At 34.2% G+C, this 72,089-nt stretch overlaps 5 protein-coding genes and 1 pseudogene across 5 annotated transcripts; 3 read left to right on the top strand and 3 right to left on the bottom strand.

Annotated features, from left to right (window-relative positions):
- Positions 1 to 6,804: 6,804 nt before the first annotated feature.
- LOC144233239 (olfactory receptor 6C74-like) lies at positions 6,805 to 7,743 on the bottom strand. Its single transcript, XM_077766070.1, has one exon. The coding sequence runs from the start codon at positions 7,741 to 7,743 to the stop codon at positions 6,805 to 6,807; it is 939 nt and encodes a 312-aa protein (XP_077622196.1).
- An 8,772-nt stretch (positions 7,744 to 16,515) lies between these two features.
- LOC144233240 (olfactory receptor 6C74-like) lies at positions 16,516 to 17,454 on the bottom strand. Its single transcript, XM_077766072.1, has one exon. It carries the CDS (start codon positions 17,452 to 17,454, stop codon positions 16,516 to 16,518), a length of 939 nt encoding a protein of 312 aa, XP_077622198.1.
- A 7,125-nt stretch (positions 17,455 to 24,579) lies between these two features.
- On the bottom strand, positions 24,580 to 25,518 carry LOC144233241 (olfactory receptor 6C74). The gene has a single exon (XM_077766073.1). It carries the CDS (start codon positions 25,516 to 25,518, stop codon positions 24,580 to 24,582), a length of 939 nt encoding a protein of 312 aa, XP_077622199.1.
- Positions 25,519 to 36,868: 11,350 nt separating this feature from the next.
- Positions 36,869 to 37,804, top strand: LOC144233242 (olfactory receptor 6C76-like). Its single transcript, XM_077766074.1, has one exon. It carries the CDS (start codon positions 36,869 to 36,871, stop codon positions 37,802 to 37,804), a length of 936 nt encoding a protein of 311 aa, XP_077622200.1.
- Positions 37,805 to 52,873: 15,069 nt separating this feature from the next.
- LOC144233247 (olfactory receptor 10C1-like) lies at positions 52,874 to 53,815 on the top strand. The gene has a single exon (XM_077766077.1). It carries the CDS (start codon positions 52,874 to 52,876, stop codon positions 53,813 to 53,815), a length of 942 nt encoding a protein of 313 aa, XP_077622203.1.
- An 8,130-nt stretch (positions 53,816 to 61,945) lies between these two features.
- LOC144233243 (olfactory receptor 6C74-like) lies at positions 61,946 to 62,814 on the top strand (annotated as a pseudogene).
- The last annotated feature ends 9,275 nt before the right edge of the window (positions 62,815 to 72,089 follow it).

Raw genomic sequence — 72,089 nt, forward strand, 5'->3', positions numbered from 1 at the left:
GCTTCCTCTTGAAACGGGAAGATAGCTTTGTTGGCTTATTCAGAAGCAAAGTAGGAAGCATGAGTATATGGAGGCCTAGCAGAAAGCCAGCAGAGATGGAGCCTTTCTAACATGGATACCCTTCAGCATCCCTACTTCATTATCACTTGTTGCTCTACTGACAAGAAATTTGGGGATGCAGGTGGTTGCAAATGAGATTTCTAAAAATAAGAAATTTTGGAGGAAGAAATACATGGGTGTCTTTGGATGAAAGTCCAATAGGATGAGGGTGATTTTGGTTAGATTCCCTGACACCCAAATGTAGATTAAATCGAGAGAGAGAGAGATTGAGAGAGAGAGAGAGAGAGAGAGAGGAAACATGACCTCCTATAATTGTGGATTACTGGTCAGTCCAAGAAAAATAAAGGCTGTTACTGTTGTGTGATTTCTCATAGCTGACTTCTATGAAGAAGGGGGAGGAGGAAGGGAGGAGGAAAAAAATGAGAATTAATGAGGAAAGACTATAGAGACACCTACTATCTTAATATCCTCATAAACACGTTGTTACTGACGTCCAACCTCCTTCAGTATTGTAAATCAGCAGTTAACAGCCTCTAAAAATCCATTCATATAATTTCTACCCAAAATTTCACGAATTCTATGAAAGTCTCTGAATTTGTTTTCTTTTAATGTAGGCTTTCCTAAAGGATAACCTATTGCATTAATGGAGTCATATAAAAATAAAGACCAAAAGAAACAAAAAACCTATATTTGTGTTTATTACTCTTTGTGATAGACTTTGCTATTCTATAAGTCAGGTTTCAGTGGACTCTCTACCTATGAAAATAACAGAAAATTGTCCTAAACATCTCTAGTCCACATACCATACCAAACTGTTTTCCATAGTGACTACACAGTTTTACTGTGTTTTACTGTGTTTCATAGGAAGATTGCATGTTCCATCCACTTTTTGTAAAAATAATTCTGGATATTGCCTCCAATCAGTTTTTCAGCCCATGAACCCCTGTACTTCTGCTTTAAATTACTAGGTAAAGCACATCTTTTGGCAATGAGAAAGAATGAAATCATGTCATTTGCAGCAATATGGATGGAACTGGAAGGTTCCTGAGTAAAATAAGTCAGTCAGAGAAAGAGAAATATCATGTTTTCACTCATATGTGGATCTTGAGAAACTTAACAGAAGACCATGGGGGAAGGGAAGGGGAATAAGAATAGTTACAAACAGAGAGGGAGGGACGCAAACCACAAGACACTCTTCAATAGAGAACAAGCTGAGAGTTGATGAGAGGGGTGGGGGAGAAGGGAAAATGGGTGATGGGTACTGAGGAGGGCACTTGTGGGATAAGCACTGGGTGTTGTGTGTAAGCAATGAACGATGGGAATCTACCCCAAAAACCAAGAGCACACTTTACAGACTGCATGTTAGCCAATTTAACAATAAATTCTATTTTATGAAAAGAAATATCAATGAAAGCTGTGAGGATTAAAAAATAATAAATATATTCAAAATTTTCTAACACACAAAAATTATTAGATAAATATTTCTTGAACTCTAAATACCAATTATTTTAAATTGTTTATGTTTTAGATCTTATTAAAAATATTTTGCTGTGTGCAGTTAAGTGTTCTGGCAGTTTCATTGGTTATAATTTCTACAACCACTTGTCATCTGGTTATGTGGTTTAGCATGTAAATGGGAGTGGTTTAGCATGTAAATGGGAGTGCAGTAGCCCCAGGACCCTTTCTGTGCCCAGGTGACAGGGTCATAATATTGGATTATATGCTTGGGAGGTCATTTATCATCTTTCCAAATGCCAATTTGTAAATTTCCTTTGAGTCTCCCTGTCCCCATACACTTGGACTCCCAGATGTTCCCCTCTGGCAAGTGGGAGCAGGAAGAAAGATGGATAAATAGTTCCCAGCACATATGACTCTGACCAGCCTGAGGGATGTACTGTATAGGCTGTCTTTCCACATATCCAGTATAGTCCACCAGGGGCCTGCCATTCGATGGCTGCATTGACATTATCCCAGGCCTCTTGGAGATGAGAGAAGTTAGACAAGGGGTGGAGATCTAGCCCAAGGTGATCTGGGGCGCCCCACCATTCGGTTCCCAGGCAACTGAGTTATAAAACCTTGGGTTAGGCATGTTAAGCTTCCAACAGGGATGGTAAGCTTTCTTCCCCATCAGTCAAGGCAGCTTTTCCTTATAATTGAGGTTTTGAGGAGCCAAACTCCAGTAATAAGACTGGTATATTCTGTTCCATTATAAGGTTAGTAAGAATCTAATTTTCCATCCTCCCATGGCCATTGATCCCCTATGTTAGTTACCCTACGTACATAACAAGAAGAGACCTTTAGAGTCTGGACTATAGTCTCTACTAGGGCTAGAAACAGATTGTCATCATGACAGAGACAGTAGAAGGGCCGTTTTCCATTTCTTCATAACAGGAGTGAAAGATTTGGTGGGTCATGGCCATATATGTAACTGTAACTCTTAAAATATAACGGGGTTTTGGAATCTGGTGCCCTGCCCATAGATAAGCATAATAATCTGATGGTCCATTTTCCATTTTGAGTCTCCTGAGTCAAGTATGGTAAAATCACTGGAGTTACAGGTTTGCTATTGACAATCTGACTCAGCCACACCCTTTTGGAGGAGTGCTATTTTGTCTTTAGGATACCAGGTAGCACATGTGACACAGCTCCAACAAGGACAGAAGCATTGGGGTGGATGGGGCCAGTGGCCACACAAACCAGACTCCTCACACATGTACTTGTCATTGTGCTGGTACTCTTGTTCCCATGTCAGACCTCTGCATGGCACACCATTTGGCAATATGTTATTTATGGCTGTACATGCATCAAAGAATACAGACACTGGCTGGTTTGGATTGGTAATTTGAGTTTTGTTAGTTAGTTGGCCCACACTGGTGGCGCCTGTCTTGGGGTGACTCTGCACTTCTAGCTATTCCTGCACTGGGGAGTACTGTGGGTTGAAACGAGTGTATTGATTCTCCTGTCGGCAGATAGAATAGGTGGTCTTATTTTGTCTGCGGGTCCCCAGGACCTTACCCTGGCATGAAAAGTGAATATGGTATAGTAAGGTCCAAGTGACTCCTTGGCCTGACCTGGTTATGTGAATACATGGGTCACATGATGAGGAATCTAGGTCTACAGAAGGGGTCTGATTAGAAGCAACCAATACCTACAAAGCATCCTATCCTCAAAAGGAAGGTGAGTATTAACAGAAACCTCTCACCATACTCCCAGCCAGTGGGGGCAGCGTCTGCCAATCCTATAGCAAAGAGTAGAGCAAGAATCACAATAACAGTGAGAAACAAGGAGTGACAGTGCATCACAGTAAGGAAACAGATATAGAAAATAAGGACAGTCCATTTGTTCTTCTGGACAGCAAACTTCTGCCATGCATAGACTAGTCAACTTCTAGAGTGACTAAAGAAGGGCTACTGTCCCCAGAACCTCTGGAGTTGCAGATTGCTTCTTCTGTATGGTCAGCTTGCACGGCATTGGTGGATCAGGAATGCTCTACCAGTTTCAAGATGCCAGCTTGACTCTGCTGTGGTGAATCCAGGGACCCACCTCAGCTATCTTTACTGCAGTAGGGATGGACAAAATGACCTCTCCACAGGGGTTTTGGGGAGTTGGACATTCCACTGCTTCACTCATACAGCATCTCCTCACTTAATTTTTTAATGTTTTTATTTATTTCTGAGAGAGAGAGAGAGAGAGGGGAGAGAGAGAGAGAGAACATGACCAGGGGAGGGTCAGAAAGAGAGGGAGACACAGAATCTGAAGCAGGCTCCAGGCTCTGAGCTAGTTGTCAGCACAGAGCCTGACGCAGGGCTCAAACCCCAAACCGGTGAGATTATGACCTGAGCCGAAGCACTTAACCAACTGAGCCACCCAGGCACCCCCAGCATCTCCTCATTTAAAGGGGTGCGGTCTGTGGTCAGAATCACAGGTAATCGCTCCTCAACTCAGCAGTTCCAGGACCCAAGGGCCCACATCTCTTGCCTTAGCATTAGATTGCCTATCTCATTTAGATCCCCCCGTGATGCACTTGATAATGAGGGGAGGGCTCCCATAAAGGATTTCATAAGGGTAACCCCGTCTGCTTAGGGGGGGCTACAGCTGAATTTCAACAAGGCAATTGGCAACACCTAGTCCCAGTGTAGGTAGGTTTCCTGACATAGTTTACTTAATTGCAGCTTCAGGGTTCCATTCATTCATTCCACCTTCCAGGAGCTCTGGGGTCAGTATGCCCTGTGTAACTTCCAGGGGATTTCTAACCCTTTGCCACCAGCTGCACCACCTCAGCCACAATCCTGGCCTATTATCTGACCCCATAGTGATAGGGATCCCAAATCGAGGAATGATTTATTTTAGAAGAAGTTGGACCACTTTATGTGCCTTTTCTGTGTGAGTAGGGAAGGTTTCCACCCAGCCTGAGAAAGTGCACACAAGACCAACAGATATTTACAGCCTCAGACCCAACAAAGCTCAGTGAAGTCCACCATTATATTTTGAAATGGGACTCCCCCCACACTGCACCCCAGGAACGGCCTTGGATTGCTGATGTGGGTTATTCCAGGCACATGTTTTACATTGCTCGGAGTGATCAGTTGTGCTAAATATTGCTGAGATTGAGCGAGATAACAATAAAAAGAAGACTCATGTCTTTGAAAAACTAAGAGTTTAAAAGACACAGTTTATTGAGCTGTTGGGATTTAAACTAATGAAGGAGGGTTGAGGATAGAATATGAGTTTAAAAGTAGTGATGACAGTAATAGCCAAATGTAGGCTAAAGCTGATGCTTTTTAAAATTCAGATTATAAAACAAGCAAGGAGACATTAGGAATAGAATATTTCGAAGAATTTGATCACAATGGAAAACTCAGCTTTAAGTAAATAATATTATGAATAATTTTAAATCCTAATAAATAAGAGGGTATTTGTTACTAAAAATTTCAAAGTATAACCAACTAATTAAAAATAAATAGAGATTTGTTAGACAATCTGATATTACTATGTCATATTGGGTAAAAGAGCATTAAAAATGAGAAATAGAATCTACAATTAGGAAATTACATTTGAGATATTTAGAAAAAAACAAATTTCTGCAAAGAACTTATTTTTATGGGAGAAATACCTGTACTTTTTAGAGACTCTAATCATAGGTTAATGCCAAATTGACTTAACTTTAAGTAATGTTTAACCTAATAAAATACAGATGTTGTATTCATACAATGGCAATGACAAAAAAATTTTTAGAGGAGAAATAATTTTATATTAATTTTTAATTGACCAAGAAACGTTGAGATAGTTCTTGAGACAAAGTGTGGGAGTTTCCATAGATTCTTTTGGATAACAAATATGAGTCTTTCGATCATCGGTATTTTATTTAAATTCTGGAAGCCTAATTTGATAATTGAACACAAGCAAGACTGTGACCTTAATCAAATGGAGAAGTCCATATCTATTATAATTTATTTTGGAAAAATTAATTTGAAACTGCTAAATTATGGGCAGACCAACTGGCAAATTATAATAACCTTCTAGAACAGATGTCATTGAGATACTCAAAAGACTATGTATTAAGGATGAAATTGCAAAAAGAACTAAGTGATTAACTATAATTTGAAAAGACAGAATATTCTTAAAGAAAGATGTTATTCAAATTGGATGTTTAGATGGATTGGTACAACCTTAGCAATTTCGGTAAGGATGATTGCAAGCAAAAGTAATATTGTTAATACCCTTAGTTTGTTTTCAGAGTTTTCACAATGTAAAGAAATGTCCTCTACCACAACTCAGGACTGTCCAGAGATTAGGCTAAAGATATATGTTTAGAAGATCTCAAGATCTTCAACTGGACAGATGAAAACTAAGCCTCCTTGAGTTTAAGTTTTCACTAATCTTTTGAACTGTATATCCCTCAAACTGATTTTAGCCTCATTGACCTATTGCTTCTACAGTGCATAATGTTAATAATAATGTTAATATCCTCCATGGTAAATAACTAGCACTTGGCAGACATTAAAAATATATAAATAAAACCTTTTAGAATGGCTTTTTAGAAGAGAGTTTTTTTGACCATAGAAATACCGAGTAAGTTTGGATTTCAAAATTAATTTTTAAAATATAGCAGTGAAGTAACAGATTTTGTCACCTATAACTGATATACTTGTAAATTATTACAATTGCCTAATAGAAACTGAAAAACTAATTTCTAAAGGATGTACTTACACACATGAACAATTTTTAAATTGACAAGATTTTCTAATTTGAGCATCAACACTAATCTTTAATCTCCGCCACAATTTTTCTCTCATTTCATTAGAGTATGCAGCAATAATTTGGTAGTATTACAAAAACTATAAATGAATATTAGTTGTAAGTAGGTTCAACAAAAATAAATAAATATGTAAGAATTTCATTGTATGTTACGTCAAATATAAATAAAAAGATATTTTGATTCTTGACTAGCAGAAAAGACAACAGAGACAGATTGAAACTCTCAACTCCATTTCATTCAGATATTCATAGGAAATGGAAGTGAGAAGAGAAAAAAAAATATCTCTTAAAGGATATAAAGAAAATTACCTTCTTTGGAGCAAAGATTTTTGGGTAAATATAGCTTGAGAACACATAGAGATGAATATAAAGACACGAAAGCAAAAAACATTGAAAGAAACTATGAATTGGAAGCTATAATTAGATTCATTGATATTATTAGGTATTCCTTTGTTCATTTGCACTATACATTATTCAATAGGATGTTCATTTTCTTGAGAAAGAAACAACCCTATGTATCATGTTCATAAAGGCTTTTTTCACTTGCTGGTTCCTTAAAGTGTAGATGAAAGGATTTAAAAGTGGAGCAATGGAGGTATTGAGCAGTGCAATTCCCTTGGAAAAAGATATTCTTTGTTTGACTGATGGCTTAACATACATGAAGATACAGCTGCCATAAGAAAGCGATATCACAATCATGTGAGAGGAACATGTTGAAAAAGCCTTTTTCCTCTGATTAGCTGAAGGGATTTTTAGGATTGTCAGTGCAATAAAGCTGTAGGAGATTATCACCATTACCAACGTGACCACAAGTGTCACTGCTGCACAAATGAATCCCATGGTCTCTAAGAGCTGTGTGTCTGAGCATGAGATCTGCAGCAGGGGAGTTGTATCACAGTAGAAATGGTCAACAATGTTGGAGGCACAGAAGTCAAGGTTTATGCCTAGGAGGAGAGGCGGAAAGATGACTAAAAACCCAGCAAGCCAACAACAGAAGACAAGTTGTATGCAGATCTTACTGCTCATAATGGTCATGTAATGCAGGGGCTTACAGATGGCCACATAGCGGTCATAGGACATGGCTGCCAGCAAGTAAAATTCAGATGCACCAAAAAGAAAAGCAAAAAACACTTGAGTAAGACAATTGCTATAGGAAATGGTTTTGTCCCCAGTTGCCATAGCAACCAACAATTTAGGGATGCATGTGGAAGTGTAGGAAATTTCTAAGAAGGAAAAATTCCGAAGGAAAAAATACATGGGGGTCTTGAGGTGCATATCCACCAGGGTGAGTGTGATGATGAGCAGATTGCCAGTGACACTTAGCAAGTAGGTGAGAAGCAGGAAGACAAACAGCACAACTGTCAGTTGGGGATCATCAGTCAAACCTGCCAGGATAAACACTGTCACTTGTGTGTGGTTTCCCATTACTGTCCTCTACCTTTCCAGGTTTAAATAGTAAAGGAAAAAGAAAAAAAAAAGAAACAAATCAATGTTTCCAGTGGAAAAATAGCAGTCATAAATAGTGTTTGGTGCAAGTTAGCAAAGTGATGTTTCAGAGTCACATAATACTCATCCATATTTAGATATTTATCCCAGGAAGAACAATAATTTCCATTTCCAAGTATCTGAACAGAGAGTTCCATCTGTAGTTTGTAATTCTATTGGAGAATAACTTCTATGATGGTAGAAATTATTGATTTTTAAATAAATAAATTAGATGCAATTTAGAAGGACTATTCAAACAAAAAAATGCTTTTCCTCTCTTGAATTTACACAAGAATTGGAATGGGTGCCATTTCCTGTTCAATTAAAAGTTTTGCATACTGGAAACTAAATGGTACCTCTCATTGAAAGTATAGCAGCCCATCTATTGCTTTTAGCACATTTAACACACAGACACATACACACAGACACAGACACAGACACACAAACACACACACACACACGCACACACACACAGAGAAAGGCACCCTTTGCAGTCATCAATAAACAGGGCTGCTATAACTTTACCATTTTACTAAACTATTCAACTCAAATGCCTGGCTCTTGAGTCATTTACTTTCATGGTTAATGGGATACAATTTCAGATAAGTGACTTCGAGGCACTGGGAAGATATTTATTTGCCATCCTTATTTGTGTTTCCGTTTCCTCCAAATCCACCTTTCCCAGTTTCTACCCTGGAACAAAATCAATGGGCACAATTTGGTAATTTCAGTTTGTATAACAAAAAATGTTCAGTTTCCCTGTATATATTATATTATTAGAATAGATCAAGTAAAATAAGGTGAAAATGAGAATAAATGATACAGATGCAGACAGAAATATACAGATTAGTGTTCAGGATATTGTTTGAGATGTTAGAGGTAAAGAGAAGAGAAAGATAAAGGCAAAGCTATACAGAAACCTAACAAAGTAAGTAGGGTTTTTAAAGACAGGATAGAGTTTGAGAAAAAAATAAACATTTAAAAATGCAAATTAGTAAGAAAATTTTTTTAAATATAAAATATGTAAATTGGTAACTAAAATGCATAACTTAGTAAGTAAAAATTATAAGGTGAAAATGTTCACCAGTAAAATTTTTCCCCATCTGCTTCTACGATTTACACTTACCATTTTATTCTTTGTTTAAAATACAGACTGAAAAGCTGAACAATTTTGAGATCAGCATGGCCTGAAAGAGATGAGGAATGAGTATCTGATAAATTTTAAACACATAATGAATCTCAGAATAGTACTGACACAAATTTTAGGAAGCATATATTTCCCTATCATGAGGATATTCAAATGTTTAGCTAACCCATAATTAAATAAATATTAGCTATAAAATACTGTTTTCAATACTGACATACTTTGAGATAATCATACTTTCAGGTTTGCTAGGTTAGTCAATTGTAGATAAGGATTAGGTTTGAATGAGTGCATTTTCCAACTCATCACCTTAAAAGTAAAACATCTTGTACAAATAATTATAGAAGAGATGATAGTCAGTTTCTCTAAAAATATTTGTATAATTTATTTCCTGGTAATTTCATCATCAAGCACAGTAAAACAATTGAGGTTTGGGTTTGGGCACTAGATAAGACAATATTTTCTGTTTAACGATACCAAGCTCATTTTTTCCAACCTGAAAAACATAACTTAGTATTAAAAAGCATATGCATAAATAAGAATAAACATATATGGGCACATAAAAGGTGTTTCCAATTACATCTGAGGCATTTACAGGATAATTCTAAGATAAAAAATGAGATCTACTGTCAAAATCATGTTAATATTTTAGACATAATTAAATGACAAGAAGGGACTTTTGTTTTTCCTAGACATTCCTTTTATATTCACATAATTGTGAAGCAATCTATTTCATATTTTTCTTCATTTACTCAAAATATTCCAATGGCAACAAACGTAGGTATTCATATATCTAACATACTGAAATAAGAATTTCACTATGTCAAATTATTTCTTTGCCTAATGTTAACCTTTATACACACAAATATCCCCAACACACATTGTACAAAAATTACAAAGCTCATATTACAAAACCATTAGAAGATCATTGAGTATAATGATTTTGTTAGATATTGTGAATACTGGTGAAACTTAAAAACATTTTTCAGTACTAAATTTTCACTGTATCCCATTTGTTTTATTCAACATTTTCCCTATAATCAAAATTTAAGAGGTTAGAAAAAAATTAATTACTTTATGGTAAAGGATAAACATAGATTAAAGTACTCTAATAAGAAATATGGTTTTAAAATTTTAGACATACCAATTCTTTTCTCTCTTTTTTTGTTTTTCTTTTTTGAGTCTTAAATCATTCTGCCAAAGACCTAAAAATTCAACCACTTTTTAAAGAAGATATATATACAGATTTCCTCCAATAAAATAATTTGTTTCAATATTTAATCTTTTATCATCATGCTGAACAGACCACATTGATATTCCATTCTCCACTGAATGGACCTCCCTCTACCCCACAATCTATGGTTGTTTTTTCTTATCTATTTAAGGCAACTTTGTAAATGGCTTGGTTAGCTCTAGTTGTTTGTTGGTGGTGGTGGTGGTGAGTTTTTTTGCAAATTTTTTGAATAGTATATTAAATCTTCCCATTGCTACAATTTACTTGTGTTTTTTATTGAATATTTTTCCATGTATTTTGTCAAGGCCATATAAAATGAATGAACACTTGATCCTATGGATTATTTGTGCTTTCTGTTCCCTGAAGGAAAATATCTGAAATTTATGAAGAATGCTCAGGAGGATAAGATCTAAAAACACTATTCCCAAAGGATCATAAATTTATGTATTATACAAAAGTTCTCCCCAGCCACCAAATACTTTTAAAATAAAAAAAATATTTTTTAAAAACTACTTTTAACTGTCTCTCCTGAGAATTCAGTAGTGGTTTCTCTCTGCACAGAGAATCTCTCTGTGATTGCTCTTCTGCACAGTCATGTTTTGAATTCCAATTTATCGATAAAGATTTCAAAACGGGGGGGTGAACATTTTTGTTGGCAATGAAAAGTGACAATATTAGTTGGAGAATTTATTAACCTGTGGTAGAAAACATTGTGTTTCAGGCCACATGCATCACCGTTAATCTTCTAGATACACCCAATATTTCATGTCATATATGACCTCAGTTTCTTTATGAAAGCTGTCTTTACTCCAAATACTAGATATAATCTAGTGAATCTTAAACTGATATTTCATAATACTCAAGCATTCTCCACATCCTCTATATTAATGGAATATGTATCAATGTCTGTAGCTAGACTTCTTTGCAACTTGTGTATAATTATTTTACAGACTGTGTCCTAAATATATGTAGATCTTCTCAGGTCTCACAGTATCTCTATTAAGTTCGTGGTTTGGTCATTTGAATCCCCCTCTGATATGCTTGTGAATTTTTATTGTGTACTCAAAACTGTATTCAAATATTAATGGTATGGATGATAATTTACTCCACCAAGTAGGATTTCATTCATTCTGGCACTCATTGAAAGCAAAAAGGAATGAGATTATTCAAATCTGTGTTCCGTGCTTTTTGAGAAATGATAAATTCCTTGTGCTTATTCTTAGGTGTAAGATGTCAGTGATCTCAAGTAAAAGCCTAGGTATTTATCCAGGCTCTTCCCCTTCGGCAAATCATAAATGTCAGATATTTACAGAGATTAGGAGATAGTAGGAATTTTTTCTAGGCTTCTTCATCAGTTATCTACAGCTTTGTACTTGTGGTCTCAGGCATCCATTGCTTGCCACTTAGGATTTATCAGATGTGATTAGAGAAAAAAATACTACAAAATGTCAAGCTTGATAGCTTCTTTAAGGTGGAATCTTGCAGTTAAAAAAAAAAAGCTTTATTTTTCGTGTCTATAATTTCTTCTTGTAAGCAAGTCACTAAAATAGCCCATGTCTAAGGAAGTAAGGAGGTTAAATACACTCTACACCCTGGGAAAATCAGTATTTCTACATATTTTTGGAATTCTTCCATAAGGAAGATGTGTTCCTTCACCTACATTTATGTATGTCAGTATGGACACGTGCTCATGAGTTTTCAATTTAGCCTTTTAACTTACTCCCTAATAATATATTAAGAGTATTCTTTATTTACAAGTATTTCAATAATGTTAAACTTTTTTTCCATTTGTCCAGTGGTTTAGAACATATATTTCAAAATATTCTGTGCCTATGGCAAACAATTTATAACACATTGAGCTTAAGCAAATTATGATCATAAATCCCTAATTCATCCCTCTTTTCCATTATGCATTTTGCCATATTCTTCCATTTAAATTAATGCCCAATCCATTATCGTCATATCTTCAGCCACATATAATTTAGAGCAGTTCAGGTGAGAACACAGATTAAATTTTATCTTCCTTTATTCTTTTTGGAGCTTTTTGTTCTTTGAGAAATTTCCAGTTTGTAACTTCTATCATTTTGTTTATGCTGGAAGAAAATCCTTTAACGTTTCCTGTGGGATACATATACTGGTAACATATTCTCTTGGTTTTAGTTTACCTGAGAAAGTTTTCATTTCACTTTCATTTTTGTATGTAGGATTCTAGATAGTCACCCAGCTATCTTCCTGCTTGCATTGTTCCTGATGAGATCAGTCCTGGTTGTTATTTTATTCTTATGTAAGTGATATACATTTTTCCCTTCATTTCTTTCAAGATTATCTTTTTGCCTTGGTTTTTCATCAATTTCAAAAATATATATGCCTAGTTTGGGTTTTTTTTTCCTGCTTGTGGTTTCTGAGCTTCTTCAATCTATATTTTGGCATTTGCCAACAATTGGGACATTTTTAGCTATTCTACATACACACACACACACACACACACAAAATTTGGAATTAGGTGTGATGCATCATTAGGGAAATGAGTAGAGCACAAAGATAACAAAAAGAAGGAGTTTGGATGGAGCTGGGGGCACTGGAGCTTCTAATATTTAGGAATCAATCACAGGAGAAACCAGCAAAAGAAATGAGAAAGGACTGCCAGGATGGTCAGGGAAACCTACAAAATTATATTTTCTTTAACCAGGCAAATAAATTACATTAAATAGAATGCAGTGATCAACTGTGCTAAATATTTATGAGATACAGAAAAAAGATAATAAAAAGATGACTCATGACTTTGTAAAGGTGGCATGTGAGTAGAGTTAGTGAACTGGTTAGATTACAGAACAGTAAGAGTGTTGAGAAAAAGTCAAGAAAAAAAAAAGTAGTGATGGGATTAATAGCTAAATGTAGACAAAGATGGTGCTTTTTAAGTTCAGATTGGAAAATAAGCAAGGAGACATTTATTAGGAAGAGAATATGTCAAGTATTTTCAGCACGATGGGAAACATAATTTAGTCTCAGTAGGTAGTATCATAAATGAGATATAAAATTCATCTAAGTAAATAAAATTTTAAAAGATGGCATCATAACTGAAAATTTCTCATTATGGCAAACTGATGACAAAAATTAATAGAAACTTGTTAGATGATTTGAATATTGCAATTATGCTATCTTTGGGGAAAAGGAAATATTAAGGATAAGCAAAGTATTCTAAACTTTAGGAAATTACATTTGAGATTTTCAGAAAAAGACCAGTCTGTCTAGCACTTATTTTTATGGGAGCATTATCTGTACCGTCTCATACATTAATGTCAAGACAATTTAACTTTAAATGAATTTTCAGCTTAATAAAAATATTGATGCTGTGTTTACAAAAAGAAATATGCAAATAAAAATTTTTATTTGGAGGGGAAGGGGTTTAATTGACCAAAATGTGAGATATGTTTCTTGAGACAAATCATGGTAGTTTCCATAGATGTCTTTTGAGTTATGTATAAGGCAATCATAGGGTTTTAGTTAAGTTTGGGAAGATTAATTTGATTTGATGAAAGAACAAAAGCAAGTGTGTGAGGATAATCAGATGGAGAAATCCATACCGATTAGAATTTATTTGGGAAAAATTAATTGAAACCAGCTAATGTTATGAGCAAATCTACTGGTAAATTAGAATGATCTTTGTAAGACAGATGCCATCGTGTTCCAAAAATAAATAAATAAACAGTGTTTTAAGGATGAATTTGCCTAGAGAGTGGTATGACTTAGTCTGCCTTGAACAAATAGATAATGATCTTAAGAAAGGTGATATTTTAATTGAATACGTAGATGGCTCAGGACAGCTGAGACAGGAAAATATTGAATGTGGGAACAGAATGTGGGAACTTTAGGGAAGGATGATGGCAAGCAGAGTAAAAGTGACACTACTAATACTCCTTTAGTCGTCATTCAGAATACTCATTATGTTAAATGCCAGACATCTACCAGACAGCTCAAAAGTATCCAGAGAATAAGCTTAAGGTAAATATTTAATAGATATCAAGATAGGTCAAGATAGATATTAAGATCTTCAGATGGAGTAATGGAAACTAAGCATACGTGACTTTAAATTTTCACTAACCTTTATAGCTGTGTGTCTTTCAAAATGATCTTAGTCTCTCTGAGCTATCTTTTGCTACTAGGCACAATGATAATAATAATCTTACTACAAAGTTGTTTCCAGAATTATGTGATTTATATAAAACAGTGCGTGTAGTTTAGTGGGTAATCAACATATTATAAATATTATTTTTATACCATATTTGTTGTCCAGCCTACAACACTAGAGCAGAATACCGAAAGTGTTTTAGGGAAAGATTTCAGTGCTTCTGGTGGAAGCTCTCTCAAGAAATGAGTTGCACCTGCATTTAAAGTTCTGCTACCCATTAAAGACAAATTTAAGATAAAAACCAAAACCAAAACTGGTATCATTAAACTCTCTAGGGAGTCAGGATTTAGAGGCCAAATGTAAGCAGTTCTAGTAGACATAATATATGGTGATAGGTCATAGACAAATAACAGAGACGGCAGGTGATGCAACTTTAATCTGGGAGTATGAAGAAGTAGGAAATGGGGAAGTCTTAGTTTAGAAGTGCTTGACCCTTATTAAGATTTAGGGAATCCACAGTAAATAATTCATGGGTGACAGATATTTTAAAATACACAAGAACATTTTTTAGAATAGCTCAAAAATAAATCAGTGGTTTAACTTGGACAGTATGTTTTAAGCAAACTCATTGTATTTGGCACATTAATAGAATCAAAGTAATCAGACTATTGAGACAGCCTTGGATTAGGTTTTACTTGTACTGTTGACTCTTGAACAACATGGATTTAAGCTGAACATGCACACTTCCACTTATTTTTTAAATAAATACATATAGTACTGTAAATATATTTTTCCATATGATTTTTATAAGAATATGTTCTTTATTTGAGCTAATCTATCATAAGAATACAATATATAATATAACATACAAAATATGTGTTAATAGACTAGTTATGTTATCAAGAAAGACTTCCTGTCAACAGTAGTCTATTAGCAGTTAAGTTTTGGGGGAGTAAAAAGTTATATATGGATTTTACTTCTCATGGGGGCAGTGTCCCTAATCCGTATGTTGTTCAAGGGTCCAATGTATTAGATTATCTCAATATGTTATATATATGTATATGAGCTACATATATACATATATATATATGCATTTTATTCAGTACTTTTATAATTTCTAAAAGTTAGATAATGCTCCAGAAGCATTAAATCTGTTTTTTTCAAAATGAAAGAAATGTGTTCATATAATAGTCAAGGAAAAATGCAAACAATTATTTAAATAGCAATTATTCTCAAAATCATATTTGTGACCCAAATATCTTCTGAGATGCTATTTATTCTACAAGTTTTACTTAAACATCTAATATTGTCCAGTCAATTACATGTTATATGTAGTTTTCTTCCTGCCTATATGTTATTCTTCTTTGTAAGATACTATAATTTTAAAATATTTTCTTCTAACTAACTAGTTTCTATAGACCACACTTTAGCAAACCAATCACAGTTTAATAAACAAAAAATTTCAAAGGTGTACATTGCCACTGATGGCTAATCTCTATTAAAACTGTATTTTAATTACTTTACATACAATTAGTATTATAAATTGTATTATACAAGTATAAACACATATTAATTTTAAGTAAATAAAATAAGTAATTAAATAAGTGAACTCACTGATTTGAAAAACTTGATCACAAATAAATATAGTAATAACTTTTGAATTGTGTGCTATATTAAATATAGTTCAAATTAAACATTTTAAGGTCTTCACTAGCTAGAAATTAAAAACAAAAGAGACAGACTGAAAAATATAGATCTCTTTATTTTATATAACCAGAGGAAAAGGAGGTGAGATGAGAAAAAATATATATCTAGTGACATATAGAGAATTTCTGTAAAACAAAGATCTTTGTAAATAAAACCTGACAGAATTTAAGATTAGAGGCATTTGGATGACACAGTTGTTTGTGCATTGACGATTTCAGGCTCAGGTCAAAATCTCACCTTTCATGAGTTCAAGCCCTGCATCGGACTGTGCACTGACAGATTGGAATTCTCTCTCTCCCTTTCTCTCCCCCTCCTCTGCTCATGCTCTCTGTCTCTCTCTCTCAAAAATAAATAAACTTAACAAAAAGACATTAAGATGAATATCATAGGTTTAAAGGAAAAAAAGAGAAAACTATGTATTGAAAGCTACTATTGAATATGCTGGTATTATTTGAGACTCTTTTGCTCATTTTCATAATATATTATTCAATAGGATGTTCATTTTCTTGAGAAAGAAACAACCGTATGTATCATGTTCATAAGGGCTTTTTTCACTTGCTGGTTCCTTAAAGTGTAGATGAAAGGATTTAAAAGTGGAGCAATGGAGGTATTGAGCAGTGCAATTCCCTTGGAAAAAGATATTCTTTGTTTGACTGATGGCTTAACATACATGAAGATACAGCTGCCATAAGAAAGCGATATCACAATCATGTGAGAGGAACATGTTGAAAAAGCCTTTTTCCTCTGATTAGCTGAAGGGATTTTTAGGATTGTCAGTGCAATAAAGCTGTAGGAGATTATCACCATTACCAATGTGATCACAAGTGTCACTGCTGCACAAATGAATCCCATGGTCTCTAAGAGCTGTGTGTCTGAGCATGAGATCTGCAGCAGGGGAGTTGTATCACAGTAGAAATGGTCAACAATGTTGGAGGCACAGAAGTCAAGGTTTATGCCTAGGAGGAGAGGTGGAAAGATGACTAAAAACCCAGCAAGCCAACAACAGAAGACAAGTTGTATGCAGATCTTACTGCTCATAATGGTCATGTAATGCAGGGGCTTACAGATGGCCACATAGCGGTCATAGGACATGGCTGCCAGCAAGTAAAATTCAGATGTACCAAGAAGGAAGGCAAAAAACACTTGAGCTGCACAACAGTTAAAAGAAATGGTTTTGTCCCCAGTTGCCATAGCAACCAACAATTTAGGGATGCATGTGGAAGTGTAGGAAATTTCTAAGAAGGAAAAATTCCGAAGGAAAAAATACATGGGGGTCTTGAGGTGCATATCCACCAGGGTGAGTGTGATGATGAGCAGATTGCCAGTGACACTTAGCAAGTAGGTGAGAAGCAGGAAGACAAACAGCACAACTGTCAGTTGGGGATCATCAGTCAAACCTGCCAGGATAAACACTGTCACTTGTGTGTGGTTTCCCATTACTGTCCTCTACCTTTCCAGGTTTAATTGAAAAGAAAGAAAGAAATTGATAATCATTAAAGGGAAAATAGTTGCGGTAAATGTGTCTAAGGTAAAATTAGGAAACAATACTTCATATAGAGTCATAACATTCATGTTTTAGAAGGTTATGCCAGGAAGAACAATACTTTGCATTTCCAGAGTATCTGGACAGAGAAGTTTATGTTTAGTTTGCAGTTATGCCAGAGAATAACCTATATGATGATAGCAATTGTTGACTGTTTTTATATACGCGAGAGTATAAGAGGGTAATTAGAAGGACTTTTAAAGCATAGACTAATGCTATTTATCTCTTGAGTTTAGCAAGAGTTGAGATGGATGTCATTTCTTATTCAATTAAGAGCTTTGTATTCAGAACCAAAATGATTATTGTCATTAAAAGTACTTCAGAAAATGGTTTTCATAGAATACACACACACACACACACACACACACACCTCACTATCATCAATAGACAGGGTTATATAACTTTACCATTATATTCAAAGGCCTGAATCTTCTGTCATTTACTTTCATGGCTAATGGGATATAGTTTCCAATAAGTGAATATGAAATACCATGGATAATTTTATTTTCTGTCCTTAGTGGCATTTCCATCCCATCAAACTCTGGTATCATCCCCACTCTTCCCATGTTTTACTCCCAAAGAAAATCAGCAGGAATAGTCTGGTAATATTGGTGTATCTCATAAGAAACTGCAGTTTTCCTCTGTAAGTTATGATTCTGAAAAATGAGAAAAAATTAGAGAGTCATGGATATAGAAGCATATAGAAATATATAAATATGGGTTCAGGAAATCATGAGGTGGAAGAAAGATAAAGATAAACCTCTATGGAAACCTAGAGATGTAGAATAGATTTTTAGAAATAGGTTATTGAGCTTTAGGAAAAAAGTAAAAGAAATAAATTAGTAAGAAACATTTAAAAGAAGATTTAAACATTTAAATCAGTAATAATCCTAAAATCAAAAATATGTAAATTAGTAATACTAAATAAACATTATAAGAAAATATTTGCCATGAAACTTCTCTCCATTTGCTTCTGTGCTTTACACTTGCCATTTTAATCTTTGTCTAAAACATAGACGGAAAAGATCAACAATTTGAGGCTAACATGGCTTGAAAGAGATGAAGAGTATTTGGTAAATTTCAAACACAATGAATCACAGAATAGTGTTGACAAAGTTTTAGGAGGCATGTACTTCCCTATTAAGGATAGTCAAATGTTTGGCTAAAATGTAATTAAATAAATACTGACTATAGATAACTAGTCATCTCAACATATGGCACATATTAGAGACAACCAGATTGTTCTGGTTTGCATAGCTAGCCAATTGGACATCAAGATTAGGTTTGCAAGAGTGTTCTTTCCTAAGTTGTCCTCTGAAAAATAAAAAATTTCTACCAATGATTATAGGATAGCTTATTGTGTTTTTTTTTAAATAATGATTTTAAGGAAAATTTCTTTCCTTGGTACCTTATATCAAACACATAAAATAAATAAGGTTTAGTAATGGGCCATAGATAAGACAATGTTTCCTGTTTTGAAAATATCAATGTAATGATTTCCAATCTCTAAGACATACACTATAATTTCAAAGCTATCTATATGAATAAAAATAAACATAGAGTACAAATAAAAATTGTTTCCAGTTATATCTAGAGGTATTTATAGGAGGAGGCTAAGATAAAAAATAAGATCTGTTGTTGAAATCATGTTAATAATGTAGATATATATGGGTGCAAAAGAAAGGATGGTTGTTTTTCCTGGACATTCCTCTTACATTCACATAATTGTGAAGTGATCAATTATAAATTTTTCTTCTTTTACACAATTACTCCAAAGGCAACAACTGCAGGAATGTTATATCTAAAACATCTAAATCACAGTTTGACTATGTCAAATTATTTCTTTGTCCAACTATAACAGTTATACACACCAACTATCCCCAACACATATTGTATGTTAACAAAGCTCACATTACAAAACCATTAGAAGTCAGGCTTATGTTAAATGTTATGAATATTAGTAAAATTTTAAAAAGGTACATTTTTTCAAAACTAAATTTTCATTGTATTCTTTTTTCATGATTTTCCCTAAATCAAAATTTGAAGCTTAGAAAAAAATAAGGTTCATACCATAATGGTAAAAATAAGACAAGATGGATTAAAACAAATCTAATGGAAATATGGTCTTTAAATTTTAGACATACCTATTCTTTTCATCCTTTTGAGTCCTAATCAGTCTGCCAAAAGTACCCAAAAACTCGAACACATTTTTTGAAGATATTAAACATTTATTCTGGCAGGTTATCTCTGCTTCAATATTTAACTCTTTTTTATCTTTTATCATCACGCTGAACAGACCACAAAGATAATTCCATTCTTCTCTGAAGGGGTTTCCCTCTATCCCACAATCTGACTGATTTTCTTATTTACTTATGGCAACTTTTAAATGGCTTTAAAAAGGGTTTTTTCTCCAGATTTTTAGACTAGTATATTAAATTTCCCCATCACTACAATTTACTTACTTATGTTTTGAGTGCTTTTCTTAGTATTATTCATAGTGCCATATGAAATTTATCAGCACTTAATCCCATTGAGTACTTATGCTTTCTGTACCTTGAAGGAAAATATCTAAAGATTATGAGGAGTTCCCAGAGGATATGAGATCCAAAAACACCATCCTCAAGGGGTCACAAATTTATACATTATACACGAGTCTTCCCCAGGTACTAAATACTTAAAATAATAAATTACATACTTTTTTCAAAACTGCTTTTAACTGTATCTCCAAAGCTTTCAGTATAGATTTCCCTAATGTGTGTTTGCCCTTCCACACAGATATGTTTTGAAACCCTAAATACATAGATAAGAAACTAGAAGTCAAAAATGAAAAGACCATTTTAGTTGGTAATAACAAGTGACAGTATTAGTTGGGGGATTTATTAACCTGTCATAGAAAAATTGCACCTGGAATATCTAACATTTTATGTCCATGTAGTCATTTTGTTTTTATTCTGAATTCAGTCTTTCCTCCAAATCTTCTTTACAATCTGATCTAGTAGATTTTACAGTGATTATTTCATAACACCCAAGCATTCTCCACTTCCTCTGCATTAATGGAATACTTGTCTGTGTCTATAGCTATCCTTCCTTGCAACTTGTTGTGATCATGTGACTAAATTATGAGCAAAAGACATAAGTGGAGATGTCGTGTACTTTCCTTTGATTGTTCTTTGATACAAGGGGTTTGCCCTCCTCTTCCTTTCTGCTACTCCCTCACACTGTTGTGAGGCAGATGGGCTGGCAAACCATCTGGAACCATAAGTATGAGCAATCACATGAGAAATACACTGGCCATTCAATAAGAGCCAGCACACCCGGGGCGCCTGGGTGGCTTAGTCGGTTAAGCGACCGACTTTCGCTTAGGTCATGATCTCGCAGTTCGTGGGTTCGAGCCCCGCGTCGGGCTCTGTGCTGACTGCCAGCTCAGAGCCTGGAGCCTGTTTCAGTCTGTGACTCCCTCTCTCTCTGGCCCTCCCCTGCTCACACTGTCTCTCTCTCTCTCTCCTAGAAATAAATAAAAATATTTAAAAAAAAAAAAAAGAGCACACCCAAGTTCCTGACATCATTGCAGGTCCTACCAGCTTAGAAAAACAGTGACTTCATGGAAGAGTTCCATGTTGTGATATTTGTCTTTCTTACTCTCTACCAAATCTATGATGTTAATCAAAACCTGAGAAGGGTCTAAACTTTTATCTAGAGTCTAACAGGTTGGCTGACCATCATTTCATAGATACTGATGGGGAGGCAAGCCTACCAGGGCAGACAACTTTATTATGCATTATATAGCAGGAAGCAGGAGCTTCATGTTCTCCGCAGGTCTCCTGACTCCTAAATTCTCTTCACGGAAGGGCCCTAATGGATATTGTTATTTACACAATGCATCTACATCTAAAACTGAGGAACCCCAGGTTAGTAAATTCTCAGTCTTGTGAAGAGAAAATCTGCTTAACTTTGCCCTTCACGAAGACAGTATCTTTAATATACTGCTGAAGGGAAGAAATTGGCCAAATCTATTATAAAACATTCTTGAAAACAGAGTCCTGAACAAAAGCTATCACAACGTGTAGAAATGTTTCAGAATTTCCTCCCTCATTTCTAAACCCTATTATCTTCCACTTTCATAAGTATATACCCTGACATTCTATCATCATTAAATTAAGATTGGCTCAGAGATGAGGGCAAACAATCCCTGTAAGTTCCAGGTTTTACCCTCTTCAGTGGACAGTTTTCCTGGCAAAGGAATATATATCCATTCAGGAAAACTGGAGGGAGATTTAGATATTAATATCAATGCATGGTTCTTCCTCACGGATAACTTCCGTCATGGATTCTGGCTCTGTGAAAAATCATCCTGAATATATTGTTCAAATGTGTATACTCAAGGCCAAGTAGAAAACCATGGAGTTATCCCTCATTAACAAATAGTAAATCTAAAACATCTTTCCCTGACAAAGCTGCAGTACTTGATGTTATCACCTGATACTTTAAAAAATGATACAGGAATGGTGATCCATTCTATATACCCATGTAATTCAAATGTTTACCTGTCCTACCACAGACAAATTTCAGAGGGTCACAGTAAATTCATAGGCTTAATTAGATGGTAACGTCAATTGCAGCTGCATTTTAAGTTATGACCCACTTGTTGGTTTAAATTAAAACAATCTTGGCACTAAATACCGAGTTATTGAATTTTATGGACTAGTAGAGCATAACAGGTAGTTTGCATCACCTTGAAATAATAAAACAGATAAGACAGACCTTCCTCCTGGCTTTAGGGCCATCTCTGGCCTTTTGCCATAATTTTGACCTTGGGCAAGCAAACCACAATCTGCAGGACAAATACAGCCCACAGGCTGTATTTTTGGTAGCCGTTCATCTAAGAATAGTTTTTACATTCAAAGGTTCAAAAGAGTAAGGAGAAGGTGAGGGACTGGGGATAAGAGAAAGAAAGATGCTTGTAATGATATGTTATGATATCTTTTTAAACACCTGCATCAGAAAATCAGAACTTCTCAGGCAAAGTATTTTTTAAATACACATTAAGAGAAATATATAATTTTATTTTACAAATAGATATATTCCAATTTTCTCTTTTCAAGTACCCATCAGTACCCAACAAATACCCATCAATAGTATGCTTTCATGAAGATATTTTCTTACCATTCTGTTCCAAAATACATGATATTTTAACAATAATGAAAAAGTAACAAGTTTTCAAACAAAAGGTGTAATAAGCTAAAGAAATTTAGCTTAAAGAAATTGATTGCTTGAATTTTTTGCCATGATTGTTGTTACTGAAGAGTATACAAGTTCATTAATTATGAAAATGCTCATCCACCCATTGGAAAATTTAGAATTATTTTAATCTTTATTAAAATATTCCAAATAAAGACTTTCTGTGCACTTTAAAAAATATTTGTATAAATATAAAAGTATAGGCAGCAGATTAACATTAGAGAATATAGAAATGTAGTAACTCAATATCAAAAACAAATTCAAATAGGACAGATGAATAATTATTGTGATTTTCACTTCTTTTTTTCAATCTGATTCTTTTTTTTTCTCTTAAAATATTCTTATTTAAATACAAGTTAGTTTACATATAGTGTAATAATGGTTTCAGGAGTAGAATTTAGTGATTCATCACTTGCATATAACAGCCGGTGCTCATCCCAACAAGTGCCCTCCTTAATGCCCATTACCCATTTAGCCCATCCCTCCACCCAACACCCCTCCAGCAACCTCCATTTATTCTCTGTATTTAAGAGTCTTTTATGGTTTTTCTTCCTGTTTTTATCTTTGATTTTCACTTCTTTTGATGTGATCAGCATGCATTGTAAGGCATCAGTTTTGAACTATGATGGTCCTTCTAGTTAAGTATCAAGATCCAGTAGGCTTGGAATAAGACTTCCAGATAGTTTATCACATAATTAAACTGATATTTGCAAATATAATAATACGTGTTTCATCAAATTGAATCTAATAGTTGTACCATTAATATTAAAATTAACATATATCTAAAGTTACATTATAAAATATATTCATTTGCCTAATTTCCTTGCTTAATTTCTATTTTTCTATTAAAATGTTTAAATATTGTATACTGTAATAAATATAATTTATAAACAAATAAATATACATATACTATGAAATTCAAGTTTTTGTGTTTTATTTTTTTACTGACAGAGGGTATGATAAAGAGTAATAATAATAAGCAAAAGAAATTTATAAATTGTTTGAAATGATTGCCATGACCTCTGTTTACAGAAAAAAAATCCACATTATTTAAGGACATATGATTAGTGATTCAATCTATTTAATAGTTATAGGCTGATTCCCATTTTTTATTTTGCCTTGAGTCAGTGATAACTTGTGGGTTTCTAGAAATATGTGCTTCTTAGCTAAGTTTTAAAAATCTAGGTGGTGTATTAACTCTATATAGAATATATGTAAAATTGAATCTCTGAATTCCAGAACAGTGAAAGGAACACGGAAAAATTAAAGTCTAATTTTGTCTTCCTCTGAGTGAATTTTAAAAGGAAATAGATAGGGGCACTGGGGTGATTCAGTTGGTTGAGCATTCGACTTCGGCTCAGATCATGATCTCACGGTTCGTGGGTTCCAGCCCCGGGACAGGCTCTGTGCTAAAGCTTGCTCAGAGCCTGGAGCTTGCTTAGAATTCTGTGTCTCCTTCTCTCTCTGCCCTTCCCTTGTTCAAGTTCTGTCTCTCTCTGTCTCTCAAAAAGAAATAAGTGTAAAAAAAAATTTTTTTAAATAAATAAAACAAAATAAAAGGAAATAGATAAGAGCACCAAATAAAAAGGCAAATAATTTTGGCCCAAATAAGGGACAGATAAGGGAAAGAATTAGGCTTTGGAGGTTAGTCAAGTCACTATGAAAATTATGTCAAGAAAAATAGTTAATATTATTTTGAATACAAACATTGAACTTTTGTGAAACACTCTACCCTTCTTGCTTTATTTTATTCATAACCTCAGTAATATCACTAAAATGGTTCACTTAATTGAGAAAATCTCAATCTTTTTGAGCATGTGCTTAAAAGCATCTTGCACTTGTTTGTTTCTCAGTGTATAAATGAAGGGATTCAGCATCGGGGCAATAGAAGTACTGAGCAAGGCTATCCCTTTATTTAAAGACACTCTTTCCTTTGTAGAGGGCTTCACATACATGAAGATGCAGCTGCCGTAAGAAATGGACACGACTACCATATGAGAAGAACATGTAGAAAAGGCTTTCTTCCTCTGTTGAGAAGAAGGTATCTTCAGAATAGTCCTGATGATGTTTGCATAGGAGAGAATCACTAATACCAGTGTAACCAGGAGTGTCAAAATGGCTGAGAGAAATGCCATTAATTCTATTACAGCTGTGTCTGTGCAAGAGAGCTGTAATATAGGAGAAAAATCACAGAAGAAATGATCTACAGTGTTGGCTGCGCAGAAGTCTAGCTGGAGACCCACAAGGAGTGGTGGGACAATTACTGTACAACCGGCCAACCACGAAGCAAAGACCAACACGTTGCAGACTCTGTCACTCATGATGGTGGTGTAATGCAAGGGTTTGCAGATGGCTACATAGCGATCATAGGACATGGCAGCCAGAAGAAAAAATTCGATTGCACCCAAGACAGTAGTAAAAAACAGCTGTGTTGCACAATTGTTGTAAGAAATGGTCTTGTCACCTGTTGCCATACTGACAAGAAATTTTGGGATGCAGACAGTTGTGAATGAGATTTCTAAAAATGAGAAACTCCTGAGGAAGAAATACATGGGTGTCTTTAGACGAGAATCTAGAAGGGTGAGGGTGATTATGGTTAGGTTCCCAGTGACACTCAACATATAGGTGAAAAAAAGGAGAAGAAAAATAACCACTCGTAATTGTGGGTTATCAGTCAGTCCAAGAAGAATGAAGGTTGTTACCATGGTGTGGTTTCTCATGGCTGACTGCTACCAATAAAATAATAATAAAATAAGGAATAAGAAAAAATGAGAGTTAAAGGGGATAAGGCTATATGAGACACCTATTATCTTGAGATCATCCATATACATGTTGTACCGACACCCAGCCTCCTTCCATATTCTGCTAGTCAGCAGTAATAGCCTCTAAAAATTCGCTTGTATAATTTGTACTCAAAATTTCACTAACTCAGTGCAACTCTCTGAGTTCCTTTTCTCCTGTCATAAATTCAGGCATTCCAAAAGAATAATACATGACATTTACAAAGTTATATGAAGACAGAAACAAAGAAACAGAAAAAATTGTCATAATATTTTAACTTGCATCTTCTGCAGTTGCCATTTTTTACAATCTATTTAGTTTACATTAAATTATTTTACATCATCAAGTGACTCGTTCTTCTTTGCTAAACATGTCTCTTTCTGTTCATTACTCATTATGACAGTATTCTGTAAGTTAGATTTCAGCTGAAGACTCTTCACCCTTTAAAAAACATAAACTTGACTTAAACATCTGAGGCCCGTTACAGTGGGGATTCAGTACTTTCACCAAACTTCCGCAAACTCTTCAAGTTTGAAATCCTCATGACCACTTTAGTTCTGCTTTCTCATATTTCCTTTGGATTTACTTTCATCTCACTTGTCCTGTTTATTCTTTCTGTGCTATGAACCCAAGCAGACAGGAAGTGTATCCTCATGCATGATGACTGTATTATTTATGTAGCATGCCTTATTTAGCTTTTGTCGTAACAGAGGAGGGTTCTAGAAAACAAGTCATAAAAAATTTTTATCTACTTATGCCTAGTAGTTGGTTTTAGTGTCACTGTTCTGCATGGCTTTCCCTGTTGCCATAGTAGCCTCTTCACTTCTTTCTTACTCATGTCCCCCCCACTCTCTTCTCTTATTCTCTTGTTTTATGCTTACCACATTAAAATATGGAATTATTTTGGGGCACTTGGGTGGCTCAGTTGGTTAAAGTGTCCATTCTTGGTTTGGGCTCAGGTCATGATCTCACCACTTTGTGAGTTTGAGCCCCGCATTGGGCTCTATACTGACAGTGTGGAGCCTGCTTGGGATTCTGTCTCTCCCCCTGTCTCTGCCCCTCCTCCACTTGTGTTGTCTTTGTCTCTCTCAAAATAAACAAATAAACTTTAAAAATTACATAGAATTATGTTACCTTTTCATTTTTTTCTTACTTTCCATCTTTTTCCAGGCCATGCCTATGTCCTCATGTTTATCATCTCAAAAGTCTATCACCAATGTTTTCTAAAGCATGACTGTATTTCTTAAGAAGAGTATATTGTCATATGTTACATTGCATCTTAACCTTTTTACACTTTGGGGCTCCTGGGCGGCTCAGTTGGTTGAGCGTCTGACTTTGGCTCAGGTCATGATCTCATGGTTCGTGGGTTGCCCCACATAGGCTTGAGATTCTCTCTGTTTCTTCCTCTCTCTCTGTCCTTCCCTGACTTGAACTTTCTCTTTCTTAAAATAAATAAATGGACTTAAAAAGTAAACTTTTTACACTTCATATATCCTAGTTCAGTTAAAAATGTACAAATATTTCCAATGGTTATAAATAATTACAATACACTGACTTTTTTTTTTCCTCTTTCACTTTATTCCTTTCTTACTTGTTTTCTTTCTTTCCCCAGACTCCTCAATGTATCACTTTTCTAAAAATGTCTACATTCTGTCCATTTAAGTCAAAAGCATAGGAAAATGTCAATCAGCACAGGATGAATTATATAGGGTGCCAAATTATAAAAATAGAAGTGAATCATACATGCATATTCCCAAGCTAAATTTAAACTACAAAAATGCAACCCCCCCAACAAAAACTATTGTAAACTACTGGACATCATTATTTTCTTTTAATTGCGAATAAAATACTTGCTGAATGGCAATAAAGTAGTCATTATTTCTGACCATTTTAATAGTCCTAGGGACTTCTGTACCTACTTTGGTGATTTATAGGTAAGAGGGAAGAGATTCCTTTGGGATATGAAAACTGGATAGTTCATGAAATGTTTAAATTCTATTGAATTCAATAAGAGGAGGTTTCTCAAGTTCAAGGCAAATTCATTTATCTAGTGTCATATTTTATGATATTCACATTGGCTTTGTATACAAAAGGCATGTGTAATTATAATTATCTGAGGAAAACACCACATTCATTTAATAAAATTCATTTCTAAGATTCTGTTGAAGCTTATGAAGGGTATCTATTTAAAGCCTGATTCCTATAAAATGAAGGTGCAAAAGTTTCTTATTAAGACAACCCAGCTGAGTATAAAAAATAGTTTTAACATCATACCATATATTTCAATGACTTACAAATAAATCAACTTTTTTGTTCAGCTTTATCAATTAATATTACTAAAGTACATTTTGTTCCAAACCTTATTGTTGTTAGTAGCAATTTCATTCCCAATTGTCTTCTTTTGATTTAAGTCCCAGAACAGAGGCAATTTCTGAATGTTGCATATCCATCATACTTTTTATATTGCTTTAACCCACTTTTATCTTACATTCTCATCCAAAATACATTGACCCCAGCATCTCACACTCAAGATATGTGAGCTCAAAGATTTTTATGATCACAAGAAATTTATCTAATCTCATTTCTTCTCATTATTTTCTTTAAAGAATCATATCTCCAATTTATGTTATGTTAAATTTGGAGCACATTTGTTTGCATTACATACAAAATAAATATATTTCTTCAAAATTTTTAAATGGAGTGGTACAAAGGGAAAGTTTCAGTCTTATTGTTTATTTTGAAATGTGTCTGGCTTACATGAGAAGCACTATTGCTTCTTTTGTAGTTTTTAAGATTGCAAGAAATATAATCATTTTTGTGTACTCTGCCATTGATCTCAAGAGGATTAACTGATGAAACAATTTTCAAAAGATGGAAACATTTCCCGGGAGACCGTTGTATAAATTCATTAAAAATATGTGAATTATTTATGAAGTGGAGAAAACTCTATGATCCATAAACTCAAGTTTAAAGATGACAAAATCTTCTTTTTGAGGCACCTATATGTTGTAAGCCATAAAGAGTTTTTGGAACTTAGAGCTTTCATATCCATGACAAATATACATTCTACACAAGGAAAATGAAACTCCCCAACCCATATTGTGCAAAGACTTTAAGGGGATTATTGCTAAATATTTGAATCCTGATTTTTTCTCGTACTTACAATGAATTTCGTCTGAAGAGTCTGAGAAGCCAAAATGAAGAAGTTATCAACAAACCATTTACACTATCTATGATAACATTATCCAATTTGGTAGCCACTAAAAACTGAAATGTGGATAGTCTGAACCAAGATGCTCACACACCTCACATCTCAAAGACTTAGTACAAAAAAAGTAAAAAAATCTCTTTAATTTTTAAATATGTATTAGATGTTGAAATGATAATCATTTGGATATACTGGGTTAAAATATTAAAATTTGTTTCACTCGTTCTCTTTCACCTTTTAAAAATAAGGTTACTAGAAATTTTTAAATTATAAATGTTGCTTACATTTGTGTCTTGCATTATATTTTTATTGGACAGTGATGACTTCTAATATCCTCTGCTTTGTAAAATTCAAATTACACACATATATGTTAGACCCTTTGATGTTGTCGCCTAGGTCACAGAGGCTCTGTTCATTAAATATATATATTTGACTTATTGTTTTTCAAATTGAGTAGTCTCTATTAATCTCTAACTTCACTGGCTCTTTTTTTTTTTTTACACTTTGGTTTTATAATCACCTTTCTGCTATTCAACCCTTCCACTGAACTTTTACTTGAGATAGTATTTTTGTTACAGTATTTTTAAAAATCCTTTCATATGTGTATGTTTAAATTTTTTGTGATGAATTCTTATTTTATTTCAAGCTCATTGAAAAAATCAGTCTTCAAAATTGCCCCATATTTGAAACATTTGATATTTCTAATTTCTTCCTGAAATTCCAGTTTCCTGCTGGATTCAGTTTTCTTCAGCTGACAAACTTCCTGCAGCATTTCTTGCAGTGCAGATGTGTTACTGAAAAATACTCTTAGTTTTATTTTATCTGAAAATGTCTTTATTTCCCTTTCACGTTTGAAGCATAGTTGCACCATATAGAATTCTAAATTGACAAATAAGTTTTTTGTTTGTTTGTTTGTTTGTTTGTTTCAGCACTCTAAAGATTGCCCTCTGTTTTCTGGCCTTCATAGCTTGTGAAAAGAAGTCAGAAATTGTTCAAGCCATTGTTCTCTAGTATTCAGAGTATGTAATTCATCCTTTTTCTCTAGCCAGATTTGAGATTTTCCCATTGTCTTCTGTGTTTAGTACTTTGATTATGATGTGTATAGGCATTTAGTCATGCTTGGAGTTAGCTCGGTTTCTTGATACTGTAAATTTATGTCATTCATCACATGTATGAACTTTGGGACTTTTGATTCTTCAAAGCTATCACGTGTCCAAGTTGCCACTATGAAAGGCATTTTATAAATTTCTATAACCCCAATTGCCTATCTTGTCAGATAAAGTTTCTCCTTAAAACTGTTAGTTGATTAAAGCAAGAAAGAAGGAAATAATAAAGGGAAAAGAAAAGAGGGAAAGTCTATGATGGAGATAAAGAAGAAGAAAATAGGGAGTGAAGGAGGAGGGTATTCAGAGATAATCTAATTTGGATCTCAGAATATTGCCTATTATTAAAGACAGAATAATATTAGATTTATAATTAATTTTAATAAATGGCTGGTGCTATTCAGAAAAACTCAGTTTAGTAGAAAATGCAGTTGAATGTGATTATCTCTTTATTTCTTCTTCAACACTCTTATTTTCTTGATGTAGATCAGAATTTCTGATCTATATCATTTGAGTTCTTTCCCTAAAGAATTTTGTTTAACATTTCTTGCAGGACAAATCTGTTAGCAATGAATTCTCTGTTCTTATTTCTGCCTTAGTTTGTTTGGGCTGCTATAACAAAATATTGTAACTGGATGCCTTGACCAACAAACATTTATTTCTCAGCTTTCAAGGCTAGAAAGTATAAGATCTGGAGACCAACAGATCCGGTGTCTGGCAAGACTCTGCTGCATAGATTTCATACACTTTTCACTAGGACCTCACATGGCAGAAGGGAACAGGGGAGTTCTTGAGACATATGCCCTGGACACAGAAGAGGGCTTGATACATTTCAAGCACACAATAAATAGGTATTCTAGGAAGGAATAAATGACTTCACAAATTAATTAAGGTAAAGGGGGCACATGGTACTTTAATATACTATATTTTGTACAGAATCTTCTGAGAACATAGTTGAAGGGTATAGAAAGGAGGCTGTATACTTCGGCATCTCTTGTATAGTGAACAAGTCAGAGATCCTCAGGAAAACATTGCCTTTGGAGCTGAACTCTTTGGAGACATATGCACACAGTTTACAGCATCCCCTGGAAATAAACCATAATCATTTGATAGGATAAATTGTTTAATTTTAGAAATGTGTTGTAGTACTGACTTAAAAATACATTGAATACAAAGGAAAAGAGATACTTGGATAGTTTAAATTGCTGATCTAGAAGTGCCTGGGTGGCTCAGTTGGTTAAGTGTCTGACTTCGGCTCAGGTCACAATCTCATGGTTTGTGGGTTCAAGCCCTGCATCAGGTTCTGTGCTGACAGCTCAGAGCCTGGAGCCTGCTTCAGATTCTGTCTCCGTCTTTCTCTCTACCCCTCTCTTGCTTGGGCACTGTCTCTCTCTTTCTCTCTCAAATATAAATAAACATTAAATTTTTTTAAAAAAAATTGCTGATCTAAGCTAGAAAAGCTAATCACAAAATGCCCACAAGTTTTAAAACTTATTATAAATATTACACATTTCAATGTTGTGCTTGGAAAGAAGAAAAATATAAACCTAAGTGCTTCATATGCAATAGAAATATTAAAAAATGAGAATATCAACAAACAAAATCCTTTGCCTGAATAATTCTGTTTATATGCCTTTCAGGATAATAGTAATTTTAGTGTTTTTGGTTTTTTTAAAATATATTATTTTAAAATTTTTTTTACATGTTTTATTTATTTCTGAGAGAGAAAGAGAAAGAGAATGAGAGACAGAGACAGTGTGAGCAGGGGAAGTTCAGAGAGAGAAGATCTCTCTGCGAGATCATGACCTGAGCCAAAGTTGGATGCTTAACCAACTGAGCCAACCAGGTGCCCCAGTTTTAGTGTTTTACAGACTGATTTATAATCCACATTTTGAAAATAAATATCTCTAAAACTCTGAATACTTTATATTAATAGATTTAAGTTATTCTGATCTTATTTTAATAACAGAGGATCTGAAAATTATTAATTAAATGACACAATTTTGGGTTTTGTTTTAGTTTTTCTTTAAATATTCTAGTTAACATGCATTGCACTGTTGGTTTCGGAAATAGAATTCAGTGATTCATCACTTACAACAGCCATTGCTTCTCATAACAAGTGTCCTTCTAATACCCATTAGCCATCTAGCCCATTCCCCACCCACCTCCATCAACCCTCAGGTTCTTTATCTTTAAGAACCCTTATGGTTTGTTTCCCTCTCCTTTTTTCTTTTATTTTCCCCACCCCACATGTTCATCTGTTTTGTTTCTTAAACAAATCAGTGAAATCATTTGGTGTTTGCCTTTCTCTGACCCACTAATCTAATTTAGCATAATACACTCTAGCTCCATCTATGGTGTTGCAAATGGCAAGTTTTCCATTATATATATATATGTGTGTGTGTGTATATATATATATATATATATATGTATATATATCCCATATTTTTTATCCATTCATCAGATGATAGATATTTTGGCTCTTTCCATAAGTAAGCTATTGTCAACAATGTTGCTATAAACATTGGGGTGCATGTATCCCTTAAAATCTGTATTTTTGTATCCTTTGGGTAAATACCTAGTAATGCAATTATTGGGTCCTAGGGTGCTTCTATTTTTAACTTTTTGAGGAACTCCTATACTGTATTCCAGAGTGGTTGCACCAGTTTGCATTCCTACCAATAGAGTAAGAAGGCTTCCCCTTCTCCACATCCTTGCCAATGTCTGTTTTTTTTCTGTGTTGTTAAATTTAGCCATTCTGGCAAATGTGAGATGGTATCTCAGTGTGATCTGTATTTCCCTGATGATGAGTGATGTTGAGCATCTTTTCATGTGCCTGTTGGTCATCTGTAGGTCTTCTTTGGANTATATATCCCATATTTTTTATCCATTCATCAGATGATAGATATTTTGGCTCTTTCCATAAGTAAGCTATTGTCAACAATGTTGCTATAAACATTGGGGTGCATGTATCCCTTAAAATCTGTATTTTTGTATCCTTTGGGTAAATACCTAGTAATGCAATTATTGGGTCCTAGGGTGCTTCTATTTTTAACTTTTTGAGGAACTCCTATACTGTATTCCAGAGTGGTTGCACCAGTTTGCATTCCTACCAATAGAGTAAGAAGGCTTCCCCTTCTCCACATCCTTGCCAATGTCTGTTTTTTTTTCTGTGTTGTTAAATTTAGCCATTCTGGCAAATGTGAGATGGTATCTCAGTGTGATCTGTATTTCCCTGATGATGAGTGATGTTGAGCATCTTTTCATGTGCCTGTTGGTCATCTGTAGGTCTTCTTTGGACAAAATGTCTATTCAGGTCTTCTGCTCCTTTCTTAAATGGATTATTTGGTTTTAGGGTGTTGAGCTTGATGAATTCCTTATAGATATGCCCTTTATATGATATGTCATTTGTAAATATCTTCTCTCATTCCTTTCATACATTTTGAATTTATTTTTGTGTGCGGTATAAGAAAGTGGTCCAGGTTCAATCATCTGCATGTTGCTGTCCAGTTCTCCCAACACCATTTGTTAAAGAGACTGTCTTTTTTCAATGGATATTATTTCCTGTTTTGTCAAAGGTTAGTTGAACATATACTGTGGGTCCATTTCTGGGGTTTTCTATTGTGTTCCATTGATCTCTATGTCTCTTTTTATGCCAGTACCAGACAGTTTTGATGACTACAGTTTTGTAACATAGCTTGAAGTCCAGAGTCATGATGCTTCCAGCTTTGCTTTTCTTTTTCTGGAATGCTTTGTCTATTCAAGGTCCTTTGTGGTTCCATACAAATTTTAGGATTGTTTGTTCTAACTCTGTGAAGAATGCTGGTGGTATTTTGATAAGGATTGCATTAAATGTGTAAATTTCTTTGGGTAGTAGAGGCATTTTAACTATGTTTGTTCTTCCAGTCCATGAGCATGGAATGTTTTTCCATGTCTTTGTGTCCTCTTCAATTTCCTTCATACGTATTCTTTACTTGTCAGAGTACAGATCTTTTACTTCTTGGGTTAAGTTTATTCCTAGGTACCTTATGGCATATAATTTTTTCATAATATTCTCTTATAATTGTTTATATTTCTGTGGTGTTGGTTCTGATCTCTCCTTTTTCATTTGTGATTTTATTTGAGTCCTTTGATGTTCTTTTTGATAAGCCTGGCTAGGAATTTATCAATTTTATTAATTCTTTCAAAGAATCAGCTCTTAGTTTTGTCGATCTGTTCTAGTTTTTTTGTTATTGTTATTTGTTTGTCTCTATATCATTTATTTTTTCTCTACTCTTCATTATTTCCCTTCTTTTTTTGATTTTAGGCTTTATTTTCTGTTCTTTTCCTAGTTCCTTTAGATGTAAGGTTAAGTTGTGTATTTGAGATTTTTGTTGCTTCTTGAGTTAGGCCNAAATTTCTTTGGGTAGTAGAGGCATTTTAACTATGTTTGTTCTTCCAGTCCATGAGCATGGAATGTTTTTCCATGTCTTTGTGTCCTCTTCAATTTCCTTCATACGTATTCTTTACTTGTCAGAGTACAGATCTTTTACTTCTTGGGTTAAGTTTATTCCTAGGTACCTTATGGTATATAATTTTTCATAATATTCTCTTATAATTGTTTATATTTCTGTGGTATTGGTTCTGATCTCTCCTTTTTCATTTGTGATTTTATTTGAGTCCTTTGATGTTCTTTTTGATAAGCCTGGCTAGGAATTTATCAATTTTGTTAATTCTTTCAAAGAATCAGCTCTTAGTTTTGTTGATCTGTTCTAGTTTCTTTGTTATTTTTATTTGTTTGTCTCTATATCATTTATTTTTTCTCTACTCTTCATTATTTCCCTTCTTTTTTTATTTTAGGTTTATTTTCTGTTCTTTTCCTAGTTCCTTTAGATGTAAGGTTAAGTTGTGTATTTGAGATTTTTGTTGCTTCTTGAGTTAGGCCTGTATTGCTATATACTTCCTTAGGACTGCCTTTGCTGCATCCCAAAGGTTTTGAAATGAAATGACACCATTTTTTAATAAAACAAATGTTCATGATTTTGAAAGGAGGGAAAATTCTTTTGCAGTTTTTAATATAAACATAAATGAAAGTAATAGGCTTGCTAAAAATATTATAATACACTGTTCCAGTGTATGTCTAGGGAGCAGAGTAGCAGGGAAAAAAAATTAGGCCTGATTTGATAACATTCTTACTTGTGGGGATGATGGGTCTGTTTTGACTCAAATCTGCAGCTATTATGATACAATTAAGTTCCTTGGGAATTGTCCCTGAGGTTTGGGAGAATGTGTGTAAGTACTAGGAAGATGTTATTATACTTTGGCACTAATAGCTAGAATCTTTAGAACCTTAAATATTCCCTGGAGAAAACTGTTACTGTATTATCTCTGATGAATTTTTATTAATTCATGAGTTCTTATTTTTATGTACATTTTCCTCACTTCTTATCCTACCTAAAATTCCTAATATGTCTCCAAGGCTTAGCTTTGGCTCCATCTTTTTTTAAAACATGTTTTCTTATTAATCTCCCTTGGTTACCCTAAGCAGTCATATTTATACCTTTAAATTTATGGCACATTATACATTGCTATATTCATGCAGAAATTCTGTCTCCTCAATATGTTGATAAATCACAATAGACAGTGACATTGACTTATACTTCTTTGACTCCTTAGTGTATAATAATCCATTCTCCATGGATCTATTAGATTGTTTAATAAATGTTTTATATTGAGAAGTCCTTAAAGAAGCATCAATGAAGTCATCAAAGAAGAAACTTGCCCTCAAAGGATGAAATGTTTATACCTAGGAGTTTTCATGACATTTAGCTTAATGAGACCTTATATAATTTTCAACCACACAGCCAACTACATTTGAATCGGCTAAGCTCTTGATTACCATATAATTTGGAGGTAGTCAGTATTACTGCAAGTGTCTGAACACTTGCCAAGTGACTGATCATCTGAATAAAATTCACTACAGTTTCTTCTTGGTAATTTCTTAGGTAGAGGTAAATTAGAGTTTTGCTGTAACTCATTCTATACATCAGGTAAGAAGCCAAGAGCTAAATACAAGTCATTGTCTCATCTGAAGAAAATCCAATCTTAATGGTAAATATTTATATTTATGTTCTTCCCTTACTGTCTTACCTCTTTTCTATTTCTTTTATCTTTTTCTTCCCTTTTTCATCATCCTTATTCTGAATCCTTATTCACTTTATTTTGCATTTCACTTTGTGATTCTCTTCCTGTTTTCAGAACTGTAAACAGAAGAAACACTGAATCTGTTTAATTCTGTTCAAGTCAGGTTTACTATGCAATCAGATAAATTTAATGATTGGCATAGGAGATGGTAAAATGAAGAGATGGAATAAAGACAAAACAGACTACATCGACTTATAGAAATGAAAATCAGATAGGACCAAGATAGAGTGTTGATTATCTGAGTAGATGTGGCAAAGGCCAAACCACTGAAGAGCTCTGGTTGTCCTACTGAATTACTTCCAGCATTATGTTAAACCTAAAGCTTGATTTCTGTTTTCATCCATCATAAGTACTTATATATCTATAATCTTGCTTCTCTGTTGCACTCACAGTCAGTTCTTTGAGGCAATATTTATATAATTATCAGGCGAGCATAAGTAGTATGATATTTTAGTGCTTGTATATTGAGAAGAGGAAATAATTATTTTCACATACATGTCCATTTCTTCATCTCATTACCATAAATATACCTAAGTCAAAATATAAAGATAATTTATAAGATAGTTTTTTATTTCATCAGATTTGTAGAAAATAATTCTTTCCTCAAAAGCAAAGTAAGAGCTTTTCATTATAGTTTATCTTATATTAGGCATTTCAAACAATGTCCCATTAGTATACATAATCAATAGCAAATACTAATATTTTGACATTGTTATCTGAATATTTTACAATTGGTGCCTTTACATGATTTTTCTTGGTATTTTTACCAGAACAGAAGCATAACAGGAGGTAAGGATGAAAAACCAAACGACCGTGACAGTATTTATCTTAGCGGGATTGACAGAGGACCCAAAAGTGAAGATTGTGCTATTTGTCTTCCTGCTACTCACCTACTTGCTAAGCATCTCAGGCAACTTACTCATCATTACCCTCACTTTGCTGGATTCTCATCTCAAGACCCCTATGTATTTCTTTCTCCGAAATTTTTCCTTCTTAGAAATTTCTTATACAACTGTCTGTATCCCCAAATTGCTTGTAAGCATGGCAACCGGAGACAATACCATTACCTATAACTGCTGTGCAGCTCAGTTATTTTTTGCCTTCCTTCTTGGAGCATCCGAATTTTATCTCCTGGCTGTCATGTCTTATGATCGTTATGTGGCCATCTGTAAGCCCCTGCATTATACAACCATCATGAGCAACAAAATCTGTATCCAGCTGGTCCTTAGCTCTTGGATCACTGGTTTCCTCATCATCTTTCCAGGACTCATTTTAGGTTTAAGCCTGGACTTCTGTGACTCCAATATCATTGATCACTTCTACTGCGACACTGCTCCCCTCCTGCAGATCTCCTGCACGGATACACATGTTTTGGAACTGATGAGTTTCATCTTAGCTTTGGTGACTCTGCTGGTCACCTTGGCATTAGTGATTCTATCATACACCTATATTGCCCTGACCATTTTAAAAATCCCTTCTGCCAACCAGAGAAAAAAGGCTTTCTCCACATGTTCTTCTCACATGATTGTCATCTCCCTCTCATATGGCAGCTGCATCTTCATGTACATAGAACCCTCGGCCAAACAGAGGATATCCTTAACGAAGGGAGTGGCAGTTCTCAATACCTCAGTCGCACCACTTTTGAACCCTTTTATTTACACTCTAAGGAACCAGCCGGTGAAGCAAGCATTTAAGAACTTGCTAAAAAGAGTTCTGTCTTTATCCAAGTAGAATCATAATGAGGCTTATAAAGAAATTTATAAGGCAAATTGCAAAGGAAGTGTTTATATTGGACCCAATGTCACCATTCTGTCATCCAATATATAATCATACTTGTTCTTTCACTGCTTTCTGAAGTATCATGATATTTACATTGGCTTTTTTTTTTCTCAATAATGCCTACTGTTCAAAACACTGAAACTTTATTTTTCCGTTCCATTATAAGCATTCTCAAATTTGACCTTTTCCTCTCCTCTTCTTCCATTTAATTGTAGCAAATATATGAAAAATTATTTTAATCAACTTTATGCATTAGGTCATGGAGATGTAATTATTTCCATGTTTGTGCAGTATATTTTGTTCTTATATTTGATTTTCTGTAAAATCTTGATAAGTTCAAAACAATTAAATGATGTGTCATCTTTGGGATTTATCCTTTGCTTGGCTTTTTATGTCTCGATACACATTCTTTACTGTTTTTCAATAAATATGTTTAAAAATAGAAATTTGAGATTAAAATGCTGATTTGAGAATTGCAAAGACAACCCACAAGGCTAGTGTAATAAAAAAATGGTATATTTATTTTCTACTATATTTTATTCTATATAAGTAAATAAGTAAATAAATACTGACTCATATGAATGTACTAAATCTGGGCTACTTTGGTTAAGAATAAAACGCTGTATAGAGAGATCGCGTGATACTTTAGCAGCTTTTCCTTATTTATGTTATAACTATTTTCTTTAGAACCTACATCTATAATTTAATAATAACCAGTTATTTTATTTTGTGATTTTTAAGGCTAATTTGAAAGTATAAAATAAGTATAAGTATACTGTCCAGATTAAGAAACAAAACTTGTAGCATAAATTATTCTGATTTTATCTTGTAAATAAAATGAACTGCAAAGAGGTACAGTAAGTTACTCCTGATCACATGACTAGTAAGAGAGATAGAATTTAAATTCATTTCTGCTTCATTCCAGAGGTTACGTCTATGGTACCAGCACTCTGCAGTCAGTTTGTGACAAAGAGTGGTTTACATGTATACCAAAGTGATGATGGCTTCAGTTTTGGGGTTGGGTGTAGAGGTGCAATAAGATACTCAAGCAGGTTACATTGACTGGTATTGTAGTTTACTGTAGTGTCTTGTCATTCTATATATGTGACATACCACTTAAACATCTAGAAAGCTTTGTGATATAGCAATTATGTACTTGTAGGATGCTTCTTACAGTTTTACCATATGACCTGCTATTGACTCATAGAATCAAATTGTCTTGAAGTAGATAATTGTTTTTGTATGTCCAAGGTAATCTCTCTTTCTCCCTCTCAGCCTCTCTCTGTTGCTGTCTCTCTTTCTCTCTCGCACACATGCATACACAAACACATTTGTCTCTATATCTACCTCAGTAATTTCATTTTTTTCTTTCTCTAAAGGTAGAATGATTCTCATAGATGGTATATAGGTCTATAAACCACTGTTAGCCAATCAAGGTGTTGGACTCCCTGATTAGTTCAAGGCTACACTTCTATCCTGGGTTTTACAAATGACCATATTCTCTCTACAAACAAATTAGTGTTGGGAATGAGACAAAGTCATTTCAGTAAAATACAATTTAATACATTTTTGTAAATGTTAGAGAGAATATTCTTTTCTGTTACAATTACAGCTATAAAAAATAAATCCAGAATTTTCAGGGATCTATTAAATTATAACATGTATACCTCACTATGAAGCCGGAGTAAAGAAAGACAGAACCAAAAAGGGGGGAAAAAATGAGAGTGTATGAATACCAACTTCATTTTTTCATTTTCAGTAACCAAAAATAACAAAAGCTAGCATCCCTTGGAATTTCAGGCTGGACTTCCTATACTCATAACCAAGATGAGTCTTTTTAATTGTCCTATCTGCTAAATGTTCTCTCTACCTCATGTGTACCTCTTGGCCCTTGGTGGCTTTGTCCTCAGGTAGAAAGCAAGAGAAAAGGAAAACTAAGAAGAATTTTACTCCCTATATTTTTTTATCTATTAGGTTTTTATTTAATGTTTACACAATACCATCAGGCGAAGTATTTCAGGAAATACTTGTCTGTGATCTCTTCTAGGATTTGGTTGGTTTCATGTCTCACATATAGGTCTTTGATCCATTGAGTTTAGTTTTGTTTATGGTGTAAGAAAGTGGTCCAGTCTCATTCTTTGGCATGTTGCTGTCCAGTTTTCCCAACACTATTTGCTGAAGAGACTCTCTTTTTTCCATTGGATATTCTTTCCTGCTTTGTCAAAGATTAGTTGACCATATAGTTGTAGGTCCATTTCTGGGTTTCTAATCTGTTCCACTGATCTATTTGTTTTTGTGTCAGTACCATACTATCTTAAGGGCTACAGCTTTGCAGATAGCTTGAAGTCCAGAATTGTGATGCCTCCAGCTTTGCTTTTCTTTTTCAGAATTGCTTTGGCTACTCAGGGGTCTTTGTTGTACTATACAAACTTTAAGATTGTTTCGTTCTACTCTGCGGAAAATACTGGTGGTATTTTGATAAGATTTGTGCAGATTGCTTTGGGAAGTATAGACATTTTAACAGTGTTTGTTCTTCCAATACATGAGCATGAGATGTTTTTCCATTTCTTTGTCTTCAATTTCTTTTCATAAGCTACAGTTTTTGGAGTACAGATCTTTTACATCTTTGGTTAGGTTTATTCATAAGTATCTTATTATTTTGGGTGCAGTTGTAAATGGCATTGATTCCTTGATTTTTTTTCTGGTTCTCCATTATTGGTGTATAGAAATGCAATAGATTTCTGTACATTGGTTTTATATCTTGCAACTTAATTTTTGTATCAGGTCTAGCAATTTTTGGTGGAGTCCCCTGCTGTGACCTCATTGTGTTATTTATTTCGAGATGAATTATTCCATCTGGCTTTTTGCCTGGGTCCTTGTTTTCTCTGTGTTAGGAAAGCCTGCTATGTGTCCTACTCCCGAGAATAATGGCTATGTTGCAAAGAGGTCCTATATCATCCAATGTCTGGCTTTTTAGGAAGCGTTTCTAGTATATGCTGTGTGCACTCTGTTGTTGTGTTTTCATTGTGTTTCCCTTAGGTCAGTCCTCTGCAGAGTTTCCACTTCCCTAAAGTTGGACGTGTTTGGACTTTTTCCACTGTCTGGAAGTTTTGACTAGGTATGTTTTAGTCTGCTTGTTAGAAAAGTCTAGATCTTATTGCCTCTAGAGGTGAAGCTTTTCTTCACTGTATGGTTAGTAGACTTGGTGCATGTAGGGAGTTTGTGCTGGTCTTCTGGGAAAGCGGGCTGTCTGCTGCTCTGACTCTCAGGCCCAGTTGCCCTACTCCAGAAACAGCTTCAGAGTACAGGGTGTGGGGTTTGGTGCAGGTGCCTCCAGCCTCCGCTTTGTGTGCTGTGCCACTCACTGAAATCTAGCTGTGAAGATGTGAGGAGTGAAAAATAGTGTTGGTCTGCTCTCTTCCCTGCGAGTGGAGGCCCTGCACACCATTGTTCAGGAAGCCCTCACAGAAACCAAACAATCTCTCTTTTTGTGTCCCTGGTTTCTGTCAGATCCCTGAATTCAGCCTGTCTTATCCATACCATCTGCATAACCACAGTGTACTGGTCTTGTGTGTTATTTCAGGCTTGCCATCTGGTTTTCAAAACTCAAAATTTGGGGGATGTGGCATGGCACGGATCCATGCTGATCTTCTGGAAGAGGGTCAACCACACTATGAGCATTGCCGGGTTGTCCAAGAAAAAGTCACATGACTAGGCAGAGGCTTGGATTTTATGGAAAATCATTGCAAAAGCCCATTTCCAGGTTAGCTACACTCAGCAGGGATCTCTGATCCTATGCTAGTGAACAGGGCAACTCAATGGCATCCACTAGCTCTTTTGTCCACAGAGGGGCAGTGCCACATCTCCAAGAAGGGGAACAGTCTCATCCCAGCATGACCCAGGGGATCCTCAGAGCAAATTGTCCCCTCCTGGACCCCTGCCCTCCGTATCCACAGTAGTACCACTAAGACTGCCAGGCTCCAGCTATGCTATGGACTTCTAAAATGTCAGACTTTCAGCTCCATTGGTTATATAAACAGGATAATCAACCCCTCTCATTTTCCCAGTCAATGGTTTTGAGGAAATGTTTTTCTTGTGCAATCCTAGGCATACTACTTTCTCTCCCAATCTCTCTCTCTCTCTCTCTCTCTCTCTCTCTCAATCTATCACTCTCTCTCTCTCTTTTTCTCCTCTTTCCATGATCAGGGCTCCCAACCCTCCAATGCACCTCAAATTCTTTACTCCCACAAATCACACCACTGCATTTCCTACTTCCCACAATGTAGCCTCTTTTCTCCCTCTAGTTGAGCAGTTTGTTCTCTCAGTCCCAAGAGCAATTTCCTAGGTGTTCAGAAAGACTTGGTAATTATCTAGCTGGGTTCAAAGAATGAGGCAAGTATAAGGTCTTCCTAATATTCCTCCATCTTAACTCTTCTCTAGAAATACTGTATTGATAAATCAATGAGCATTCAAAAATGAGAGCAAAACAACGTTTATATATTAGTAAGTGACCTCATCTTGTGTTAATAAAAGATGAACGAGATCAGAATTTTTGTATAAGAAGAAAATTTGTATCAAACATATTTCTTTCACCAAATAAAAGATGGTAAACCTTTATAATAAAGATTAGTGCTAGTCCCAGAAAAATAACAACAAACCATATGTGATATATACATAAACCTATGTATATATGATCCAATAATAAATACTTGACCGAAAAAGTTTTAAATGAGAATAATATATTTTACTCAAAAGATTTACTGTTATGACACTGAGTTTTTTAAAAGGGTTCATTTGTAGTTACAAGAACATAGAAAAGTGTTCCTAAAATTTTCTGGATAATTTAGTTATCCAAAGTAAAATCATCTCTACATAAATTGTATATAAATTTCATGTTTAGCTTCTGTCTTCTTCTGTAGTGGGCATGTTTGCTGGTTTATGAAGCATTTAGGAGGAAAGTTCAGAAAACTGAGTCCATGGGAATTAGGAATGGGCTTAGTGGAAAATCAAAAGAAAGTGTGATTTGATTTACTTTAAGTCCTAATTCTGTGAGTATGGTGTAACATTTTCTGCTGAATATATGTATACATGCTGAACTGTCATATTTAAAATTTTTTACTTGTATTTGTTAAATTAATCATAATGTTATTTATGTATTTACTTACTTACTTACTTATAAATGTTCATTTATTTTCGAAAGAGAGAAAGACAAACAGAGTGCTAGCGGGAGAGTGGCAGAGAGAGGGGAGACACAGAATCTGAAGCAGAATCCAGGCTGTGAGCTGTCAACACAGAGCCTCAACACAGCTTGAACCCAAGATCATGATTGAGCCAAAGACCAATTGAGTCATGCTGGTGCCCCAATCATAATATTATTTAAAAAGAATGTGTGCATGATTCTGTCAACAGCAAAATGAAAGCTAGACCGATGCTATAATAGACTATACATCACTAGTTAAATGTAGCCATCACCAACCCTCTCCTACCTCAAACAGGTGAGTCAGTTCTACCTTAGTTTCAAGTCAGCTCCTTCTATGGCTAAATCAGAGAATATAAAGGCTTAGGACCCATTGGGAAATGGTCCCTGGGTCATCAGAATTTGGCTGCTTCAAAATCCTCAGGAATGCCTGCCTTTTTGTCCCAACAAAGATCTGTCAAGTTAGCAGGTAAAAAGAAGAAACAGAGTATGTAAGGAGGTTGAAATCCTCTGCCAAGCCTTCCTTGCTATTCCCTTGCTCTTAGAAGTCATCTCACTATTTTTCTTATTCATTGTGGTCTGTGTGAGTGGATCTCTTGCTATTTCTTTGTCACCCAGGCCCATGGTCACCTCAAAGCCTTCGCAACGGCTCTTGCATCTTTCTGTGATGTTCTTTCTCCAGACATTACCTAACTAACTCCCTCATGTCACTGAGATCTCAGAATTGGGGCATGCCTCAGGGGAAGCTTCCTTGATCATACTATCCCAGATGCCCACTACTCACTCACTGTCTAACACCTTAACTGGCTTGATATTTTATACTTAGATTTTGTTGTTGTTGTTGTTGTTCACACCACTCTTAAATTCGACTATTTCTTAACATGCTATGTGTTTATTGTCTTGCATCATCACTAAAGTGTAAGCTCCACTACGTGAAGGACTTTATTTAATGCTGAATCTCTGGGACTTATGAAAGTGACTAGTACATATTTGGAATCCTAGAGATATGCATTAATTGAATCTTGTCTTTTACCTGAACCTTATTTATATCAATTTTCGGTAGGCTTGAGCTATCCCAACATAATATTTGCCTTAATCTATTATAAGGGATCAAATGTCTTTGAAAGAACTATTCCTTTTCTCCTCAGCAAGCCAAAGATGCTAAAACACAGAGAAAGATGAGATTGACAAATCACAAACAGTTTTAAGAGACTTTATGTAAATATTTGACTCATAGTAAATATTTCATATATACTGATCTCAAAGGCCCTTCTAAGGGTTCAGTTAAGGAAATAGATTTCATTGTCACATATCCTACTCATGGGATAATTTTAAAGGAAATTTGTAATTCTCCCTGAAAATTTATTATTTTATTTCTGAGTAAATCATGAGGATACACATGCAAAAATTACAAAGTAGGTAATAATATTTAGAAGCAAGGAAAACATGCACCAAATTAGAATGTTAAGATTACACAGTTAAATAAAATGACACCTTTATATTTTCTTATTTCAACCCTATGTTTTAAAACATTATATAGACAAATTCAAGTTAAAGAATTACATAGATGGGTATTCTCCAATTTATATGTGTAAATCTTCAGTATGAATTCATTTTGTTGATGAAAAAATCTTCTACCAAATATATGTTTAAAAAATAGATTTATAAAATAATGACTGTATAAAATAATGTACACAAACAAACTGTTCAGTATATATTCAGTACATATACATAAAGTAATGGAAAATATGTATGAAGATGATAGATAGATAGATACATACATACATACATGGAACATGGATATATGCTAAATACACCCATGCCTCAAAATGATTATAATCAATAAAACCTTTCAAGTGCAAAATAGAAATATGAAAAAATATTTTTGCAATTTGAATTTCTTCCAGATAGCCACTAATTGCTTGCCTGACACCACACTGTCACACACATATTAATGGTTCTAATGTTTTCTCAGGGAAACAGATCAATTTCATTCTTAAACTTCCCTTTGGTTGATATATTCCTGAGTACAATGCCTTCCTACTTTGATATGTTATCTCCTCATGTGATATAAATAACACTTAATCTAGTCTTGTGAAATAACAATTGAATTACTCTAATGCTATAATGTGTCATGATCTAATAACAATTGAGTCACCCTAATGCTTTAATGTATCATGATATATATATACTTGTTATAATATACATATATACTGGTTATAATATATTCCCTGCAAGAAGGACAAAGATCCTGATACCTTTGCTTTGATTAGTCTCTTATCATATATCATATACCCAATTCGTTTGCTTTATTCATGCATGTTTTTTGTTCACATTAGCATTTTAAAAATTGCTTTAACAAATTGTCTTTTTTTTCTATCAAATGTTTCTTCAAAAATTTGTCAATGGTTGTAGATATAGAAAATGCATCCAACTAATATAAAAATTAAAAATATCATAATAGATTTTAGGGTCACATAAAAAAAGCCTACTTTAAAAGTACTTCTGTACCATCTCTAGATGCCCTTAAAACACACATAGAGGGTTATTCACATCTAATTTAGGGTGAAGAGCGACTTCTGTCTCTACATATCAATATATTCCATATATACATATGTATGTATAATTTTTTTCTTCTAGATTGAGAATATTCCTTTCATAACATTCTGGGTGAGCCATTTTGATAAGAACCTACACATGAATTCTGTCAAATGACACTTGTTTCCTGACTTGTTTTCTATCCATCAGACTTCTTCATTAAATCAAAGACAAAAACAAAGGAAACCAAAAAACATGAAACTGACTTGTTTTGTGATTTTTCCAGGGGAAAAAAAAAAACACTAAAAGATAGTGAGAACTATACCACATATAAAGTGGAAAGGGGAATGCAAGAATAAGCAGCAGTCAGGACCACAGTGAACATCCAAGTTAATACTCTAGACTCCGTTGTATCAACACAGTGATGTGGCCACAACTAAAACCTGGACGCCACAACTCTAGCTTGTGCGACAGCACTAGACACTGGGCACTGCCACTGTCACTGCAGTGTCCATGGCCGTGGACACTGGGACCTGCTGGCTTCAGGTGGATCTCGCTGTCCCTATTTCTTTGCATTGTTAAGTCAGAAGTCAATATCTGATTAGTTGAGCTTAGCTTACATGCCTACAAGCTAGCTATAAGGGAGTCTGGTAAAATATGTGCATGACCTTCAGATTTTCTCCCTGGGAAATGCTTTCTGCCTTCCCTAAGACTCATAAAATGAGGAGTCCGGAGGCAAGTGGTCAGTAAATAATCACTGATCTCTCCTTTCTGAATGCACTGAATTGTAATAACACAATGAAAGTTCACATGACTGTGCCACAGACTTGTGCCAGAGATGAGGGTCATGGAGGAGAAATAGTTACTGTGTATTGGATCTTAATTCAATATAATGATTACCTGACTACCTGGTGTGTGGGTTTCATTCCATAATGAATCAGCATTTTAATAGTACATTTTATTCTCTCTACTACCTGAAAATCCACAGCACTCATTATCAATTTTATTTTATAATAAGAGATTATAAATGTGCATGTATGTGCGTTTTGTGGCATTGATTTTGGCAATGAACATTTTGCTTTATGTCTTTATTACATAATTGCATTTTTACTAATCACTGTTAAGTTTTGATCCTAACCAAATTTAAAACTCCCTTGGGATGGTGTTATTTCCCAAATGTTAAATATAAATGTAAAACAATGCTCTACATGGATTGAATTTGCTAATTTGACTTGACTGCCATTGAAATAAAGCAAGATAGAATTTTGAAACTACATTGAAATATCAACCATGTTGATTGCTCTTTCTTCTTACCTCAGTTCTCATACATGTGACAGGCTTGGATAATATGTAAAGTATCTTATCTTACCAATTCTTTTTTTAGGAATACCAGGTTTGGCCTTTGAGAACATCCTCAGACACTCAAACTGAAGGATGTTTGGAGTAGATATTTCCAGAAATGCTTGTAAATAACAATATGGGGGCATATATATATGAGCTCTATGGAATAGTACACATAAGAAAAACTCTTTACAAAATATATTTCACTACAACTAAAAAAGGTCAATAATACCATCATAAAAACAATGATTAAAATATTTTTCCAAAGAAAACTGTGGAATTACTGGTAGTGATGAAAATCTTAGCTTTTTGGGGGTGAATAACTCATCAAATCAATCCTTTTGATCGTTTCTCCATATGTAATAATGACTCTATTATTTACATTTTGGAACTCTAAAGAAAAAATCAGTTTATAAATTGAGGATGATAAGCTTAAAAAAAACCCTCAAAGATTTGGGGGTCTGTGACTTATACCAATTTTAAGGAAACTATATAAAACATGGTAATTGTATTATAAATTCCCTGCAATAAGCCATGGATTGTCACACAAGATATGCTACAGATGAATGACTTATGAAAATATTTGCTGGTATCTTACAGGAAAAAATTAATTTTGCATTTTACCCACAACATAATATAAGCATAACTAAAGCATACCCTTTGACCTATGGAATCCAATCTATATTTTCTGTTATTCTCACAATTATACTTATCAAACTCTCAGATAGAGTTTACTATGTATCAGGTGCTTCCATAGACTCTTTTCATAAATTGCTATATTTTCTAAATTTGTACGTTTATATTCATTCTTCTTGGGGAAATATCTAAGAGTGGAATTTCTATACGACAGGGTCATAAATATATATGAAGTTATAAGAAGTCATCAAACTATTCTGTGCAATGGTGATAAGTTTATCAGAATTCCCATTTTTCACATTCTCAGCAACTTTTGATTTTTAGTATTTTCTATGTTGGTCATTCAAATAGCATCTATCACCATCATTGGCCTGGGACAGGATATCTTATGTGCTGTAGGACTGGCAAATATCTTTCTTGATGGTTAATGTCTAAAAAGAATAAAGTGAGAATTCAGAGTGGTGGGCCAATTATTTATGAACATAGATAATTTAAAATCTTGATTGGTTGTATATGTTTAACAGTTACTTTGTTGGTTGTTTGGTTAGTTAGTATTTACTTTGTTAATAAACATTCTTTTTTAAATATTAATGTGTGTGACTTTAAAATATTTTCAGATTACTTATTTATTTTGAGGGGGAGAGAGAGCACCAGCACAAGTCCAGGAGGGGAACACGTGAAGAAAAACAGAATCCCAAGCAGGTTCTGAACCATTAGTGCAAGCCTGATGTGAGGCGTGAACTCAAGAATCATGAGATCATGACCTACCAAAATCAAGAGTCAGACATTTAACCCACTGAGCCACCATTTATATATAGAGAGAATAGAGGACAAATAAAGAAAAAAGAATTTGATGGTATTAAGTGAGACAGCCATACTTCAAATCCCAACTTCACAACTTTGTACCTAAATACCTTGGGAAATTATTTAACAACTCTGTTTTTAAGTTTTCTGGTGTATTTAAGATACAAATACTCTTTCAGAGAATGGTCATATAAATTAAGTGAGGTAATATATATAAATTGTCAAACATGTATCTAGCAGATGGTAACCACAAAATATTAGTTACTCTCATTGACCATTTATCATCATCATCATCATCACTGACCTTATTATTAAGAAGGTTAATATTTGATGAGTACTGGGAATTGTAAGTAATCACTGAATTCTACTGATGAAACCGATATTGCACTTATGTTAACTAACTAAAGTTCAAATAAAATTTTAAAGGGAATAAAAGAATATCTTACTACTGTTACAAGTGGTAAGTTAATATAATCTTTCTTTCAAATCAAACACTATAAGTGCTAGAGTCACAGATCTTATTATGGTAAATATCTGTTTGTAATTGTTCTACCCTAATATATTCTTAGTTTTCTAAGTTAATAAAAAAATTTAAAATTTTTAATGTAAAATTTAATTTAAAAATTAAAGGTTATACCATTTTGTTTCCTATATGAGGAAGGAAAAGCTTTATAGATGGTTCCCTCACACCAGCTATTAAACAGGCTCATGGATTCCATCTTTAACATGTAATAAATAACAATAATAAAAATCTTATCCTGCCCTTTGTTTTCTTATCCTGCCTTTCTCCTCCTCTTCATGACCAGACCTCTCCCATCTGTTGCTCTCATTGGTTTTCTTTTTTCTTATAATTATCTGTATTTAAAATTTAAATCCAAGTTAGTTAACAATTAGTGTAGTAATGGTTTCAAGAGTAGAATTTAGTGATTCATCATTTCCATATAACACCCAGTGCTCATCCCAACAAGTGTTCGCCTTAATGCCCATCACCCATTTAGCCCATTACCCCCACCCAACTCTCCTCCAGCAACCTTTAGTTTGTTCTTTGTATTTAAGAGTCACTTATGGTTTGGCTCCCTCTCAATTTTTATCTTATTTTTCCTTCCCTTCCTCTATGTTCATCTGTTTTGTTTCTTAAATTCCACAAATGAGTGAAGTGATATTTGCCTTTCTCTGACTGACTTATTTCATGCTGCATAACCACAATGAGATAGATACTTCTTCATACTTGTCAGAATGGCTAAAAATAACAACTCAGGAAACAACCAAGTTGGCACACATGCAGATAAAGGGGAAGCCTCTTGTACTGTTGGTGGGAATGCAAACTGGTGCAACCACTCTGGAAAACAGCGTGGAGGTTCCTCAAAAAATAAAAATAGAACTACTCTATTACCCAGCAATTGCACTACTAGGTATTTATTCAAAGGACATAAAAACGCTGATTTGAAGGGGCTCATGCACTACAATGTTTATAGGAGTACTATCAACAAAAGACGAATTATGAAAAGGCCCAAATGCTCATTGACTGATGAATGGATAAAGGAGATGTGGTATATATGTATAATGGAATATTACCCAGTGATCAAAAAATGAAATCTTGCCATTTGCAACAACAAGGATGAGACTAAAGTGTATTACGTTATGTTTCCATTGGTTCCTTTCACTTCTTAATTTCTATTTACTCATAAATAACTTCATTCTGATTCATGCTCTTAGCTGTCTTTCCTTTGTTGTACAGAAACCGTTTTATTTGATGTAACCTCAAGTATTTGTTTTTGCTTTTCTTGTCTGGGCTTTCAGTGTCATATCCGAAAAATCATTGTTAAGACCAATGTCAAAGAAGGATATTATTCAGCCATAAAAAAGAAAGAAATCTTACCAGCTGTGACATCAAATCACCTGGAGGACATTATGCTAAGTGAAATAAGCCAGAAACAAATAGACAAGGACTATCTGATCTGTTTTCTGGAGTCTAAAAAATTTGAACTCACAGAAGCAGAGAGTACAAGGAGTTGGAGGGTAGGAGAATTGGAGAGATGTTGATCAAAGGGTTCAGTTAGAAGACAAATAAGTTCTGGGGATCTAATGTATAGCACGATGGCATTAGTTAATACTACTGCATTGTGTTCTTGAACTTCACTAAGACAGCATATCCTAAGCTTTGGCATCACACGTGACATGATAATAATGTGTGGTGATGTATCTGTTCATTATCCTGATTGTGGTAATTATTTCACAATGTGTGCACATATGCAGTTGTCACCCTGTATAATTTAAATATATGCAATTTTATTTTTCAATTATATCTCCATGAAACTGAAAAAACAAAATGAAAACAAAATATTTGAAGAATGAGGCTATTTCAGATTGAATGAGTTTTTCCGCTTCTTGAGGAAGTGCAGAAACCACATTTTTCACATTTTCCACAAATTATTTCAATTAGTTGTTTTGAAAATTTGGAATTTCCTAGATCAGGTTTTTATTTGTTAATTTACACACAGATAATAGATAAATGAGAGCCATCTGTGGTGTTATGTAGGCTTTTTTGTGCCCTGTGCCATGCCTCCAATGTCACAAAGACCTGAATAGTCACTGAATATTAGAGGAGCTGAAGAAGATTATTATGGCGAACACTCTTTTTATTTTTTTTAAATATTTTTATTTATTTCTAGGAGAGAGAGAGAGAAAAAAAGAGAGAGAGACAGCGTGAGCAAGGAAGGGTCAGAGAGAGAGGGAGACACAGACTCTGAAATAGGCTCCAGTCTCCGAGCTTGCAGTCAGCACAGAGCCCGACGCGGGGCTCAAACCCACGAACTGTGAGATCATGACCTAAGCGAAAGTCGGACGCTCAACCGACTAAGCCACCCAGGCACCCCTATGGCAAACACTCTTAACACCAATAATTATTTCAACTACATAATGGAAATCCATTAGACATTTTTTGTTTTACACCTTAAGACTTAAGTAAGTACTGGAACTGTTAAAGTTCCAGATATAAAAATTATATCTGGAAAACATATTAAAAAATAAAAACCAAAGGCACATTGAAGTTCATTGTTGTTATTTCTGAAGAAATCCCTCTTGAGAGAAATCTAATTAAGCTGTGCAGTGACTACAATCCCTATGGTCATTAGTCAGAATAAAAATACTCCCTATCCCATCAACAATTTGGAATCATCAAAGGTCTAGAAGACCAATAAGGAAAAGAAAATTCACCTTGCGGTTCTAGGTATGTTCTCTTATTCACAATTTCTTGTAAAATGTTACTGAGCTGGTAGAAAGGNTAAATATTTTTATTTATTTCTAGGAGAGAGAGAGAGAAAAAAAGAGAGAGAGACAGCGTGAGCAAGGAAGGGTCAGAGAGAGAGGGAGACACAGACTCTGAAATAGGCTCCAGTCTCCGAGCTTGCAGTCAGCACAGAGCCCGACGCGGGGCTCAAACCCACGAACTGTGAGATCATGACCTAAGCGAAAGTCGGACGCTCAACCGACTAAGCCACCCAGGCACCCCTATGGCAAACACTCTTAACACCAATAATTATTTCAACTACATAATGGAAATCCATTAGACATTTTTTGTTTTACACCTTAAGACTTAAGTAAGTACTGGAACTGTTAAAGTTCCAGATATAAAAATTATATCTGGAAAACATATTAAAAAATAAAAACCAAAGGCACATTGAAGTTCATTGTTGTTATTTCTGAAGAAATCCCTCTTGAGAGAAATCTAATTAAGCTGTGCAGTGACTACAATCCCTATGGTCTTTAGTCAGAATAAAAATACTCCCTATCCCATCAACAATTTGGAATCATCAAAGGTCTAGAAGACCAATAAGGAAAAGAAAATTCACCTTGCGGTTCTAGGTATGTTCTCTTATTCACAATTTCTTGTAAAATGTTACTGAGCTGGTAGAAAGGAGATTCTGTTAGTTTTGGTTTCCATGGATTTTAGCTGCATAATCATTGGATTATTCTTTTCAAATATAAATGAGTAAAACTATGTGGGAAAGTAATAGATAAAAGGCTGGAAATATACTCCCTTCTAAACCTTTAATTGTGGCTTAAAAAAAAGTGTGGAATTCGGAATCTGAATATAGTACCTTTATGTTTTACTCTCTACACTTAAGTTTTGTGTAACTTCTTCACAACCAGAATACTTTTATATATTACTTACATACACCCTGTGTATAGGATTAGAATATCAATAAGATAAAACCAAAAAATTAGATTATGTAACTTAAAACCATTGTTTGTTTGTTTTTTAAATCTCTATGAAAACACCATAAGAGCTAGAAAGCAAAATCAGGAAGAATTATTGCATCCATCTGAATTGTGGATTTATTTAGAAAGATTTAGTAAGAGAAATCCAAATACCTATGTTCTCATGTAAGACCACTGATTCTAGGAGTGCTCCTTTGCTGGGATTTGATAGACAACCATGCTCGATTTCCTTCAGGGTTATCTCCTCTCTGTTATCTCCACAGATGTCTGGCTCTGAGCCTACAATGAGTGGAAATCAGTCCCTCTGCACCAAATTCACATTTGTGGCTTTTTCCTCTCTAGCAGAGTTACAGCCTGTGCTCTTCGTTGTGTTCTTACTCGTTTACTTGTTTACTGTGGGAGGAAACCTCGTCATCATCTCCCTGATCTCGGTCACCCCTTCCCTGCACACCCCCATGTATTTCTTCCTGGTTAACCTCTCCTTTCTGGAGATGTGCTACATCACCAGCGTGGTGCCTCAGATGCTGGTGCATCTGCTGATGGAAAATAAGACTATAAGTGTGGGTGGTTGTGCAGCTCAGATGTACATATTTGCCATCTTGGGACTGACAGAATGCTGCCTGCTAGCAGCCATGGCTTATGACCGCTTTGTAGCTATTTGTTACCCGCTGCGTTATACTCTCCTGATGAGCCCTCGCGTGTGTTTGATATTGGCTGCGGTGTCTTGGACCACCGGGGTGGTGGTGGAGTCAGCCCAGATCACCTGGATCTTCAGTCTTCCCTTCTGTGGAACAGGAAAGATTCAGCACTTTTTCTGTGACATCATGCCCGTAATGAAACTGGCTTGTGTTGATACCTCCCACAATGAGATTGTGATGTTTACTGTCTCTGTCATCTTCATCATGACTCCTTGCTTGCTCATCTTGTGCTCCTACCTGCGAATTCTTGTAACCATCTTGAGCATCCCTTCAGCAGCTGGCAGACGCAAGGCTTTCTCCACCTGTTCATCTCATATCCTGGTTGTTTCTCTGTTCTATGGCACTGCCTTGTTCACCTATATCCAACCAAAGAGTGCACACACTCCAGAAACAGACAAAGCAACTGCACTCATGTACACGGTGGTTACCCCTGCTCTGAATCCTGTTATCTATACCTTGAGGAACAAGGAAGTAAAGGAAGCCTTTCAAAGGGTAACACAGAAGAATCATCTTAGACAAATGGCCTAAACCTACCAATTAGATGTTTCCAGATAAGTAACCCAAGGTTTTATAATCTCTCTACCAATATTCATTGTCCTTAAAGTATTTGTAGCATTTAATCAGGAAACACACGCATATGTTGTACATATTTTATGTGTTTATGCAAAAGGGAACTATATGGTAGGATCTTGGGTTATTTATCTTTTATTCAATCAATAATAAATAGCAAGCATTTCCTATTTCCTGGACCCTATTCATTTTTTCCTTTTACATTTGTACTAGGATTAAAGTTAGTATACTTAGTACCATTTTACTGAGGAGCATAATATATTCTTGTGGGAAAAATTAAAAATAAATAAGAATGTAATTAGTGCATTTTTAGTGTCAAATACAGGCTGTTAGAATTTAAGTCTCTAAGTGGAGTACTTTCCTTTAATTTCTTAGCTCTCTACACTTAATAATCATGCAACTTAAACATCAACATTTAATAAATACTAGTGATTAATATACACTATGCCACAACTCTAAATATTTAAACTTTCTAACTGTTTAAAGTGTCTAATTTATAAATCCAATAGGACCCTGATTCATTATTCAAACTAGATTCTTCCTTTGCTCTTATTCACTTAGTGTTTGGTTTTTCATATGAATTGAAGTTTCAGAGAAATCTCTTTCCATGTGACATTCATTCTTGTTACTTTCATTGCAAACTTTTTTTCAATGTATGTGTTGGAATATAATTTCCTTTAGGGACTGCCCATTTATTCTAGATAATAAACTATACAATTTTGACCCCTGAACCATGAGGAGCAAGACTTCCATAAGATATTAAAAAAAATAACTTTTAATCCAATGCAGGTTTCTTATGCCAACTTTGGAGAAGTGAGGGGACCAAAATAATTTAAATATTCAGTGATATTTTGTAGAAATTAGAGATAATCATTGATTTTTATTGAAGTCTTATTACACTGTATAGTCAAATCTGAATACCAGTACAAGTAATATATTTGGAAGGGGCTCAGAATTGGAAAAATAGGGGTGCTTGGGTGGCTCAATCAGTTGAGCGGCCGACTTCAGCTCAGGTCATATCTCATGGTTGCGGGTTTGAGCCCCGCATTGGGCTCTGTGTTGACAGATCAGAGCTTGGAGCCTTCTTCAGTTTCTGTGTCTCCCTCTCTCTGCCCCTTCTCTACTTGTGCTCTGTCTCTTTCTGTCTCTCAAAAAATAAATAAATGTAAAAAATTTTTTTAAAAAGAATTGGATAAGTAATACAGGCAAGGGAAGACAGCCTCTAAATTGCACATTACTATGTCAGGTACCATAAATGGCCACTCAATTTATTCTTAGGGGGAAATAGTATAAAACACAATTCTAAAATGTGCTATAGATCCGTGTACATAGACATCTATTCTCATAACTCGTTTTACGAGAGCTGATACTAGGGAATTTAACACTGACACTACTACTTCACTACTAACTATAGCAGACTTCTGGAAATGCTCTCAGGAACAGTAATTTGAATTTGTGGCATCTAGATAGCATCTGGCATTGGAACTTAAAATGGCCAAAGCCAAAATGAAGAACCAGGCACTAAATCAACTAAGCCACCAAAGACACCCTGAAATTTAACATTTTAAATTAATCAGTCTAGGAAGGCTATAGGTATAAGACCCAAGAACATATTCACAGAGGGACACCTGGGTGTCTCAGTGCCAAGCCTGTTTGGGATTCTTTCTCTCTCTCCCTCTTTCTCTGCCCCTTTTCTCTTCTCTTTTCTCCTCTTTCTCTCTCTCTTTCTAAAAATAAATAAATAAAATTTAAAAGAAGAACATATTCACATAGCTGTATATAAATGTGTCTATTTTTTAGAATTTTCCAATGAAACGTTTCCCAAGATTCATTACTCAAACTGAACATAATTAGTCACTTTTACTATTTATCTATTTGTATTCATTTAGTGCTATGAGTAAAAAAAAAATCAAAACATACAATAAGCTCTTTAAGTATTTGTTCATCAGAGTATCCACCATTATAAATATTTTATGATGTGACACCACTTGGTTATTTCAATTTAGTAGGTAGAGATATCACATTCTCTTTGAATGTTTTCTAATGAGTTAACAAAACTATGGAAATCAGTCAAGGTAATTATATTGTATTTGCTGTAGAGCCAACTCTTAAATAAATATAAACTTAAAACACTTACAAATTAACACAATGAGAATGATTCCCCAAAAGTCTAAGGAAAACTTTGAGGGGCAAAAAGCCTTGAAAAGCCCCCAAGTGTTTAAGGTTAATCTATGCAGGAGCAGTGGGTATAATAAATAGGTAGAAAACTTCAGCACTTCTTAGTCTTAGTTCCTTCTTGGAAAGAAAGAAAAAAGTTTCCTGCTACCTTTGCAATAATTAAAGGACTATTCCTTAACCTATATTTACCAAATAAAAATGAAATGACATGGAATAATAGTTTAAAATATCTTTTTAATCTTCCCTTGAATACATCTACCTCTAAAATAGGTAAAAACAAATCTAAATATTTCAAAGAACAAGTTATAACAAATGTATTTGATCTATCTTAATTCGTACCTGTACCAATTAATGAATTATGTATCATATTAAGAATTTTAAAAATTCAGTTGTAAAAGGTGCTTTCCTGAATTCTTAGGTCAGATTTTTGTTTTGTTTTCTAAAACTTTATTTTATTTTATTTTCAAGTGTTTATTTATTTATTTTGAGAGAGAGATAGAGAGAGCATGAGGAGGAGTGATCGAGGGAGAAAGGCAGTCAGACAGAGAGAATCCCAAGCAGGCTCTGCTCTACGCTCCTGCTGGGCTCTTCCTCATGAATGGTGAGATCATGCCCTGAGCAGAAATCAAGAGCCTGATGCTTAACTGACTGAGCCACCCAGGTGCCTCTGGTTTCTAAACTTTTAAATGAAAGTTCTATAAGATCTCAACAAAAAGACTATGACAATTGCCTTATCCAAACATAAGGTAAACTTCAATGGAGTTTTTCTAAATTATCTGCTCCTAAATGAATATCACTTCTCAACCCACACACACACATATACAAAATTCAGATAAAATACACTGTGTAAGCTCCCTGTGTAAGTGTCCAACTGTCACTCTGCAGTAGTCTAACTCCTTGCTAATTCCTAAAGTCACCTTGTACGACACATCCCCTAACTATATATGCTGTCATCTTGTAAGTAATTCACCATAACTATTTTTGCTGAAAATTTCCACTTGTTGTATTTTTGGATTTGCCTGAAAATACATCAGTGATTCTTTTCCTATAGATTTTTTGGTTCACCTATGAAGTGGCAGGCACTGTGCTAAGTAGCAGATTTGAAATGTAAACTGGACATAGATCCCCATCTCCAAAAGACTACATTGTAATTCTCATTTAATGAAATTCATTTTGAAAAAACAATGAAGACACATCAGCAAGAGAGGCTGTTTAGTGGCTCTTGAATAAAGATTTGGTCCATAGATTTCAATTTCAGAATTTAAATGTGTGAGTTAATCCAAAGGATCTCAAGCTCTTAGAGAATGGTGAACACAAATCAATCTCATATGAAAGTGACATGTAAATGTGAAAAGTGTGTAACTTACTATTTGTGTATCTTAAACTGAGGCCTATATTTTCTTTTAATTTTTTTTAATTTGAGGATAGTTGACACATATGCTTTATTTATTAGTAAACTTCTAACGTGGGGCTTGAACTCTCAACCTTCTAAAAGTCATTTCTAAGGATTAAAGTGATTATATTGAGCCTAATCACATTCCTCAGATAATCTCCCCATTTTAAAGTCTCTAGCATTTTGAAATTTACAAAACGTGTTTTTTTTTATATGATTTAACATGTTCACAAATTTTGGGGATTAGACCATGGGCATCTTTAGGGAGCCATTATTCTTCCTGCCATATTGATTTTTCAAACAATTAATCCAGAATTCATAAAATATCTAAGTTAAATTTATGTATTTATTTTTTATAACATCAAAAAATAATGGCTTATCTATTCATCTCTACACTTTTAAAAACAATAGCAGATTAAACTCAATGAAAATGGAAAGAAATAACTTACAAAGAAAACATCAGGAATGAAATGAAACAAAATGTATGTACAGAGGAGAGTGTTAGAGGAACCCACAGTGACTCTTTGAAAAGAATTAAGATTTGCCAATAATCTGGCAAGATATGTTTCGAAAATAAAATGAATAATATTCTTTGAAAATAGTAAATAAAAATAACAAAAATAAATAATAAATATAAGTTATCTCCTTTCAGGTATTCCAGATTTTAAAAAAAGAATAAGTGTTGTAAAAAGATAACAATGTAGATGAATATAAATTTAAAACTCTGGGGAAGAAATATAATTTTCTATGGCTGACTTAAGAAGAAATAGAAAACTGAATTGGACAAATATTTTTTAAAAGAATGAAACGGTATTCAAAGGAATTCTCCTCCAAAATATAGACCCAGATGCCTTCACCAGAAAATTTGACCAAATAATTAAAGACACATGCACACATATACACACAGGAACAAGTCTTTCACAAACTGCTTTTGTGTATAAATAATAGAAGAGATGTTAATCTAAATTATTTTATCAAGCAGAATCACTAGTATGACCTAAATCCAATAAATTCTATAGAAGGAAGAAATATTACCAATGTTATTTTTGGACATCAATGTACGTGTTCAAAATTAGATATTAGGAAAAATAATTCAGTAATGCATAAAAATGATAATATATACGGATCAATTTAACATTAGCAAACCAATATAATTCACCATTTTAAGGGATTAAACACTGAAAATTACATCATCTTTTCATCTGGTGCATATAAAGGGTTTGATTGTATATCACAATCATTCTTTATAAAACTCTCAGCAAACAATCTATTGATTATAATTATCTATTACTATTACCAATTGCTAATGTCTATTGCTATGTCACAAATTACCTCAATACTTAAAATATTAAGGAACATCGATTACCTCACAATTTCTGTGGTTTTGAAATTCAATTTATCTGGGAGGTTTTGGCTCAGAGCCTTTAATAAGCCTGCAGTCAAGATACGATCTCACTTACATGTGGAATGTGGAAAAGCTGAACTCATTCATGGAAACAGAGTAGAATGACGGTTGCCAGGATCAGAGGCAGGGTGGGGTGGGGAGGGGAGATGTTGGTCAAAAGGTACAAACTATCAGTTTATCCCTAAGGATTGCTCTGCTTTCTCACCATTGTAAAGTGGCAAGTAGAAACCATTTATTTTAACATTCTTTAATATAAGTTCTTTGAAGATGAGGAGAATAATCAGAATGAGTGGGGATAGTCTTTCTGTCATAGGTTTTCAATTCCTTTTCTCCCAACCTCAAAATGTTGACTTACACAGTTGCTATCATATTACCACAATATTATATATACAGAGAGAAGAGGGCATATAGGAAAGAAGAAATATTATATTATATATGTTGGCATTAAATGAGACAGCTACACTTCAAATCTCAGCTCCACACTTTTGTACCTAAATACCTTGGGAAATTATTTAACAACTCTGTTTTTAAGTTTCCTGGCATCTATAATGGGGGTAAAAATACTCTTTCAGAGAGTGGTTATATAAATTAAGTAATATATATAAATTGTCAAACATGTATCTAGCAACAGCCCAGTTAAGCAACAGCCCAGTTAAGAAATGGACAGCAAACAAGCACAGACATTTTTCCAAAGAAGACAATGGTCAAAACATACATGGGAAGATGTTCAACATCACTCAGTAGGGAATATAAATGAAAATCACATTGAATTACCTCCTCCTACCTGTCAGAATGGCTAACATTAACAACACAGGAAACAACATATGTTAGTGAGAATGTGGAGAAAGGGGAGCCCTCTTACACTTTTGATTGGAATGCAAACTAAACCACTCTGGAAAACAGTATGGAATTTCCTCAAAAAGTTAAAAATAAAACTATCCCATGACTCAGCAATTGCACACTTAGATACTTACCCAAAAGATACAAAAATACAGATTCAAAAGGGTACATGCCTCATGATGTTTATAACAGCATTATCACCAATCACCAAATTATGGAAATAGTCCAATGTCCATCGACTGATGAAAGAATAAAGAAGATGTGGTATACATAGGTATTATGGAATATCACTCAGCTATCAAAAAAGAAAGAAAGAAAGAAAGAAAGAAAGAAAGAAAGAAAGAAAGAAAGAAAGAAAGAAAGAAAGAAAGAAAAGAAATCTTGGAGCACCTGGATGGCTCAGTTGGTTCAACATTCATCTCTTTATTTTGGCTTAGGTCATGATCTCATGGTTTGTGGGTTCGAGCACCACGTTGGATTCTGCACTGACGGTACAGAGCCTGCTTGAGATTCTCTGTCTTCCTCTCTCTCTGCCCCTCTCCCACTTGCTGTCCCTCCCTCTCTCTCTCAATATAAATAAATAAACATTAAAAAAAAGAATGGAATCTTGCCACTTGCCACATGGATGAAGCTAGAGTGTAATATGCTAAGAAATATAAGTCAGTCTGAGAAAGACAAATACCGTATGATTTCACTCATATGTGGAATTTAAGAAACAAAACCGATGAGAACAGGGAAGAAAAAAAAGATAGAGAGGCAAACTATACTACAGGCTCTTAACTATAGAGAATAAACTGAGGGTTGCTGGTAGAGGGGAGGTGTGAACACTAGGTGTGGTTAGTGATAAAACAGTAAATCCTACACATGAAACTAATATTACACTGTATGTTACCTAACTGGAATTTAAATAAAAACTTGGAATAAAAACTAAAGAAAATAACCTTTCGAGTAGGCTGAACAATACTGTCAGGTTCCTTCTGTTTCTTTCTGCTACTGGTTTTTGGATATGCATGCTCATTGTCCATGAGGACTTGAGAAACCCCTTTATATATCTTCCAATGCAAAACATCCCCTTTATAATAAACATAAATGAGATTTTGAGATTTTGTTTATGGAATTATGTTCAAAATATACTCATCTATAATATGGTAATCATAATGCAATAACAGAAGAACAAATTATTTTCCTTTTGATTATGTTTATAGGTTGTGGTGATTAAATGGGTAAAACATTATTAAAACTCACTTAGCTCATGTCCTGACACTGAGAAACCATAAAATAACAGTTGCTATTAACTTTATTAATAAGTGATAAACTTTTATAATAATCACTGTATTACAAATTATTTTGAGACATTCTTCTGGACCCAGAAATTATTTTTTCTCCAAGAGATTTTATTATATTTAGAGGCTACTTCCATTAGTTTAGTACTTTACCTAGTTTAACATTCTCATACTCAAGTAAATCAATTAGATAAAAAAGCACTGTGAACTAAGTTAAGTTCTATGGACATAAATACATAGTTTCAGCTTTCAAGTACAGAGAAATGGTGTGTACCTTTTAATAGTTACTTTGATTATTTAATCATATTTTCCCCTAATAAAAAATTTCCAATAGGCTCCAAATGCTTCAAAGCAGCTCAGTTTGATAAGCAAGAATTTACTTCGCATGTCAGGATGTGATAAAACGGATACCTATGTCATCATTCACTGTCAGTTACCTTACATTCATTATTTTGGGAAAATATTATATAATGTGTGTGGGGGGGGAATGGCTGATGATAAATTGTTATGCAAGTTTTTCCTATTTATCTTATTTTTAAATTGTGGTTCACTTCTCTACCCATTTTTCTGTCTTGCCTTGTGTTGAATTATTGGTGTATTGGTTTGCTCAGATTATTACTCTAGTCATATCATCACCCAGGTCCCAGGTTTTAGAAGAGAGATGACAAGAACCTACATTTTTCTCAACAGAATTTTCACATACACGTTCATTTCCACATGTCATTACAATGAATTTAACTAAGACAGAATATAAAGACAATTTATAAGATAGTTTATTTCATCAGATTTGTAGAAAATATTTTTCCTCAAACGCAAAGTAACAGCTTATGATAGAGTTTATCATACATTAATCATTTTTAAAAGTGCCCCATTAGTATATTTAATCAATAACAATTACTCATATTTTTATATTATTTTCTTCACAATTTTTTTCAGTATTTTACCACACAGGAGCATATCAGGAGGTAACAACAGAAAACCATATGGCCATGACAGTATTTATCTCAAGAGGATTGACAGAGAACCCAGAAGTGAAGATTTGTCTTTCTTCTTCACACCTACTTGCTAAGCATCTCAGGCAACTTAGTTATCATTACCCTCACTTTGCTGGATTCTCATCCCAAGACTCCTGTGTATTCCTTTCTCCAAAATTTTTCTTTCTTAGATATTTCTTATACAACTCTCCATATCCTCAAATTGCTTGTAACTATGGCAACTGTGGACAAAAGCAGTTCCTCTAACTGTTGTGCAGCTCAGTTATTTTTTGCCTTCCTTCTTGGAGCATCTGAACTTTATCTCCTGACTGTCATGTCCTACGATCGTTATGTGGCCATCTGTAAGCCCCTGCATTATAACCATCCTAAGCAACATAATCTGTATCCAGCAAGACCTAGCTCTTGGATCACTGGTTTCCTCATCGTCTTTCCAGGACTCATTTTAGGCTTAAGCCTGGACTTCTGTGACTCCAATATCATTGATCACTTCTACTGCGACACTGCTCCCCTCCTGCAGATCTCCTGCACGGATACACATGTGTTGGAAATGATGAGTTTCATCTTAGCTTTGGTGACTCTGCTGGTCACCTTGGCATTAGTGATTCTATCATACACCTATATCGCCCTGACCATTTTAAAAATCCCTCTGCCAACCAGAGAAAAAAGGCATTCTCCACGTGTTCTTCTCACATGATTGTCATCTCCCTCTCATATGGCAGCTGCATCTTCATGTACATAAAACCCTCGGCCAAACAGAGGTTATCCTTAACGAAGGGAGCGGCAGTTCTCAAAACTTTGGTTGCACCACTTTGAACTCCTTTATTTACATTCTAAGGAACCAGCAGGTGAAGCAAGCATTTTAGAACTTGCTACAAAGAGTTCTGTCTTTATCCCAGTAGAATCATAATGAGGTTTATAATGACATTTAGAAGACAAATTGCAAAGAAGTGCTTAGATGGGGTCCCAAAGTCACTATTGCACCACACAGTATATAATCATATTTGTCCTTTCATTTCTTTCTTGAAGTATCATGATGTTTACATTGGCTCTTTGTTCTAAGAAATGCCTTCCCGTTCAAAACACTAAAACTTTATTTTTCTGTTCTATCATAAGGATTCTCAGATTTGACCTCTTCTTACCCTCTTCCTCCATTTAATGGTAGCAAATATATGAAAAATTATTTTAATGAACTTTATGCATTAGATCATGGAGACTTAATTATTTCCATATATGTGCAGTATATTTTGTTCTTCTATTTGTTTTTTTTGTAAAATCTTGATAGATTCAAAATAATTATGTGATGTGATTTCTTTGGGATTTTGCCTTGACTTGGCTTTTTCTGTCTTGATACACATTCTCTACTGCTTGTTAAATAAAGATATTTAAAAATAGGAAGTTGAGATTAAAATATCAATCCTTGGTCTTGAGAATTGAAAAAGAAAGTGCGCTGTGCTAGCATAATAAGAAAATCATAGATTTATTGTATTTTACATTTTATTCCATATAAGTAAATAAATGAGTAAATTAATTGATTAATAAACACTGACTCCTATGGCTATATTAAATCTGGGTAACTTCGATTAAGAATAAAATGCCACCTGGAGAGATCACATTTGATGCTTTACCAGCGATTCCTTATTCATCTTGAAACTAACCATGATCCTTAGAGTCTAAATCTATAATATAATAATAACACTCACTTTATTTTCAGATGGTTTTAGGCTAATTTGAAAGTATAAGTATATACTCCAGATTAAAAATCAAACCAAAACAAAACTTGCATCATAAATTTTTCTGATTTTATCTTGTAAAAAACAATGAACCTCAAAGAGGTACAATAAGTTACTCCTGGCCACATAGGACTAGGAAGAAAGAGAGAATTCAAATTCATTTCCGCCTCATTCCAAAGGCTATGCCTATCCACTACCAGCACTTCACAATCAGTTTGTAGTAAAGAAAACTTACATGTATACCAAAATGGTGATGGCCTCAGTTCTTCAGTTTTGGGGTTGGGTGGAGAGGTGCAATAAGAGATTCTCAAGCCGGTTACATTTGCTGCTATGGTAGTTTGCTGTAGTGTCTTGTCATTTTCCATATGTGACATGCCACTTAAAACTCTGGAAAGCTCTGTAATATATCAGTTACATACTTGGAAGATGCTTCTTACAGTTTTACCGTATGGCCTGTTATAGAGTCATAGAGTCAAATTGTCTTAAAGGAGATCATTGTTTTTGTATGCCCAAAAAACTCTTTCTCCCCGTCTGTCTCACTCTGTCTCTGTGTCTCCGTTTTTCTCTCTCTCACACACACATACACACATATTTATCTCTATATCTATGTCAGTAATTTTCTTTTTTATTCTTTTCGTATAATGGTTCCCATAAATCATATACGGGTCCATAAACCACAGTTAGCCAATCAAAGCATTGGACTCCAGGATTAGTTCAAGGTTACACTTCTATTCCTGGTTTTACAAATGACAATATTCTTTTTACAAACATGAGCTCAATCAGTGTTGGGCATTAGACAAAAGTCAGTTTAGTAAAATTCAATTCGATACACTTTTGTAAGTGTTAGAGAGAATATTCTTTTCTGTTTTAATTACAGCTATACAAAATAAGCCCAGAGGTTTCAGGGATCCTTTAAATAGAGCCTCTACCTCACTATGAAACCAAGATAAAGAAAAGCAGAGCCAAGAAAAACACAGAGAGAGTGTGAATCCCAATACCCTCATTTGATCTTCTGTTACCAAATATAACAAAGGCTATCATTCCTTGGAATTTCAGGGTGGATTTTTCTATACTCATAACTATGATGAGTTTATTTAGTTGTTCTATCTACTAAATGTTTTCTCTACCCCACTGTGTACCTCTTGGACCTTGGAGGCTTTGTCCTCTGGTAGAAAGCAAGAGAAAAGGAAAACTAAAAAAATTTACTCCCTATATTTTTTGTCTATTAAGTGTTTACTTAATGTTTATGCAAATGCCATTAGGCCAAATATTTCTAGAAATTTGTTTACAGAAAGGGACAGTCTTTTTAAGATGTTAATTTTAGAATAGTTTTAGATTTATGACAAGATTGAAAGTAAGGTACAGAGATTTGCCATATACCAGTGGACTTCGCACATGTATAGCCTCCCCCATTTACCAAATCCCCCAGCAGACTGGTACTTTTGTTACATTTGATGAACCTACATTGAAACATCATAGTCAAGTCAAGTCTACAGTTTGCCTTATGGTTCATTCTTGGTGTAGTACATTCTATATGTTTGGACAAATGTAAGTTTGACAGATAGAGAGGTAGATAGATAAATGATATAAATGGGTGATATATAGATAATATATTTATATAGATGGATCTGAATCCTCTGTGCCTTGCTTATTCATCACTCCTCACCCATCACCCCCTGAAAACCAATCATTTGCTGTCATCATAGTTTTTCCTTTTACGGAATGTCATTTAGTTGGAACCATAACATATACAGCCTTTCCAAATTGGCTTTTTTCACTTAGTGACATGCAGTTAAGGTTCCTCCATGTCCTGTTCATGCCTTGGTAGCTCACTGATTTTTAGCAATGAATAATATTAGATTTTCTATGTGTATGATAGTATATCTATTTACCTATTAAAGGGTATTTTAGCTGCTTCCAAGTTTGGGCCGCTGATAATAAATAAAGCTGAATAAAGCTGGTAAAAATATCTGTGTGCAGGTTTTTTGCTGACATGTGTCCATGTCCTTTGGGTAAATACCAAGATGGGTGATTGTTATATTATACAGCCAGAGTGTGCTTAATTTTGTGGAAAAAAAATCAAACACAAAACTTTCTTCTATAGAAGCCATAACATTTTGCATTCTACCAGCAATAAATGAGAATTCTTGTCATTCCACATCAAAATCAGACTTTGGTGATTTCACTGTTCCAGAGTTGTCCATTTAATATGTGTGCAGTGGTTTCTCCTTGTTTTTTTAATTTACATTTTCCTACTGATATGTGATATGGATCCCTTTGGGTAGGCTTATTTGCCATCTGTATATCATCTTTGATGAGCTGTCTGTCAAGATCTCTGACCCATTTTTTAATCTGATTGTTCATTTTCATATTGCTGAATTCTATGAGTTTTTGTACCTTTGAGTTAATAATTCATTTTAGTGGTGTTTCCACAAATATTGTGTGCCAGTACGTGGCCTGTCTTTTCATTTTCTTGACATTGCCTTTTGTAGAGCAAGAGTTTTTAATTTAATGAAATCATTATCCATCATTTCTTTCATGGATCGCGTCTTTCGTGCGGTATCTAAAATTTCATTGCTAGGGTGCCTGGGTGTCTCAGTCAGTTGAGGGTCCAACTTTGGCTTGGGTCATGATCTCACAGTTCGTGGGTTCAAGCCCTACATCCAGCTCTGTGCTGACAGCTCGCAGCCTGGACGCTGTTTCAGATTCTGTCTATGTCTCTCTCTTCCCCTCCACTGCTGATGGGCTCTCTGTCTCTTATATAAACATTTAAAAAGAAAAGAAAAGAAATAAAATAAAAGATCATTGCTAAGCTCAAAGTCATCTAGATTGTCTCTGTGCTATCTTTTCAAAGTTTTAGAGTTTTGCCTTGTACACGTAGGTCCACAATCCATGTTAAGTTCATTTTTGTGATGAATGTGAAGTCTGTGCACGGATAGAATCACATGAGAAAAAGCTGAAACCTATGTTATCTCTTGTTGCCTCTGAGCTCACATTTACTGGTCTCCTAGAAAAGCTTGGGCACTTTGCCATGGAGCTCAACAGAGATACCCAGATCTGGAGTTGGAGAAGATGAAGAAAGATCCAGGTGAAAAGGGAAAGACTATAAGCCTGGCAGCTGTGTCCTTCTAACAGAACAAACCAGCAGATGAACAACCTCTGTGAGTCACAGAATGGCCTCTGCTCACTCCGTCCTCCAAATACCCCAAGTAATCTCTCTGGTGGTCCACTAAAAGAGAAAACAAACTTGGAAGGGAAATCCGAGGGAAATAGCAGCCTAACCAAGTTGAAACATTACGAAGCCTGCAGAGATGTATTGCCAGAGTGCCTAAAGAAACTTTTGAAGTTCCTTATCTTGATCTTCGTAATGGTTTCACAAGTGTATATATGTGTCAAATCTCAAGGTACTAACTTTATCCGGTCCAGTTTATTGTTGAGACTCAATAATGATTCCCTCTTATTATTCCTCTGGATGTCCTAGGATTTCCCCCCTCTCCACCGCCTGTTTCCTAATTGACTGCCATTAGTTTTCTATCTCCTGCAGATTTTCAGCAACTCCAGCGTAATGTTCCTAGATTTGTGGTTGTTCGCTCGGCTGATTTACTTTTGTATTTTAATTAAATGGGGTAACAGAGTTTCATGCATGTTAAGATCATTACCTCTGCCAAAAAAGTGTTCAACTACATAGCATTGTTTGATCTGTCTTTTGAAATTGAGCAACCACCATAACATGAGATAATGTGCTCGATGACTATGACTGATGTACTACTGATGATGTAGAAAACAACAAATAATCGAGTGAACTAACGAGTCAGTTACTTGTCAATCTAAATAACTAATTAAGTTTCCAACTCACTCACTTGCCAACAACTATGTGTCAGGAATTAGGGTGATTTTTTGGACGAAATTATAGAAAGGTGTAGAAAACTAACAGGTGCTACATCTTCAGTCATCTTTCTCCTCCTTGCTTTCCCAGGGCACTCTTAGTATCTCTGCTACTGAATAGATTCTCCATTATTAGATGGATGAGTCAAGAACTCAAGAGTACAAATTTAATGATATGCTTTAATAAAAGTTTGTTGATATCTCGAAGACTCTGTTTTCTTTATCTGTACATTGAAAGGATTAGAGAAAGTTGTATAGTTTCTTTAAATTTTAAAATTATCCAAACTATGGGTCTGACCCAGACTTTCTGAAAAAAAAAAAAATAATATGGATAAGAAATGTTTAGAAAATATCAGCTTGAGTTGGACACCTTGCCTGAGGATATCAGATTATAAAATGGTAAAGTTTATCATGAATATAAAAAGAATATGATTAAGCTTATAAAATTATTAACATCATATATACTGTTAATATAGCTTTATTTCATATTCTTGTTAAACAGAACCAGAACAATGACTAGGTAGAACATTCATTTGTATTAAGTTTGCTATAATGATATGTTGCTAATTAACTTAAATTTGAATCATCCTTTTCCTTCTTTCGTGGATTCACTCAGTGTTTAATGCGTGTATAAATCATTTTTAACTATGTTCCCATCAGTTTAAAAATAAGTAGAATTTTATTTTCCCTTCTTTAGATCTTTCTTAATCCAAACATTGAGTAGCCTAGTTTTTCAGTAAGTTATTATTGTGGGAACACTAAATTTAATTTAATTTAATAATATAATTTAAAAATAACCAACTTTATGTCACATCACTAATAGATTATTTAAGCTATTATTTACAAACTAAAGTGGATTTCTCCTGTGTGTATATTTAATTATTCAGTTTCCAAGTATAGAGATTGGACACCATATGGAAGTGGATAAGAAAAGTTCAGTTGTAAAAAACTAACTACTAGAATTCATATTACCAATTCTAACTTTCTCCCAAATCTTTTCCTTAAAGTGAGTTACAAATACAGAAAAATGGAATGAAGGTCTTAGAAGATACACACAAACACACACATATATACACTCACAGGCCAGTAAAATTTTAAGTTATAAAGTCTTAAATTAGGTTTCCCTAAATAGTTTTCAGATAGGAATATTTATGATATTTTATAGAAAACACTATAATATTACAATAATATACATCTACGAACATTTTGTTCATTATTGTTTATTTATTATTATGAGCCTCGGTTTTATATTCTTGAAAAAACCGTTACCTTGCTGACCATATCTTTGAACGCTATTTTCACTTGCTTATTCCTGAGGGTATAGATGAACGGGTTCANTACCACCATTTAATATCGATATATGGATTAGTCCGTACTTGGGGAAACACAAATTAAAATAATCTCGCTAATTTTGCTCACTTGCTGGATGCAGGACCTGTCCACAAGCATATTGAAATTCCTTAATTATCAGTTCAAGCTCAACTCTTCATACAATTTTACCTAACAATTGCAATCAACAATAACTGTTTCTTCCCTTCTGTATTAAAATTTACCACAACATAACACTTGGTCATAAAGTCCATTGTTTTCTAGTTATATCAAGTATGTATACTTTATCTGTACAACTTTAACATCTCATGATCAAACAATAGACTCTTATTTCTCCGTATCTTTTATACAGAGATGGAAAATTTTAGAGATTTGGTAAAAACTTTAATTTTTTTGAATAAGAGGATCTAAGATTTATTAGCTCCTCTTCTATAAAATTGCTTACATTCATGATTTTTAAATTTTTTAAATTTAAATTTTATTTAGTTAGCATATACTGCAATATTGGTTTCAGGCATAGAATTCAGTGATTTATCAATTTTTTTAACTTATTTAGATTCATAGCCCTATTTTCTCAAATGCTATAGTTTTATACAAATCAAAGTTCCACCTAAGCTTATGCATATAGCTCCTCAGAATTTTCTCTTAGGATTTTTCATCATCAGACAAAAGAATACTATGAGTTCTTTTCTCTACTCAAAAAGTTATAAAATTCTTTTCATTTTAACAACTGTTTTACTACATATGTTGATAATTTTTATATAACACTATATAATAAGTAATAGTCACACATCATATATTCCTATGAAGATGAAAATTCCAAAAGTATTTACTACAGACAAATACAGGAAATAAAAATATATGCACAAATAATGAGCTTTTCAAAATTATTTTTTATGCAGAAAATATTAAGGTACACTTCTTCCACTATGGCTACATACCTTAGATTGTAATATTTCAAACTAGTTGAAATATATCTTGGGGATTTGAACACTTGGTAATGATTTTCTGCTTCTACATGAAGATAGCTATTGTGTCAGAAATTTGGAGATATGGATGTCAATCTTGCAGTTAGATTCTAGCTATCAATTAAGACTTAAATTCTAACAATATTCAAGCAGTTGCATTTGCTAGAGAACATCAATCTTCTGAAATTTCCATTGTTTAAGTTATCAGTTTTTGATGAAATGAAAACTTTGTAACTTATTCCCACAAAATAGAAACACTTTATTGAATTAATAAATGGTTGTACAAAAATGAGTGTGAAAATATTTAATTATTAGTAAGTGGCTTCATCATCTATTACATAAAATGACAATTTTTGTATAAAAAGGAAAATTTATATCAAACATATATCCTTCGGCAAAAATAAAAGATGATATTCTTTTATGCTTAAGATTAGTGCTATGTGTAGATTTATATATATATCATTTGTGATANCCTTCTAAGGGTTCAGTTAAGGAAATAGATTTCACTGTCACATATCTTACTCATGGGATAATTTTAAAGGAAATGTGTAATTCTCCCTGAAAATTTATTATTTCTGAGTAAATCATGAGGATACACATGCAAAAATTACAAAGTAGGTAATAATATTTAGAAGCAAGGAAAACATGCACCAAATTAGAATGTTAAGATTACACAGTTAAATAAAATGACACCTTTATATTTTCTTATTTCAACCCTATGTTTTAAAACATTATATAGACAAATTCAAGTTAAAGAATTACATAGATGGGTCTTCTCCAATTTACATGTGTAAATCTTCAGTATGAATCAATTTGTTGATGAAAAAAATCTCCAACCAAATATGTGTTTAAAAAGTAGATTTATAGGGGCGGTTAAGCGGTCCGACTTTCGCTTGGGTCATGATCTCGCGGTTCGTGGGTTCGAGCCCCGCGTCGGGCTCTGTGCTGACTGCCAGCTCAGAGCCTGGAGCCTGTTTCAGTCTGTGACTCCCTCTCTCTGACCCTCCCCTGCTCACGCTGTCTCTCTCTCTCTCTCCTAGAAATAAATAAAATATAAAAAAAAAGTAGATTTATAAAATAAAGAATGTATTAAATAATGTACACAAATAAACTCTTCAGTATATATTCAGTGTGTATATATATATATAAAGTAATGGAAAATATGTATAAAGATGATCAATAGATACATAAATAGATAGAAAGAACATGTATATATGCTAAGTATACCCATGCCTCAAAATGATTATAATCAATAAAAAATTTTCATGTGCAAAATAAAGATACAAAAAAATATTTCTGCAATTTGAATTTCTTCCAGATAGCCACTAATTGCTTGCCTGACACCACACTGCCACACACATATTAATGGTTCTAATGTTTTCTCAGGGAAACAGATCAATTTCATTCTTAAACTTCTCTTTGGTTCATATATTCCTGAGTACAATGCCTTCCTCCTTTGATATGTTATCTCCTCATGTGATATCTTTAACACTTAATCTAGTCTTGTGAAATAACAATTGATTTACTCTAATGCTACAATGTGTCATGACTTAACAACAACTGAGTACCCTAATGCTCTAATGTATCATGATGTATATATACAGTTGACTCGGTCACATTTTGTTTTCTTAGTTGTTTTAAGGCACGTTAAGCCCTTAATGAAAAAAAAATTCCCAGGTATAAATAGTGCTTTATTAGAATGAAATTGTGACTTGAGATTTTTAAGAAGCTAACATACTATGTTTCAAATATTAATGGGTCTGAATTTGAATTCTTTGGTTACTTCTCAATAGCTCTTTAGCCTGTCAAGATTCTTAAATTTTTTGATCCCAGTATGTCTCTTATGAAAATTAAGTCTGTAATAAGATCTACCTGTTGGGTTGTTGCATGGGCATTTATTTAAACGCAGTGACTTGGTAAATCATTTTGGCTACTATTATCACTACTCTTTTGCTTTTACTATAGTATCCAGTAAGTATTTCTTCTTTAAATTCTAAGAAGTAAAAGCTAAGTAATAAAAATTAATACAAAATTCAGCCAGTGATCAAAGAAGTCCAGAACCATGTCATCAAATATTAATACTAAGGAAATCTTATTAATACCCACGTTTAAAACAGCAACTCATATAAAGAATTTACACCATACATTCTTGACAACTTGAAGTCTCCCCATTTTAATACATCTTTTAAAAAGTTACTTAAAAAACATTACATGAGGATATTTGCA

Source organism: Crocuta crocuta, unplaced genomic scaffold (assembly GCF_008692635.1).
Source record: "Crocuta crocuta isolate KB4526 unplaced genomic scaffold, BGI_CrCroc_1.0 scaffold245, whole genome shotgun sequence".
In the NCBI taxonomy this organism is placed as follows: Eukaryota; Metazoa; Chordata; class Mammalia; order Carnivora; family Hyaenidae; genus Crocuta; species Crocuta crocuta.

Bases quoted from the DNA above. Each gene is read 5' to 3' on its own strand.
- LOC144233239 (XM_077766070.1), bottom strand. From the start codon at position 7,743: ATGGGAAACCACACACAAGTGACAGTGTTTATCCTGGCAGGTTTGACT.
- LOC144233240 (XM_077766072.1), bottom strand. From the start codon at position 17,454: ATGGGAAACCACACACAAGTGACAGTGTTTATCCTGGCAGGTTTGACT.
- LOC144233241 (XM_077766073.1), bottom strand. From the start codon at position 25,518: ATGAGAAACCACACCATGGTAACAACCTTCATTCTTCTTGGACTGACT.
- LOC144233242 (XM_077766074.1), top strand. From the start codon at position 36,869: ATGAAAAACCAAACGACCGTGACAGTATTTATCTTAGCGGGATTGACA.
- LOC144233247 (XM_077766077.1), top strand. From the start codon at position 52,874: ATGAGTGGAAATCAGTCCCTCTGCACCAAATTCACATTTGTGGCTTTT.